The following is a 60,948-nucleotide window of genomic DNA, read 5'->3' as shown; positions in this document are numbered from 1 at the left end:
CAAAACACGACAGCTAAAATCCTAGTCACTTCTGAGTCAGAAAATAAAAATTGAGGCCTCAGTTCTTTTCCACACATGTGTGAAGCCATGGAGGAGAAAAAAGCCTATTTTTTTTTATTTATTTCTGAGGCATTTCACGAAAGGAAATGCCATCCTCCTCCTGGAGGAGGATGGAGGCCTCAGGCTACCTTTGGGAAGCCCTGTCCACCACCCTGTTGTCCTGAACATAGGCTGGGTACCTGGTGCACAGCATCAGCTCACACACTGAGAGGCATTTCTGTTTTGTATTCTGATTTGCACAAAGTAGGGAGCTAGGTGGTAACCCACAAAAGGCTGTTTGTTTCTCTAATTACTATAACTTCACACCAGGTATAAATTTTAACAAAGGCATAAGTCTTCATTGGCTACAGATTATAGAATTTTTTCATTAATTAGCACTCTAACCCCTATTGTTAGTGGTATCATGGAACTGCACCAGGGGAGGTTTAGGTTGGACATTAGGAAGAACGAGGGCAAGTAGATATTGGAATGGGCCGGTGGAGTCACCGTCCCTGGAGGTGTTTTAAGGAAATACTGGACTTGGCCTGGTTCACATGATGGTGTTCAGTCAGGGGCTGGACTCGATGATCTCAGAGGTCCTTTCCAACCAAACTGATTCTGATCTCTTGCTTCTCACGTCTGCGTGAGTTCTTCCCTCCCTCCGAGCCTGGGGTCCGCCTCCAGGAGGTGCTCAGGGGGTCAGTGGTCCCCATGTCCCACTGCCGCAGTGACCTTTCCCCCAGTTACTGCCCGGTCCTGCTGACTTCACTGCTGGCGGCTCCCGCCCAGCCAGACAATTCCTCTGCTGACTGTTCTCCCTTTTCCTTTAAAACGAAAGATCAGCCACGCGTACCATGCTCACAGCGCAACTGCGCAGCTACTCAGTCATCACTGGGCCAGCTACAGCTACCGGTTAACAACTGGAGAAAACGCAGAATTCCATACAAATCCCCAGCAGCTCAGAGCCCGAGAGGCCGAGCCCCCCGGCGGCAGGGAGGCAGGGGGCGGGCGCTGTGGGCCAGGAAGGGGCGGGCAGGGCCGCTCCGGGGCCGGGCCGGGCCGGGCCTGCGCGGCCGCTCCCCCGCGCCTCCCGGCAGCCCTCGCGCGGCGCGGCCTTGCGGGGTGCGTGCGGCGCGGGCGCCTCGGCGGCTCCAGAAGTTTCCCGGGGGCGACGGGCGACATGGAGGAGGCGGCGGGAGCGGCATCGGGAGCGGCCCCACCGCGGTGAGCGTCCTGCCCGGCCCCGCTTCTCCCGCGGCCCCGCAGCTCGCCCGCCCGCCCGCTGACGGCGTTGTGTTTCCTCGGCAGGTTCTCGGACGCGGACGTGGACCGGGACCCGGGGGCGGCGGCGCAGGTGAGGGCCGGGCTGGGCCGGGGGCCGGCGGGGGTCCCGAGAGCCTGGCTCGGGTGAGGTCGGGCTGCAGGGGAGCCCGGGCAGACCTGGCACGGCACTCGTGCTGCCTGTGTGGCAAAGAAGGGGTGTGGGGGGGAGCAAAACAAACCAACTTTCTCTTCCGTGTAGGTAGATGATAGTTAACGCAACTGAAGCAGCTAAGATTTGTGGTTATAAAACCCCCAAGCTTGTTGAAGAGAGGTATTCCGTCTTGGTTTTTATTCTGCCCTGGTCTGTTTTTTTCCCCTCTCCATATATTTTGTGGGCACCTCGACTGATCTTCCTTTCATCTCTACAGAAAATAATTTTTATGTAGTGAGAATGGTCACTCACTGAAACATCCTCCCCACGGACGTGGTCGAGTCCTCATCACTGGTGGTTTTCAAGAAATGAATGGGCAGGTTGCTAGATACTCTGATCTAGGCAGGCTTTCCAATGAAAGATTAGATGAGATGGTCCTTCAAGGTCCTTTCCAACCTGGTCTGTTCTATGACTTTATCAGTAAATTTGTTTTAATGTGTTTTCTAAGGTTATTTTTACTTGAAACAGACGGTTGATGAGAAGACAGAACTGGAGGGTGGATAAGTATTTCTATTTAACTACTTGCGAGGGGAGAGTATGTAAATGGTTAGTACTGCTTGAAGAGAGTGGGTGGTAGAACCATAAAATTATACTAAATTATCTTTCTGCAAAGAAAATTATGAAGTTAAATTTTTTGGTTATTAGGGGTTTAGGCTGTAACTTGCAGAAGTTTTTCAAAAGATAAATGACATTTTAGATCCGCTTTGGAATAGCTAAATCTGTATGGCATAATAAAACTAATTCAAGATCTAAAAAAAAAAAGTAAGTTTCACATTTTGTGTTTAAAAAAACCCCCCAGCAAACAAACCAAGAATCCTTTACACCAAATGCTCTTCAGAAGTGTTAAGGAGTACTGTCAGAAAGTGCTTTTCTGTTTTTTTTCCTGGATTAACATAGTTGTTTTGCTTTTCTAGCTTATAGTTCAGTTCTTTGTGTGTTCAGAACATGATGTAACACATTCTATAGACATTATTTAATACCTGACACAGTAATATTGGTGTCATTTGTTAAGGCCTTGTTTTCAAATTCCTGGATTGAGTAGGCAGATTGTGCCTACTCTGAACTAGTAAGACCCACAGCTCAGAGTAGCATTTTGCTGACTTAGGGACTCAGGTCTCCAGGTGCTACACTGTGCTTGCATGGTGACAATTCTGTGGAAATGATGCTGTGCAATGTTTTTATATCAGATATTTCATATCTGGCTAGACTTCTGTCCAGTTGGCCTGGAATTTCTGCACTGTGTCCTCAGGATTTTTGATTGCTTTAGTTCCTGGAGATTGGGCTTTGGCTTTCTGCACCTGGATCTGATACCATTCAAAGACCATCACTGATCTTTTAATACTGGCTGAATGATAAAGCTGTGAACTCATGAATGACTTCTCATTTTAAGTTGAAAATGTAGACTACTATGTGGAGACATAAGGCACCTGTAATTCATGCAGACTATCAAATTTTCCAGTGTATTTAGAAACAGATCTGCAGTTTGGTCACATGGTAGGTGCCTTTAGAGTCAAAATATGCAGAAAGCACATACTTGAGTGTGAGGACAAAGTCTAAACTTATTCTGAGTAACTGTTGCTGATGTCCATAATCTGGAGTTCCCAGTGCTAGTCCAGCATTACTTGGCCTCTCAAATAGTTCACTGGAGTTACGTACTTCATGTGTGTGCCTGAATGAGGTGTGGTGACTTACTGATAAAGAGCACACAAAGAGAAAACTTTCATACTGTTGAAAATGCTTGGCTTTGCTTTGCTTTGCTTTCCCGCGGTGAGGGTTAGTTTTGTAGGAGGATCCATTCATATGTTGCTGGCTCTAATTGGTGCCTCTGTCATCAACATAAATGACAGGAAATAGTGTCGGGGGAGAGGTGATCTGTCAAAGCCGTGCCTCTGAACCTGGATGTGCCTGTGATGTTCAGTGTCAGAGTAGAGAAGTACTTCACTTCTTAGCATAATACAAACCAATTTTAATATGTGCTTTGCCTCACATCCCTGCCATGTGGAATACCTGTAGCCATGAGTAGTTCCACGATGACAGCTGCTTTTGAATGACTTTAAATCTCAGGAAGGCATTGGTACAATTGGATCAAGTTACTGCTGTCTGCTGGCTGCCCCTTTCTTCTGAGACCCCCAAGGATTTAGATTTATGTGCTGTACCTCTATAGAGGTGTGTGTGTAAATTGCGTTGTAAGAACTCATGCCACTGCTAGAAGAAGCTGTTCTGGCCCCGTAAGTCCCACATGGCATAAACACTTCATGTGACATCTGTTAGAAAAATATACTGGTCTGAATTAGAACTAAGGCAAGTCCGCCTTTCCTTCTTTTTTCTCTGGCTTGGTGGGACAGAGTTTTGGCAACTGTGCTGTACAAATATTTCTGCAGATTTAAAGCTTGTCTCTTAGCTACATTCATGCTTGCTAGATTCCAGGTGGAAGTCTGAGTAGAAGTCAGCTTAGTAAACAGAGTTACTGTACTGTAGCAGTGTACTGTAGTTGTGTTGGAAGACTGACTGGCTTCTAGGAGAGGGAAGAACTTCTCTTACCGATAAGTAGAGAATTGGAGATGCTCTTTTTCCACGTGTTTGCTTCAAGTTGCTGTGATTTTATTCATGAACTTTTCTCAGAGAAAGCAATGTGTTATTATTTCAATCCATATATCCAGTGATTCCCTTAACAAAGGACTACTTTATGCTTATTTCCATTGTGCAATATCTCCTCTGAGCCTTGTGCTCCATAAATCTTTCATTCTCCTGCTTTTGTACTCATCATAAATTGGAACAATCTCTTATGCACTATTATATGTGTTACATGGTATTTCATAGCATCTTATCTCCACACAAATGTTCTGACATACTGTGCATTGACTTCCAAATTCCTAATACTGCATTCCTCTCTCAAATCCAGCAAACCTGTGTACAAGTATGCTGAGAATTGTAGGAAGCAATTTTGGAATATTTTGGAATAGAGAGGATCATCTGTGTTAGACTTCATGTTTAGAGCATTTGAAATCCCACTTCCTTTGCAGTAAGAAACAATCTGCTTGAATTTGGTATAATTGGCAGGTTCCTTGTACTTCAGGTTCTGATGTTTAGCTTTGTGCATGAGAACTAAGCAACAGGTAAAAAGAAATGCCAGTTAGGATTTTATCTTTTGGAATGTCTCTTAGTTGACAGAGTTTGATACTGTGTTTTTATAAGGATTTCCAAAGCACCATTTCATTCTTTTTTATATGTGTGTTTACAGGAGCTGACAACAGCTTTGGAAAAGAATCCAGATGATGCCGAGTGTTATTGTCAACGAGCTTATGCTCATATTCTTCTACAGAAATATGCTGGTAACATCTTCAGTCTAAGATTTCTTTTACAAGTGTATCATAACATGTGTTTTACAGGAGATGTCTTCACTCTGAAGCCAAATATAGTAACGAGAGAAAGTGTTACCTGTAACTTAATATACTGCTTTTGGTGTTAATACATAGTCTTGTCATTTACTTAGATTGTTTTGTTACAGGAAAACTTCCAGTGAAATGGGTTTTCTAGACTCCCAGCTTTCTGTTTTATTTCAGTCTGGTATTGTCTCAGCAGCTTTTTATAAGCAGAATTCTTAGGCAAATTTTGAGATTTTTGCGTTGTGTCTTCCATGGTTGTGTTCTTGGTAGAGACTGAATCCCGTCATGGTAGGAATGTGATACGTGAATAATGCCTGGGAAAAAGATGGACTGAATAAGATCTGGTTTGTTTTTTCTTTCAGTTAAAACCAAACAAACAGAATCACATTTCAGATCTAAGTAGAGGAATTCACTGAATGAAAGTTATGCTGCATCTTACATAAGAGCTCTGCAGCTCTGTGAAGGATTCGTGTGTGGCAGTTGTGGCTAGACTTAATTCAAACAGTGTGATTTGTGTGCAAGCTAAGATAACATCATACATCCTAGAAAAATTTTTCTAGTTGAAGACTTGACAGTTCACTGCTTTTTATAACATTATTATGTTTCTCAACTTTAAATTGACTTTCAACAGATGCAGTGGCAGATGCAAAAAAATCTCTAGAACTCAACCCAAATAATGCTGTAGCGCTCCTTAGAAAAGGGTATGTATCATTTATGGTACTTTGGGAATATTGTGATAATCTGTAGGGTCAGCACTCGAGTTTTGGATTATGGTTCTGTGCAAGCTTTTTTTGCAACACTGAGAATGAATAAATTCAAAGCCATGCTGCTTGCAACCCATTTGTAATAAAGCCATTTTGTTTGGGGTGATTATTTAATGCCCTTGCCATTTCAAAAATACACTTTTTGGGTAAATTCTTACACATCATTTTAACCAATACAACATGTTATCTATAGAATGTGGAGTACACTGAAAAGTAATCATTGTTTTCTTGTGGTTTTCTTTATTTGTGTCAGGTTAGGTGAATATCATATCAAAAACTATGCATCTGCTTTAGAGTCCTTCAGAGAGGGACAGAGGCTGGACAGTAAGTATTCAAGTTTCTTGTGTGTACAGTACTCCTTATGCTAAAATAATGGGTAATGTGTTAGATTGAAACGAAGACCAAAGATTTTTTTTTTTCAAGACTAATGTACTGGGTTCCTAACATCAACTGTCTGACTTCAGGGAACCTTGATGCACTCACTGCATGAAAGTGTTAAACTGTTTAAAAATGTGTATTAAAGTTCTTAGTGATTGGTAGCTTGTTTGGGTTAGAGGCACAGAAAATAGGCCCTTATCTGTGGTGCCTGGCTTGTCAAAGAGAGCACTGAGTTTAGTCTGAAACCGTGGAGACAGCTTTTAAAGTTAAGTAAAGAAACTAATAGTGAATGTGTAAGTTAGAGTTTTCTTAAGTCACTGGGTGAGAAAGTTAGAATTTAGGGTTTAACCTATATGAGTGAATAAGAGACAACATGGAGGACTTAGGGCATTGTCCCTTTCTCCTTCTCCTTTCTTGTTCATCATCTTCTTCTAAAGGTTTTTGTGTAATAATGAGTGATTGGATGAAAGAATCCGCAGTGCAGCCCACAGGTGTCAAGTCACTGGGTCACTAAGAGAAATAATTTACTTGGCATTTGATTATTGGACAAATAGACACATCAAAGACCTTGGAAAGATTCTTCACTCTCCATTTTGCACCTCTCTATCTTAGTGTATGTATCTCCTTGTACTCTGTATATATTTAATATAGATAAGGAAAGAATAAACAACCAAGTCCGAACACAAGAAAACAGCCTCTCTCTCGTTAATATCGGTCCTGGGCAAAAAGCCCAGCCACCAGTGTCGTGCCCTGAGAGTACCTGATTTATTTTTTTCTTTAGAAAATGGGGAGTGTTTTCCTGCTTCCTGGAGGTCTTGAAGATAAGTAGTGGCAATGTTGTCGTGCTAAGTGTCATAGAATTTTTTTTTTTTAATAGAGCAGGCTTTTTACATATATCTGGAATTTATTCTTAAACAGTTTGATAGATCAGTCTTTAGAAACAATGTGCAACTTGGTGGGTATTCAGACTGACAAAGTAGTTTTTTATCTTACATTACATACCACTTAATTACAGAAGCATATTTATGTTTGTTTCTTCTACTTGAGGTGTTGGCTTTCCAGCTGGACTTGGGCACTTTGTAGTTTGGGAACACTTAGAACTTTTTTAAAATCTGACTTTATTCAGTAAGCAGGAAAGGAGTAGTTTAAAACAGAAAGCTTTGGTAGAACACATGGGGAAGCACAAAGCAAAGCAATTGCAAGACGGTTGTGATGCCTTTCTCTTCTCTCCTATCCCCTGTTATAAATAAAACCTTATCCTCTCTTCCAAGCAACAAGAAAAGATGTAAAAAAAGGTACCCTTGAAAGGTCATGCAGAGCAAAGTGCACTAATTGATAAGAATTGTCCAGATCTTTTCAGTGTGTTGTCTTGTCTGTAGTAGTAGTGGCTGGGACATGTAAGCTTAGCAGAAGTTTAATTTTTTTGCATCTCCCAAATAAATGATCTAATCCTCTGATTTAAAAGTGGAGTTTCATGGAAGTGTAAGCTAGTTTGTGCTTGATGCCAAATGATCATGCTCCTTATTACTCTTATGCTTGTTTAGCCTCTTCTTTCAGTGCATTAAGTCTGCAGAAAGCTACAATTTTTAGTCTTTCCTCCTGATGAATGTGTTGAAATGGCCCAACAAAGGGTCTGAGTGCTGAAATCATCAAAAGTGAAGTGGCAGAGCAGTGTTGTGCTAGTGGTAGAAGGGGAATGTGGTAAAATTGCAGCAACCCACAGTTGACAGTTTAGACTGCCCTGGAAGAGGAGTTGAAAATAAGAGATTTCATTCAGCTCTTTCTATATTGGTAGTTTAGATGACTTGTTGGTCTCCATGAATTTTACAGTAGAGATTTGCAGTCTAGTCAAGTTCTCTATTTAGTAACTTTCTGTGAAAGGATGAGAGATTCCTTCCACTGACCTACACGTTCTTGGCAGGTAACTTTTTGTACATCTCCAAGCTCATCACTGCTGAATTTAATTGAATGACTAATCTTTATTTTTTTATACTCTTGCCCCACCCCAGGCAACCAGTATCAGTTTGAGGTTTTTCATGCACATGGATAACCTCACATTCTGTTTATGTTGTAGAGTACAGCACAGAGCTGCAGATACCTTTTTAGCTGAGTCAGTTTTCCTGTGTTGAATTGCTTCATTTTTACCTGTTTGAATTTAATTTGCTGTTGTTTTGCTGCTTACTCAGTTGAAGAGCTTCTGAGGCTTCGTAGCACTTCCTGATTACTCTCTTATCTGGAGATACTTTCTGCTGTGCTTCCTCTATCTCATTACAAAATTCTGTGGCCTGCTGTGAGATGAGGAGTCTCCTGAAGGCCTTTTTAAAATTACAGACTTAGTTGAATCTCTTTCATATATTACCTAATTTGCTGGCAAGTTTGTATCAGTAACAGAATTTACCTTTGTGGAATGTTTCATGGATCCCAGGTGAAAACAATTGTGAGCATAGGCATTTTGGAAACACAATTAACTTCCAGTTAAGTGCAGCTAGTGCAAAATAAACAAAGCACAGAGGGAAAATTTGTGACATACGCTAAGCAGGTAATGAAGAGAGACTTCAGCTGTTGCTGCCTTGGGAAGAATTGCTGTGGTGGGGAATTCTTTGCTGGCAAAGCTTATTTCTTTGCCACACAGATGGGCAGAAGTACATGTGTACAAGTTTCTGTTCTTTGCTAATGTAAGGGCTGTTTTAAATTTCCATCTGGAATGCTGAAAAGGATGAGCTTCCTACTTGTGCTCACCACTGGTAGTTCTGACAGGCCCTGGGTACCACAGCAACCTTTCCATTACCCACCTACAAGGATATTGAAGTAGGACTTGTTGAGCTGTGGAATGTACAATGTTTCTTTATTTTATGAAATAACATTAGAAAGCAATACTCCTTTCCTTCAACTGTGTGATGCATGCAGATTTTTTCAGTTCCTCTTGCCTTATTGTTGAATATTGTTGAATATTGTTGAAATAGGATGATTACACTACCATCTTTTTAGCTATTTTCCAGTGCGTTTATTTCTATCTGGGAGGCTTGCTTTCAGGAGAGAATACTTGATGTTTGTCAAAGGTTGCACAACTCTGGGTTGTCCACACACCAGACCATCTCTCCTGACATTTCTCTGGAGAGGAAGTGTGTGACTGTTTGTTTGAAAAAGTAATTTAAAGAAGGATGGAAACGTGTAAAACTGTACTTTTTGCTTTCTAAACAGCTACATAGGGATTGAACAGACTGGAAAGCAATAGCGTATTTATGTCAGACAAAATCTAGTCTCCTGCAAATTAATTAGAATTTAATTAAATATAGCACATAGTGAAGTTGTACAAAAATACTGAAAGCCTGAGTGGAATGACAGAGCTTACGGGAAGGTAATCGGAAATAACACCATTTTTAGTAAATTGATACAAGTTTGGGATGGATTTGTTCCAGTTGTAAACTGAGAGGACCTTTTGTTCATGAAATACATGTAATACTTGAAGAGTTTTAATATTATCGTATTTGATCTCTTCTAGATGTAGATGATACCTTTACTATTTGGATTAAAAGATGTGAAGAAACACTAAATGGTAAGGAAAAACATGTTTACTTAGTGAGGGGTTTGATATGCCCTGTGCTTGGAAGCTGTGTTATGTTTTTCAAAGATTCACTGCTTTCCTCTTATTTAGAACAGAATAACTTGTTTTTTCTTTTTTAGAAGTCATGTTTTTCTGTCTCTTGTGTCTCTTGGAGTAGACACTCTTAGCGTTTGTATGCTTCATTCAGATTTATAGGAACATTTTTATTGGGTTTTTAATGTAATAATTAGCTGTGCCAGGAGAGTACCTATTTAAAGATCAATCATAATTAATTTTAACTTATTTTCATACACAACTGTGAACCAATTTAAACTGTAGAAGTATGTCAGCTTGGTATCTAAAGCCTACATCAAAATAAGTTTTCAAGCGTTGCAGAAGATGAAATTGGAAAGAGGTAGAAATTTGGAGATTTTACTCCTTCATTCTATGTGGAAAGTTCCATAGGTGCTAATGGCTGTTCTGGTGACTTACCCATGGTAGTCACTGAGTGTGAGCATAGTTTCATTTCATGTCTTCCTACAGCCAGCCAGCCCTGACAATTAACTCATCTACAGAGCTTTAGCTGCCTGGGGATTTTGATGAAAGAGAGCAGAATAACTCCTTTCCTCTGCCTGTTGTGACTTTCCCTCCTTCCTGTGCTGCAGACTGGAGAATGGGACAGTAGAACAAGTTTGTGTTAATATGTTGGCTAAAAACCAAATCGAGGAGAAGCCTTTTGTGTTGCATAGGGATGAGCAGATTCCTGCTTTGTGAGACATGTCTTGCTAGGTTTAATTTTATTTGAAGGAATTAGTCAAGTGATTGGCATGCATGGTCTTTTTTGCAAAGAATTACTTTGGGTGACAATTTCTTCTGAAAGAGTTTATAATACACCTTTTTCTTTAATGTCGTATTTATAGTTGTATTTATATTTTGCAGTGTTTTGTCTGGTCCAGCTAGGTTTTCCTGTTTTATCCTGAATATTCACTGTCTTGTCATTCTTGAACCATTTTCTTAATCCTCTGATACACCAGCAAAACAAAACAACCAAACTGGCCAACAAAGCAATAACTCTGATTTCTTCATTGCAGCTTAGTATTTTTTTCTCTTTTTGTATTATAAAGAAGCAAAGAGAAAGATTTTTTTCTTTTCAAACATATTTAATCTGAAATATTTTAGAAAAAAAAATACTTCGAAGAGGGGATACTAAGCTATAGTTTAGATACAAGTACTACAGTATATTTAGGGTCACGTGAGTGGATTTCTCTGCCAAATTTCCATCTCATTCCCCAGTGGGGCTTCTCTAGCATGAGATAAAAATGTGGTGAGAGCTTTGTGCTATTCCTGGGGATGGATGGATGATAAACTTAGTGCAGACTCCCAGAAACAGATTTTTTTTTTTTTAACTTTTGTTTTCTGTGATTTTTTTTTTCATTAAAAAAGGCCTGTATCAGTTTCAGGCAAGCAAGGGAATATAATGGAAAGACTATTGATTTAATTAACCAGAACATGATTTATATTAGAGTTGGTTTGTGCAAGTTGCTGATTGAAGTCTGATTAAAAAGTAGAGTGTCGTGAAAGCAAAACACTAGAGGTAGAACTGACATGTTTTTACCTCCTCTGCTGTTGAGACTGGAGTGAATGAAGGATGTCTGGAGTAACTGAATCAAGCTAGGGTAAGATTGTGCCTTGTAAGGTCAATATGTCTTTTTCTGAAAATGCAAATTTTTTTTTCTTTTTGTTTCAGCATCACAGACTGATTTGGTAAGATGTTTTCATTAATGTGTTTACTATTTTGACTTTTTTGTTATGCTATAATATATTTTCTCCTTCAGTGACTTCACTTCCAAGCTTTAAAAAGAATCTTTCTTATTGCATGCAATTCTGAAGCATTTCGTTTTTCTTCTAATCATGAGTGCTTTTGAGACCAAGGCTGCAAAATTTGAACCCTGAAAGCTCTTAGGAGTGGTTAACAAATCTGGCAATTACTTGCATTCATTTGAGGCAAATTTTAGCTTTCTGGCTCGCAGCCTAATTTACAAATTAACCAGTTGTGGTTAATTGTGTTGTCAGTACTAATTGGATTGGGACTGTTAGAAAGTAACTTTTCTTTTCCAGAAGCTTGCAAGTGGTTTGTGCAGACGTTTTTTCTATTATAACCTGCTCAACTTTGTTTCCTTTTTTTTTTTATTATTGGAAGTTTTCATAAGAAATGTTGAAATTGACCTCTCCTTCTGTTTTTTGTTTTTTTTTTTTCCCCTTGGGACAAAAAAAAAAGGAGGGCTTTGCATTGGATTTTCTGCTTACTCTTTAATAGTTACCTAATTTTTCACATTTTAAAAATAAGGTAGAGGAGAAAAATGTACAGGAAGCATGGTGATAGTATGTAAAGACAAATCTTAGATTTAGAAGCATTTTATGTTTTAAAGTTAAACCTTGAGTTCTCAGACCTATTTCAGGTTTCCTTCATGATTTATAGGTTAGCAGCATAGTCACATATACATAAGTATACAACTTATCCAGGAAGAAATGAGTTTGAGTTGAACTTAATTGTTATTTATAAAATGTATTCAAGTTGCAGACTGACATATTTAATGTAAATTTAAACTTTTTAATTTGTGATCTGCCGTAAATAACTAGTGAAAAGCTTCACCTGTAAGTTCATGTTCACACATAAATCAAGGAAGGGGAGCAGTTGGAATCAAGAAAAGGGGAGCAGTGGGTGAAAATGATCTGTGCCTTGAAAAGTACTTCATGGTATATTTTCACTTACACTTATGTAACTCTCTTTCCAACTGAATGTGCTTCGACTAGAATACACAGCAGCAGCCTCTGCCACCAAAGATCAAGTAAGTTGACTTTAGCTTTACTGTGAAATTTAAAGTAATTGACATTTCTGTTCTTTGGCTTGGGGATTAGAGATGCAGGATAATGACTGTAGGAGGTTTTTTTGAGGTAACTTTAGAAATGTGGCAGTCCAAGTAAAATATTTCTCAGTGCCATCACTTCTGTTCAGACTAAATGGTATTTTCAGGAGGTTAAACCTAACCAGGGGAGAGGGGAATAGCAGCGGCATTGTGACTTCTGTTTTCTCATTCTCATGCTGAGCTTAATTCAAATCCTGTTATATTGTGCCTGGTATAGGTAATGTTTTTGAGATAGATTAAAGATTCTGAACTAAAAAGCAAATGGTTTAGGAAAGTGGTCTAATTTTATATGCTGTGTGATCTAAAACAAAGAAAAATTGTTCCTTCTTTTTTCTTTTTTAAAGATATGACTGGTACCAAACAGAATCTCAAGTAATTGTGACCATAATGATCAAGAATGCACAGAAGGATGATGTCAGTGTGCAGTTTCTGGAGAGAAAGGTGATTTGTATTGGTTATTGATACTCATCCATAAATTCCCTGAGATGCAGTACTCAAGCCAGTGAACAAGCATTATATGTTACAGTAGCATGAAAAGAATGGGGTGGGAGCTGTTCTGCCTGAGCTTCTCTTCTGTACAGTTGTGCTGCCCATGAGTGTATGCCCAGTCAGGTGATTTGGGATCAGTGGCCACAGCAGTGTCCTACTGTGTAGGACTTAAACACAAGCAGTATGAGGTGTGCATGCTGCAAGGGAGCATCTGGGTTTCAGCTGCCTGTGTGGAGGGGTGGGGGAAGAAGTAATCTGGATTTAAAGATTAGACTGTACATGCATCTGGAGCAAGACTGGGCAGAAATAAGGTATTCTCAAAATAGATATGAATGAGTAATATGTTGCTCTAGGACAGTTATAGAAATAGACTGAATATTGGTGGGTGGGTTTTTCTTCCTTTTGGCACCATTGAAATTGTGGCAGCAAAATATATTTTTTAAGGAAGTACAGTAATCTCTTTAATGAAGTACCATGTGTTGTATCAATGAATTTCATGTTTAGTTTAGCTGACAATATTAAAAAGTTAGGTTCTTATTCTCAACTAACTGGATACTTCATGAAAAACAGAAGTACTTGGTTATTATTGTCTGCTTTAGGTTGTTAAGATAGTCTGAGCACTTGCTCTGTAGTTTGCTTGTATTAGAAGAGAGGCTGCAGATTGTTTTCTTGTTCCATTAATTATATGTTGGTATTCCATTTGTTGTATAATTCCTTCCCTAAAGACTTCAGATCAAGCTGACAAGATTTTGAGTACATGTAGCAAGAACTGAAATCTTTTGTTCGTTTTCTTGTTTCTTAGAAACATCTTGTCCAATAATACAGTAGTGTAATGACATGGCCTGAAATTATATTAATTTAATCACTTAATCTCTGTGTGAAATGACTGTCCTTTACTTGAAAATGGAGCTGCTGTCAAAGATGACCAGAGATGTGTTTTTGACTTTTAACAGATGAATGCATCAGTGAGACTTCCATCTGGTGAAGACTTCAACTTAAAGCTTGATCTTCTTCATTCTATAGTGCCAGAACAAAGTACATTTAAAGTGCTTTCAACAAAGGTAAGCTTCTTAAGGTGCAGGTCGTTTCTTTGACGGTTGCAGTCCTGAAAATGTTTCTGTTCTATTGTCTCTCTGCAACAGTCATAGTGTCTTGCTTTTCATATAGAAATGCTTTTTCTTTTTTCAGGGTCTTTCAGCTGGTGAGAGGCTTTCTAAATTTGAGCAAATATCAGAAATAGTAATATCATGTAAGAAATAGTAATATGATAGTACTTACTGAAGTGCAAATGACAGTTATGTTGCCGATTCTTTCACTTGTTGCTAAAGGAAGAAGACTGATCCTCACTATTAAAACTGAGGTATTAGGAAAGCATGAACACTCCTTTACGAAACTTTCAGGAGCCAGTCTTGCCTGATGAAGCATTGTTATCTTTGTGTGCCTGAGAAATAAAAGGCAGACTTGGAAGATTTCAGTGAAATTATTTCTACCCTTTCATGGCTTCTTACTGGTAAAGGTTCACCATGCAGTTAACTGCCCATGGCTTTTCAAGAGAGCATATTCCATACTATTCCGTGCTGTTCCTGGAAATAGTACATGCCTAAGGATGCTTGAAAATGACATGGTGTGAGAGAATGCTTCCATCTCAGTATTTTTCTTCTTTTATATTATCAGTATTGAAAAATAAGAAACAGTGGTCTGGCATAGCATTTCTTGTTGGCATAATGGATAGGCAGACATATGCTTTGTCCACAGAGCCAAGCCTGAATCCCCAGTGCTGGAATATGATGTTGATTCTTTTCTTGTATTTTAGCAGTGGTTCTGCAGAGCTTATGGAAATTCTCTTGTGTACTCATGTTTCATTTTATCTGTTCTGTTCTCAGAAAGGTACCTATAATAATTCTTGCATCATTTCATGGAAGAGGGACTTCAGGATGACATGAGAGGATTACCACAGAAAGTTAGTCTTGTTTTTCCACTCCTTGTGCAAAGAGACCTGGGCAGGTTGTGTGATTGAGTGCTTTACTTACCCCCCACAGTGTAAGAGCTTACATGGCTCAAAGTATATAGAAAATCTGATAGTCCATTAGTATTTGTATAAATTTGAGTGGAATAAGGACAGACCTTGTCAGGAACAGTAGCAGTGAGGTCCTGTTTTCTTTATGTGCTTACCTAGCTTGTGTTACACTTTTAATTTTGTCTTGAAGCTTTCCATTACTTTATTAGGAAGAAGCTACATGAACTGAGCACTGTGAAGTTCATTTGACTTTGTCTTTTCCACACTGCCATCTCTAGCCTAGGCTTATATCTGAAATAATCTTTAGTAGTCTACTACCTGGTTTACTCTGAGGTTCCAAAACTGGGGTGAAAGCTTGAGTTATGTTCAGACAATGTCTGAACTGTAAATATTTTGTATTTATTTTCATTTAAATACTTGTGAAAGACTGTTTTTGAGACAAAACGGGTAAGAGGTAATACAGAAGGTGTTCTAACTGCAGAAGTCAGAGCTTGAGCATGTCCTTACTTTTGCAGAAAGGAGTAGTGTAAAGCTGTCTGTAAGGTCATAGTGAAGGAATACAATTTAAACCATTGACCACCAGATGGAGTCTGGAAGAAAAAAGTTAAAAGCAGCTCTGTGTTAAATATGTAAAGACTTCTTTACAGGTTTCTCTTTTCCTTAGAGAAATATGAAGCACTTTAAGGGAATGATGCAGCCTTAGTGTTTGATTACCAGAAATGCAGTTTTCTTTTCTTTTCTTAGTTTTGTGTATGTACTTGGCTTGTATGGAATGGCATGGAAAATAGGCAGATAGTACTTTGAGTAAATTAATCTTGCTGATTAAAACTTCTCAAACCATTCACATATTATTTTGTGCTATTTACATGAAGTCCTTTTGTAAGGACTTGGAAAGAAAGACATAATCTCATTATGCTCCCAATTACATGAACTTGTTACTATGCACTCCTAAAGAAGTTGAGTTTTCATGGGATAGAAAGAGATGTATTCCTGCGGATTAGTAATTTCAGGTGAGAGTAACTTGATTTGTTCATACTGCTTTATTTTGTGCTGCTGCTTTGAATGTGTGAGCCATGTTGCCACTAGTATTGTGTAATCATCACTGGGCAACAAGGACTGGCATTTCTTTTTCATTTATATGGGGAAACAGTGGAACGTAGGAGCAGGCTGTGTAGTGGATAGTTTGGGTCCATGAACTTTGTACAACTAAAAAGTGTAATGAATAGAGAGTGAAACAGCAGAACTGGCAGAGAGGAGAGCAATCCTGCATATTTTAGAACTAAGAGGAGCTGTAGAGGGTTTTCTCAATACTGCTTGAAATTAATTCAGCGTCACTTGACAAATTTAAAGGCATGAAGGTAAAGATGCAAATTCATGAAGAGAAAACAGTATTTACAAAACTACAAATTCTAAAGTGACTGCAAAGAGCAGACAGAACTCACAAACTCCTGAACTGGTTCTTTCAGCGAGCATTGACAGTGGTGAAAAATACAATTGCCAACATAAGGATTGTTTCTTTCCTAGCAAGGAAATTAGACTTACACTTTTTTATCAATCCATGCTGTGTCAAGCTCTGAGATACAAAGTCTGTTTGGAAAAAAACATGACTAACAGAGGTAGCAGAGGTAGCATAGAAAGATGTTTTGAGCTGTTTCAATAGTTTCTTAGTTTATATAGTTTCAAATAGTTTATTTGAGCAGAAATAAATTAGTGTTTGTCATCTGCAGACTTCAAGCTGTGAACTCAAAGATGTAATATATTTGATGCCAACTCAGGAACAGCATAATTGTGGATGAAGTCCAGTTTTGAGAGAAATTTGTCTTCATGCATCCTCTAGTACTTTATATTCTCCAATTGTCAACAGTTTTACAGATGATGCAGTCTGCCTTTAATAGTGACTGTATCTATTACTGCCATACTTGGAGCCTTTTTTTTTTTTTTCTTTAAATGAGAAAATTTACTTGCTGTTCAGTAGATAACACTGCTGGCAAATTCAGCTTTGAGTTGATAATGGTTCCTGCTCACATTTAGTGGCAAGTTACTTGGAGTTGTGAACAACTCTTGTTGTTCAGAATTTTAATTCTGATGATCTAAGGACTCAGATTAATGTTTGTGTTAGAAAGTGCTGAATACCACTGAACTGAGCCTTTCTCTTGCAGGTAGTGCTGTATCTGCATAGCATTTTGTACATGAACGGCACAGCTGATAGATCGTAACTAGCTCAGTTGATGTTATTGACTGTACTCCTCATCTGTCAGAGGTGTTTGACTGTAGCAATCTGATCAAGCAAAAAGTAACACCTGCTTCTAAAAGCAGTGTAGAAATTTGTAATTTGCTGAAATTACTGTGTTGCTGAAAACTGTGTTGCATTCAGCATTTCACAGGAGGAATGCACCTTCAGTAGTGCTACTTGGTCTTTTACTTCTTTCCAGAAGAGGGAGCCAAAATGTAAAGGCTGGATTGGGTTTGCTCTTTGCAAGTTGTCTGGGTGCAGTTATCCTGTGGCTCAGTGTGTTTACTGTCATCATGCTCCCTTCATAGAAAGAAAAAGGCATAAAAAATTTGAATGAGTGACTGAAGATGTTTAGGAAAAATCTAGCAATGTGTATCTGTCCAGAAAATATATCAGCAAATTAGAAATTTACAAATAGTGTAAGGATTTCTACTGTAATTAAACATGCACAGTCAGTCCCACTTTCTTTTCCCTCTTCTGCTCAGTCTGTCAGTCTTTGGAATTTGGATTCCAGGGAATATTCTGCTATGTTCTCCCAAAACCTTGTGTAACATGAACAGTTTCTGTAGGTCTTCTAGTGAGTTCTAGGTGGTGCTTGGGGTTATCTTCTCAGACATAGAAGAGGAGAGTGAATATGACTATGTGCTTTTAGCATTTGTGCTTATGACCTTGAAGGAAACTTGAGATAGTGCTTTCTGGTTTTCTCTATCTACAGATAGCCTGAGGACAATTACTGTGAGTTTTCATTTTGTAGTTCCTTGGGCTTTTTGCAAGCAGTACATTGTAGCAGTGTAGGTCCATTGGAAAAAGTGGTAAAAAGTGGTTTCTTTACCCCAGAACTGTCCTTCAATTAGAGATCAAAGTTGTACTGCAAACTGGGGAGGTGTTAGAAGGCATCAGCCCCTTTTACATTTGACATTTGTTGCTTAATAGAGATGTCTGAGGCAGAAGCACACTCTCAGCAGCTTCATGCCAAGAATATGGTTGTGTACATCAGTAGAATGTTGGTTTTTTCCTTGAACCAATATTTTGCTTTGCAAATGCTGAAATACCCTGTGAAGATAACTGGAACTGATGCCTGTTGCTGAATGTCAGGGAAAAGGTAGAGTGGAAATATTTCACATGCTCTTGGACTGTCATTATATTCTGTATTCAGAGGCAAATGTGCACAAATAGATAAACAGAGGAACAGATGTATTTTAACTGAAGTTGTGTCTTACCATTGCAATCTGATCCTTGAAAGATACTTTCCTGTTTAGGGTACTTGCATTAAATTGCTTGTAGGCACTTGAATGCAGACTTGGCTGCTCTCGTGTACTTGTTTTCCCTGTGAAGGTTTCATGCAGATTGAGATCTCCCATGTATATTCCTGAGCATTTTCTGTAAATTATAAGCTAATATTTAAGATTAATGGATAATTTTCTGAAATTTCTTGCATCTTTCAGGCAGGGCTAGTTGGAGCAATTTCTTGGAGAGATCATACAGAAACCTTCATTATGATTGGTGTGATATTTACTTATTTAATAAATTTGATTTTATTCTTTTCCTTCTGAATGAATGAAGATGGATGTGAGACAGATTAAAACTTGCTAATACTCTGAGAACTATTACTTTATATAAGCATATAAGTCAATGCCCATGCTTTATATAAGTGCATAAAATAAAATGATGCATAAGGGGGTTTATCTGTCTGGAGAACTATTGGAATAATGATGGTTTACATAGAGAATAAAGTGACAAATAGCTTTAGAATACAGAAATGATCTGTGTTGCTAGCTTCTCCTTTAAAATTCAGAAATTTTGTGTTGGCTGTGCAATATCAGTCAGAGGAGATTTGAACGCTTTTCCCCCAGTTCCCCATGGTATGTAGCTGGCAAAGAAATGAAATAAATTCCTTCTGTTGCAGTATACTCCTGATATACACTATAGAATTATTTTCATCTTACTATATTTTGTTTAAAGTTATGGACCAAAAATGTTGGTGTTTAGACTACAAGCAGTATATAAAAGGTCTTTGAACAATTAGGACACCAAAACTGTAGGCACATGTGCTCTTAGAAGTACTTACAAATAGGTCTTATATTTTTAGAAGATTGTTCTATTTTATCCTACAAAATTCATAAGATGATCACAAAAGGACAAATCTAATCACTTAAAATTTATGACTTAGAGAAGGCAGTCAGTAGTACAGTAAATAATAGTTGATTAGAAAAACTGAATTCTTGTTTTCATGTGTTTGATACAGCAGAACACCAGAATTGAAAAGGGTATTTTTGATGTGTCTTGAAATTAATGGCTGGACTGTTGCTTATGCATTGCCAGTTCTGGTTTCCTTCATCTATCTGATCAGAGCTTGACAGAAATTTGCCAGTGGTAAATGAACTTTCCATTACCATGGACTGTAAAATATAAAACACAGTAGAAATTAGGAAAAAAAAAAAACCAACTTGGAGTTTGTCAGTGTACACCAGAATCTCCTTTTAGGGTGGAAGATACAAATTCTTCCCCTTTTTTCCCCTGTATCTCAGTTTGACACTGCCTGTCCCAGAATGTAAGTTCAAGTGAAATCAAGTTGATTGGAGGTTTCAACTTTTTAACCTTAAATATGTACCTAGAAAGTAAATGTTGGCCAGCTAGTGTTATGTTGTTCTTTACCAAAGGAGAGGAATTATTTCTTAAAACTGGATTAAATGCTTTTATGCCAGTCATCTTAAAATAAGGTGGTGTTGTTTCATTTTTCTGCTATCAATGAAATGGTTCAGAATAGCTTTTGAGAGTAATTGTGGTGTCTTTTCTGACAGCTAGCACTTAGATTAAGCCACAAACAAGCATGTCCAAATCTCTGGTAGGCTTTAAAAAATTGATTACTTTTATGACTAGAAAACTCTGAGTAGAAATTTACCTGTGTCCTTTCCCAGGAATGGGTGGAATTTTGACCCTCTTCTCAGAGGGCTAGGTTTCTCTCAAGATGGTATTTCAAACAAGTAGTGCACAAATTACTCTCAAACTTCCATGTGTCTTTTCCTTTTTGCTTTGCTCTGTTTGAACCCAGAACACAAAAGACTTCAAAGAGAAAGCGTATTACATCTGCATTGGGATTTTTTATAAATCTGGAGTACTGTGTCCCATTGTAGGCTTACCATTGCAAGAAAGGCACTGAAGTAGTGAAGCAGGTCCTAGCACAGGGTTGCCAAGATGGTCAGGTGGCTGCACGGCTTGAGCTACAAGGAGAAGCTGAGGAATTAGGATTGTCCTTAAGTGGCATGCAGAGCATTTAATTTGCAGTTAAATTTTCCTGTCTTACATACTAAAGTTGGCACAAGGCACACAGGCATGCGTTTCATGAAATATAAATGTTGAATCAAAGTAGTTGGTGATGTATGTAGAAGTGTTGATGTATTTCTCTTGCCCAAGTGAATCTTTTTCAAAGGAGAGGGAAAAGCTAACAGTACTTTTTTGCTAGATATGACACAAATGTCTGTGCTGATGTGTTACTTTTCTGTGTGATAGCTATCAGTATCTGTACTTAAAACTTTCATTAAAATGCATTTATTGCCATTTGTGCACATAATTGGGAGTCAGAAAGTTGTTGCTTTTTAGATCAAATAGAGCTCTCAAGTTGAAGAAACACTCGCCTTCACAAGCAGAACTTTATAGCTTTATATTTTTGGAAAATATGGTTGTATAATGGTATGAAGTTAATGATTTCCCTAGCTTTGCTCCTGCCTGCCACTTCGCCTAATGAGTAACTTCAATTGAAGTGGATGTAGTAGGGAGAGTAGAAGTTTAATCATGTCAGAAATACATTCTGTCTCAGTTCTTCAGCTGTGTGCACTTCCAGCTCGGCAGGGTTGAAATGGTTTAGAGCTAAGAAATCTGCATCTTACACTGGGAATTAATTTGTGTCATTGGCTTCTCCTTAGGGATGTTTATTGTGCAGTACTAGTTTAGGGACAGTTTCAGAGAGGAAAATGTAAGAGCTAGCAGATGAGAAAAGAAGAAGGGGGATTACTGGAGCAGCAAAAAAAGTTCTGCCTTATTTTCTTCTTTTTATGCATGGGCAGACTGCTGTGATGAATAGCCAAAGGACTGTTAGCCAATAGTCTTTATAAGGACTCGTTGAAGAGGATTGTATTCAGGGAAGAAAAAAGTCCATGTTTAGTGTAGTTCACATCAAGCATTATATTGCATTAGAGGTAATTTTTGGTGTGGATGAAATAATATGTGCTTGAGATACTGGAAAGTATTTGTGGAAAGCCTAAAATGTAAGGGCAAGAGGAGTTAGTGAAAGAAAAAATAAACAGAGAAGTTGAAGAGGTATAGAGGAGAGCAGTTTCAGTTATCAAGCATTGGTTTGGTTTTTTTTTTTTTTTCCCTTGCCCTAAAACATGTTGGGGGATGCACTAATAAGAAGAGTACAAAATCTTAACATTAGAGCCTGAACTGAAATGCACAACTCAGTTGATAATAGAGTCTCGTCAGGTTGAGAGGAGTTTATATAAAAAACAGATGAGAGTGGTTTTAAATTAATACTCATGTTTCACTTGTAACTAATTAGTTCCTTTGTAAGTAGCTAATTAACTTAAATGTTTGGCTCAGGAGATCCAAATCCACTGGGGGAAAAAACCGAGTTCTGCCACTTGTGTAACTGCTTGATTGTCTTACATGTAGATATTCAAATATTTTTTGCTTCCTTAAGCTAATAAGAGCATTACATTTATGAGTATAGGTGCTAAAAATTAATTTTAAGGTTGCAATTTTCAAAAGAGCTTTTAAAAGAGTCCAGTGGAGGTGGCTTTACTGACTTATTTTGTTTTACTGAAGAATAATTCTTCTGCATAGTTTAACAGAAATCTCTGCGTCCTTACAGATTGCATTATTAAACTCTGGAATACTGACCTTTTTTAGGGACAGTAGGGTAGTCAACCAGACTAATGGCATTTTGATTTTATTTGGTTATTTTTGGTTCTGTGGCATTATTTAAAAATGGATACTCTGATGCCTAATTTGGGACTTGTGAAGTGGCTGAAAATATAGAAAAATCCAACAGATGCAGGGAGTAGGAAATCAGACACATGTGCATGTTGGACTTGTAAGTTCTCCCCTGCCTTGAAGAACATTTCACGCCTCCTATCTTAAACTTTTTGTTATTCTCACTACGTGTTAGTGGTGGAAAATAAGTATTTAAACTTACCTTGGGAATTTTTAGCTTCCTGAGGGATAAAAAATAAAAAGAAACACTAATAATTGAATATTCTGTTTCTTAAAAATCATCCTGATTGCTAACATGGAAGCATTGAAATGTCAATGAGCAATTTTTTTAATGTTGGGAAGATATCTCAGTCTGTTGCTTATTAGTGATTGATTTGAACAATGGATTAAATCAAGTTCAAATTTCAGATCAACATGATGCTGTGCAACGAGCTTGCTGTTTGAATCTAAGGTTAGCTTTTACAGTGCTGCCTTTGTTCTTGGGTCTGCAGGGATCCCCAGGTTGTAGTGGCTTTAGGTAGAACTAAGAACTTGCTTCTGCTGAGCTGTTCACACATACGGAAGCACTGAAGTTTAGCAAGCACTGTTTTCAGTTAATTAATAGCATCATATGAACTTTGTGACATCTCCTTAAGTGAATTAGAGTGACATTAGACAGTCCTTGTTTTGCAGACATTGTTTTGCAACTTTGTAACCCTGTAACCAAAGGAGAAGGTTAATTGAGAAAAAAACATTTCAGTATGGTTGTCTAAAGGGATTATGTGAAGTTGTGAATAGGGCATGACATACTTCACTTAATTTTGTTTCTCCTATGATAATTGCAACCACATCCATTTTTAATTGCCAGTTTTGTCAATGAATACTCGACAATTTTCTCCATAGCTGTGTTTGTTCATTGAACCAAATGAATACAGCTTCTGAATTTCTCCAGTGGGAAGATCTGCATAGTCCCAGGGTGTTTCTTGGGTTTGTGTACTACACATCAAACATGGAATTTTTTGGTAAATGAAATGTAAACTTAGATAAAGTTGGATTTTGTAGTCTTTCAAAGCTGTTACTTATTAGAGCTGACTGCCAGGAAAGGGATGCTTGAAAGGCAGTACCTCAGAGCCTGGCAGTGTAGAGACATTGGGACTAATCATTACTTTTGGGATGCCATAATTTATGAAAAGAATCAAGTGAATAGTAAGCAAAAAAAAGTCAAGTGGCCCTAAACAAAACGGTAGAAGTCTGATACAAATGCTGCGCAGGCACATGGAAGCTTGTTTGTGTGAGTTGAGTAACTTCGTCTTATAAGGTAGGTAAATTTGGCTGTGATACAGGCTATGTTTCTAAAACTGAATGTATGTTCTTACAGCTACAGGATCCAGCTACTTTGGAGCTGCTTGGCAGAATTGTCTGCATCTGGATGAATTTGTTCTTGTCTTGTGTTTTGTAGGTTGAGATAAAAATGAAGAAGCCAGAGGCTGTAAGATGGGAGAAGCTGGAGGGCCAGGGAGATTCTCCTAAGTTAAAGCAATTTACACCAGGTTTGTTCTCTGAACTATGAAGTATTAAATGGTTTATTTGTATTGAGTGAGTTACAGTTATTAATAATACCTTTGTGTTAAATATTGTTCATAAAATCACAGCTTCATATTTACAGTAAAAAGCCTAATAGTCTTGTTTTGCACTGCCAAGAATTGACAGGAAGTCTGCAAGCCATTAGTGAAACATAGTAATTAAATTTAGTCATAACTTCTGTTAATCTGATGAATTGTTAAGTGTATATGCTTGTCATTAATTCTGCTTATCTGTTTGGGTCCCTGTTTTGCAGTTCTGTATGTTGTTAACTGTGTTGTGGTTTAGGACTGGTGCCTCCCAATTCAGGGCCCCGCTGGGGCTCTCCTGAACGACACTGTCACAGTCTCACTCTCCTTTCCTCTCTCCTTTCACCTCTCCTTTCTCACTGCAGTGGGATGGAGTTGAGAACTGGAGGCACAACAGGTGAAGGGTTGAGATAAAAATTTTACTGGAAACAGCAATTAAATTAGAAAACAAACAGTAGCAGCAACAATATTAATAACAAAAGGCTACAAAAGTGAGAGTGATTTACATGCAGAATGCTCCAGGGGATGCTGGGTGAGAATGACCTGATGATGGATGGCTTCCCACTCCCCACAAGTTTTTCTTGACTGGAAGCCCTTCCCTTCTGAGATGGCAGAGTCCCTTACTGCCATCCCAGCAATGATCTTGCCATGGTGTAGAGTATTTCCCCGGCCCTGCCCATGGAGCTTCAGGCTCCACCCCTCACCACTTCTGCAAAAAATCAACTCTGTCTTGTCTAGACCCAGGACAGCAGTTGTTATGCTGTTACCTGTTGCTTAACTAATTATTGTTTCCTTAAGTATTGGATTTCTCTTGGAAACTAATACATTGGAGTTTTTCAATACAGATAAATACTCTGTCTTTGACAGAATCTGAATTTCCGGATTTATTGATTTCAGATTTTTTTAAAATTTAGCTCAACTTATTCTATGGCTCTAGGCTGCTGTTTCAGTTTTTTCTTCTGTCAGCCAATATCTCTTGCCTCATTTTGATTTAAATTCTGTGTTGCGGTTCACCAGCTTTTTTTGTGTGTGTTGGATAACAAGATTATATAACTCTGTTTACCTAAAAGTAAACTTTTGCATTTCTTAGTTTGCTTTATTTTTGTAACTGCAATGCTTATATCAGTTCAGAAGAGTCCATTTGCATTTTCATGTTCCATTATCATCTGTGATTCATCAGGTACATGTGTCTGTATTCTCTGCCGCTCTCCAAGTTGTGAGAAAATGCTTAGTTAACTAACACTTCTGTTTTCAGATACCCAGCACTTATACCCATCATCGTCTCACTATACAAGGAACTGGGACAAACTGGTAGTTGAAATCAAAGAAGAGGAGAAAAATGAGAAGTTAGAAGGAGATGCTGCTTTAAATAAACTCTTCCAGCAAATCTATTCAGATGGTACCGATGAAGTAAAACGTGCCATGAACAAATCGTTCGTAAGTCTTCATTGTTTTCTCCAAAGAAATGTGTGACTTTTGCACACTGATATGATTTACTAAACTTTGCATATGTTGGGAAAAGGGTCCATTACCAAAATTCTGGGCCTATAAATGAATAAATTTTGACCATGGTTCTGTTGGTGATACTGGTACAGCTACTCTCACTGAAAGCTATAGGGCTGTACACTAATGAATGTGACACTAAGTCCAAGGTTGTGCTTTGTCACTGGTCTCTTCATTTCAATCAGTGTTATCAAAGGAAGTAGAGGTTTGGCTCATGTAGAACTTGAAGACTTGCCAGAGGGTGTGAAAGGATCAAATTCCTCTTGATTGTGTGAATCTAGTTTAATTTATAGTCATCACAAGCAAGAATGTGACTGACCCTTTAAAAGCTTCTTGTTAATGAAGCAGCAGCTCACTGTGTCCAGTAATGATAAAAGTACTGTTGGGCTGGAGATTATGGAATTATGGCTCTGTCAAGTTTTATTTCATAGGTATACAATTTCTGTGTAATCACTACTCTTGGAAGTTTGCTGGGGGAAATGTGGCTTTTATATTACTAGGATTCTCAGCAAACTAAACAAGCTCTCTCTCATATTGCAGATGGAGTCTGGTGGCACAGTTCTGAGCACCAACTGGTCTGATGTTGGTAAAAGGAAGGTAGAAGTAAATCCTCCTGATGACATGGAATGGAAAAAGTTTTAATCCTGTTTCTGATCTTCACCATCTATGTGTTGCCATAGTCATGTACTGACCACTATGTATGGACATAGCATTCTTGGATTCAAAGCACTGAATGTTCCCTTGAAAACAGGAATTGTCTGTACATTTTGCGTGCTTTAGAAATTCCTTCATCTGCAGATGTTAAAGATATACTCAAGAGTGGATCCCTATTTTTATCATCTCTGTCTTAATTTCTGGAAATTGAGTCCATCAGTCCAAATTTTCTACCACCTTTATCAGCTCTGCTCTTTGGGATAGGGTGATCTCTAATGGCTGGTCAGGATTATTGCCTTACACCTGGTATTTCTGTTCAATAACTTATTAGATCTTGGCAATTTTGGGTAAAAATACTTTGCACAACAGTGTTAAAATTGGTTGCTTCTTAACTCTGCTAAATAAAACTGTAAATACAACTTTTTCTATAAGGAAGTTGCTTTATTTCATTTTTAGTATTGTTTTTTGATAGGGGAATCACTTAAAGCATATAGGTAAGGATGTGAATGTACTGCCTCAAATGAAAAGCTGGCATGTATAGGAGCAAAATGTGCAGTCAGTGAAGAGGATGAGATTACTATGCTTGATGCAGACACAACACTCCACTTTGGAGTCCTTCCACCTGTGTGATAAGTTGAACTGTAGTCACAGTCACGGAAGATAGCAAATTTGTTGTGACTGGAAATTTTTATAGAAAAGTAGGTCCTCGGTCTACGTTCTAAATTCAAAATAAATTTACCTGGAATCGAAGGCAGAAAGCAATTGCTTTAAGTTATATGATTTCTGAATACTAGAAACTGTAAAGAACAACTTGTATGTCCTTAATTGTTTCCATCAGTACAGCTTTATTGTCATGAACAAATTGTAAATAACAATAGAGAAAAAGAAAAATAATTGAGAATCTGTTTACTGTCTGTGCTTGTACTTCCTGAATACAAGTTTGCCGGGAGCTAGAGATGCTCAAAAGCCATCTGGATATGCTCCTGGGCACCTGGCTTGAGATCCCCCTTCTTGAGTGGGTTGGACAAGTCCACTTCCAGGGCTACCTTCCCTTCTGTGATTCCATGAGAGATGAAAGTTGTGCCTTGTCCGTGTGCCACTGTCTCTTGGGAATGCAGAGGTAGCCAAATGTTCTGTCATCATAGAAACACCACGAATTGCAAATATTGACGGCACCATGAAAGCCACTTCATTCCTTGTGAACCATTGGATGCTGTTTCAAGTTTGCTGCTTTTCCTTGCTTTCCTAATTATGTGGGTTTTTCCCAATCGTTTGTTATTCTGCCTGTTGTCTTTGTATTGAACGTGTTATTTTCCTACAGTGTCAATTGGATGAGCTTGGTAAAATAGAAAGGCTGTTAGAACAGGTGTTTTTAATAAGGATGAGTGAAGTCTGCAGCTGTTAGGTATTAAATGATGATTGAAAATTAAAGAGGAGGAAGAAGTATATGTTCTGTTCCTTCTGGGGAATAGGAACCTAGATTTTACAGTGATGCTGGCAAAATGCAGTGGTTTTTTTTCCCACTATTGTTACTCAGCCTGTGCAGTAGAGAGGTACCGAGACTTTAAAATCCCACAAACGTTAAAAAAAGAGGGGTTTTTTGGATGTAGACTATGACTACAAGTCTTGACATAATTGCAGTTTCTTGATGCACTGAGATCATGGTTATCCTGCAGTGCAGGCTGGGCAGTGCTTTCTTTTGCATTACTTCTGGATTTGGAATTGATACATGTTTTCCAAAGCTCAAATTTGATAACCTTCACAACTGAATGTTACCCTGCTCTTTGAATGCAATGAACCGGGATGGACTGGATTTAGAAAGGGTTTTGTGTGCCTTACCTCTTGATATTTACTGAACAGTGTCTGCTTCTTGGAAGAGTTTCTCAAAGCATATACTTTGGACATGTTTCAGTGAAGATTTTTTAGCTTTGGTGTGAGGCTTTTCTTGACCTTCAGAGAATTCTGAGTAGCTGGTTGCTTGATACGTAGAGCATTTGCCCATCCATATGGGATGCTAACACTGGAGTTGATTTGATTTGGAATAGGTACTTGAACTCCATTCTCCCAGATAAGTGCTTTGCCGCTTTTTATTTATGCGCAGAAGCATTTCTTAGTTTTTAATGTAGAAGGAAGACAAATGTCTGAGTGCTTCACTTTGTCACAAAATTGGGTTCTTGTCTCTTGGCCAGCCTTGCTTTATAAATGTCATTCAGAGTACTTAACAGAACTTAGCAAAGGCTTGCTGTGGGGAAAAGCCTAGGTAAAAATCTCTTAAATAGAAATTAAAAAGTAATTTGAAGATGTTTTCTGCCAGTCAAATTGCTCTTACTTACAGAAGAGAACATCGCAGAGGTTCCTCTGTCTTTCACTTACTGAAAGACCATGGGAGTATTATGTCAGATAAACACAATATATTCTTGTATTAAGTGGGTACTGTTTCACTGCTTTGAGATTCAATTCACTTAGCTTAAGGCAAAAAGTAAAATAAAAAGCATTGCTACTTACGTACTCTTGAGGCATATGTAATGCAAATATAATGCTTTAGCTTCAGGCTAAAACTTGTAGCAATCAAGTGGTAGAGCTCCCTGTCCATCTCAATCCTGTAAACCAAGTTTGCAGGTCTAGATGTAATTCCAGCATGTTTCTGAGCACAGGCAGATAATCTGTGTGTGTTCCTCCTTCAAGTTTAGGTTAATCAATAATGGTAGGTCCTGTTGCCTTACAGGCAGAGGTGAATGTGTGTGTGGGTTCTTTTGTTTGGAGGGGATTGGATTAAATCAGCAGGCAAAATTTCCTTAGAAAGCTGAAGGGAAGGTGCTTCATGAACTTTGTGAACAGTGTATTTTGTTCATGTTAAAACACCCACACACAAAATGGTACCAGAAGCTGCTGATCAAGAGAATGCTAGCGGTAGCTAGGGCATTGAATAGAGGCTCTGAAAAAAGCCAGTGACAAAGGAAATGTCCTTTGGGACTGGAGAGGGTGAGTGGAATATGTAGCAGTACTGATAATGAGTTGGCTGAAGGAAGAGAACTGCCTACAAGGACAGAGTGGATGATGTTTCAGTTGTGTTCAAACTGCTTGAGGGTTTTTTTTCCCAAGCCTTTTGGTCATCTGTAGACCAAGGCAGTTTCACCTCAGTGCTCTGATTTGTACTGATACAAATACTGGAATAGGGCAGCAAGATATTAACAGTTCCCATTTAATACCATGGATAGGATTGCTCTCTGCTCCTGCTCTCGGGGAAGATGCCTGCTGCAGGTTAAGGCTGCCTCTCCCATCTTTGGTATTTGTCCTTGTGAAAGACCAGTTTGTAGATCTGTGTTTGTAAAAGGCCAGCTGAGCCTCTCGGAAGCAGAAGATGGTGCTCTTGGTTCAGTCTCTCTTTTGCCCTTTCTGAACAGAGATTCTGTCCACCCAGATGTGTCAATCAGCAATCAGTTCATCGCCAACTGTACATTTATGCTTCGCATGCACTGCATGGAAAAAGTGATTAGTCTGTTCTTCACTGAAACTTTCTTGGAATTTTTTTCTGCTGCAGTATGGGTGAAATGTTACATGGAAGGTAGAAGCCAGATCACCCCCCTTCCATGCCTCCCAGCTTCTTTTTGCTTTCTCAATGTAGGTATGAGTGGAGAATGATTCCTGTATGAAAAAGGACAGTGGATTTGTTTTTAAGTGGGGAGAAAGGGAACTGTACATGTAGAAAAAAGATTCCTCCTGCCTTCATATCACTGGCTTTCAATCTATTTCACCACATGGGATTGCTCCCAGTCTTCCATCTCTTTTTCACCAGCCTGAATTTATACCCTTTTTCGGCTCTAATCTGCTCTGCCATTCTAATCCTCCTAGTAATATGGGTAATTAAGTGTTAAGGATGGTAGAACTGTGGTGCTGTGACTGTGACAAACATCCACCCACCTGTGGTGGGAGACACTGTTGATGACAAACTCATTCCTCTTCTCCATCCCTAAGCTTTGGCCAGAGGAAGGCTTTCAGCTGTCTGCTGCTGAAAAATCTGGCCTGGGGTCAGATTCAAGGAACACCCTGCTCCATACTTCCCAAATGCTGATGTGTTGTAACCTCTTTAGCATGCCACGGTATTACATTAGTGATGGCAGCGAGAAACTTTGACACTGGTAATAAATACTGTACAGTAGTGAAAGGATCACTGTGGGTTGTTAGAGCTGGAGTCTGAGCCACAGCTGCAGGAAATATCACAACATCTTTTCACACCATTGGCTTTTTGGTTTTACTGCCGTCCCTGTGTTGCCTCAGAACTTTTCCTTCAAAATCAGATGTTATGCTGAAGTAGGATTTTTTTCCAACCTTACTGCAGCACGAGATCTTTACTTTTCTCTCTTTGAATCAGAGATGAAGGTAAACAGGAATTTGCTCGCTTGAAGCTTGAGTTGGAGAAGGCATTTTGTTACCTATCTTTTGGAAATAGATAAACGTTATGGTCACTGGGGCTTTTGTGTCACGGTGTGTACAGATGTGTTCTTGAGACGTACATGCCTATGTGACAGCTCTATATCCATGAGAAGGATGCTTTTTACTTCTTACATGCTTTGTGACTGCCTTTAGGAAGCAAATGATTACAAGCTTTTGTTCAGGAACAATTAATTTTTTTTAAGCATGTGTAGACATGGAAATCACCTACAACAAATTTGGTTTTTTTGTCTTCAGAAGGTGGCTGTTTGTTTTATTGGGGGACACAGAGAGAAGCAGATGACAGGTTGGCTCAAGATGCAAGTGAGAGCAACAGTCTAGTTCAGACATACAGTCAGTCACATTTCTCTCTCTTTGCCTCCAGTGTTTCACTTGCTGATGCCCTTCTTTTCCTCTTCAGACAGTTCTTGAACGAGTATGTGAAAGAATTGTTACACCTTCTACATTGAAAAAAGCACAGAAAGCAACTGGGGTTTTTTAATGTGTTTGTTTAATCTGCAGTAAAAAAAAAAAAAAGAAAAACTGACTTTTCTAAGCATATGATAGACGTACTTCTAAAACAACATAATGATCAAGGTCACTTTCAGTTTAAAAAGCAGAAACTCAAATGTAACAGGCCTTGAAATCCCACTTTAAGAAGTTTATAATTTAAATATTTCAAAGCAAGTCTGTCCTTCAGATTAAGAGAAGGTGAGGTTTATACTAAAAAGCTACAATAGAACAAAATACTGAATTCTATTCTCATCTTATTCTCATTTAATACTTTGCTTTTTAGATATGCAGTTTAGCATTCCACATGAAGTTGTCTTTATTTTCTTTAAGCCACGATTATGTCAAATTAATTCCTCTTTTCTGCGTGTCACACAGTGTTAATAACATTACTGGGCTTGCAACATCTCAAGAGCTGTTTAGTCACAAAAATGAGTGCTCCAGAAAGCAAACTTTAAGAAAAATTGAACCATTTTGCTAATAAAGATGATGTAGATGGCTCCATAAACTCAGTGGTAGGGTTCAAGATGCATAGTATGGATAAAGGCAGTGTAATACTGCTATTTTTGTTTTTCAAGGCTAGAAATATTAAGTTGTTCCACCTCTGAGTGTTTCAGCTTAATACCTTCCTTAGAGATTTAATGTGTAATGGAATCAATCCAAATAATTGCAGAATTTGCCTCAGCAAAAAGGGTGAGGTGAGAAAGGAGAGAGGGGAATAAAAAAAAAACCCTTTCTATTTTTTCCCCTCCCTTTGGTAAACAGTTTCTCTTGTGGAGAAGGGATGTGAGCTTCAGCAAAGCTAAAGGAACTGGTGTGAATGGCTGTTATCCATGAGAAATAAAGCGGGGTTGTAATCTTGTGTCAAAAGTGTCTAGTTCAAGGATTTATAAATAACAGTGGCTGTTGTAGATTCTGAAGGGTCTTGAGACTCCTTGGTCTGCAACTGCATGTAAATACTTTTGCTGTAGTAGCTGGATAGCAGATACTTGTTAGACACTACAGTGGTATCATGGATACAGGATTCTTGATGCTGGGGCTTCTTTGATGTTGGGATGTGCAAAGGGTTTTGATTCTGCGGCCACGCACATTCCCTTCTACAGCCCCTTTTCCTGCTGTTTGTTTCCGATTTAGCACAATGTGTGCTTTCCCGTGTCCCCTGGAGCAGCTTTGTGGGAAAGGTATGCTGTAATTGGTTTATAACCATTCATAATGACCTGGCAACTCTGAATAGCAACAGGGAGCAACTTAACTTGTGTTTTATTTAAGTAAGCTACAAGGATTAAAGGCACTCCCAAGTGTACAAGTTGAGCTAGTTGCTTAATTGGATGTAAATTTTCACATATAGCTTGGAAAGAGAGGAGTTTGTTTTGAAAGGCTGAATTTAGATGTATGGGCAAGCTTCTGGACTGCTAAACCAATTCTGAGCAAAGTTTAATATTGTCTTTTTTTGGGATGTCTCAGTTTTTTAATTCAGCAAGTGCTAGTAATACCCTTGCCTCTGCTAAAGCTAATGGAATATTAAATTGAGATTTTTATTTGCAGTTGGAATATCTGACCTTGCCTTTGGTGCAGAAAAACAAGCTCTGATTTTTTAAGGCAGAATTGGTACCGCTGCTTTGGTTTTAGTCTTTTACCAGTTCATTGTATTCCTGCTTGTTTTGTCAAGGTTCCAGTTTTGGTTTTCGTTTGCCTTTTTTTGGTCAAGGGATTTTCTCACACGACGCCCATGATACGTGCAACCCACCAGCTGCAGGGCATGATGATGCGGCAGGCGGTGCGGCAGCCCTGGTAGTTGTAAGGCCACGGGTGGTAGCCCATGAGGGGCTCGCAGATCCGCTGGCACTGGGTGTAACTTCGCCGGCACTCAATGCAGCACACGCCCAGGTGATCCAGCATGGGGTCAAAAGCCATCCCTTCACCTTCCAGCTGCTGGAATGTAAAATATTAAATGTCATCCCGGTGCTCTCATTCTTACGGAATAGCAGAATACATCTGTGCTCCTGTTAACTCCACAAAGGGTAAAACCTGTAGTTTTGGGCCTGTGGAAGTTGACAAAACTCCCACTAAGTGACCCATGCATCTTGCTTGATTATTTTTTCTTTTGTCTTGTTCTGTTTGGCAGAAGCATAGAATTGGTGCAATCACCCTTATAAAATAGAAAGAAATACAGGCAGCTCTAACTTCATTATTTTTATTCTACAGTCCTTGCAAGAGCTCCAGCAACAGTAAGCTCCTCCCAAACTTTAAATATTAGTGATGGAAAAGATTTCAAGATAGTTACCTGAATCTTTCATGTAAATGAGGATTTCTGAAATGTATGGTGTGGTTTTTATTATGAGTTTCAGTTTCTGTATTTTAATGCTTTTTACAGCATTTTTAGGAAATTATTCTCTGGTCCCCTGCAGTTTTCTGAGGATTTGGCTCTTGTCTCTCAGTCTGGTTCCTTCCTTCCCACCCCACCACACTAAGGTGTGGACAGTGAGAATTCTACTGTAGCTGACAGTAAGGAGTTAAATGGAGCAAAGCATGCACAAAATACTTAAATGCCTTTACCCTTCAAAATTCCTTTCCTCATTTCTGTGAGAAAAAGGTAACCGGATACTCTGCTTTTGGAAACTTGGGTTGTTCTTTGCCCATTGGTGTTATTTCAAGAAAAGCAGCAGTAATGCACAAATGCTGAAGTACCCATTAGCTTTTCACCTGAGCATTTTTCATTCCTTTTTTAGAAGTAGCAGCACAACAAAAATGACACAGAAAGGTGCCACCCTTTGTCTGTACAGGACATTAGTGACAGCTGGGTGGTTTTAGGGATCCTAGCAACTCCTACCAGTCCTGAGAGCAGGGAAGATGTTTTCTTTGTTGGGATTCATCATCCTTGAATTCAGATACCTGCACCATGAACATCACCTCAGCTTATCGTCCAGGCTCCACTTACAGTGAGTGAAGAGGAATAGCTCTAGGGAGGATTCATTACCACCTTCAGGAAAGGCCTAGAGCATAATTAATGGTCCTTGTCAGTCCAATGGCTCAGTCTCTAAGAAAGCCTGGCAATCAGTGCAGTAGCTGCTGGCGGAGGCGAATCCCACCCTGCAGGCTGAGGGAAGTCTGATGGCTGCATCTGTCTGGCCGTTCTCCATTTGGCCCAGCTGCCCTCTGGCTGGAAGAGCAGACCTGTGGCAGTTGTTCTGCCTCCAGAGGCAGAGCAGCTCAGACACCATGGAGATGGTCACGTTAGTAGCTGTGAGGAGAAGCTACATTCCAGTGCCACTGCTGTTTTACTGACCTCGTGAGAGAGTCGATTTAGATCCACTTTATTTGGAGTGATTAATTTAAGTTTAATTAAGGGATGTCAACTTGGCAGAATGCTGTCACAGTATAATGATCTCCTGCTGTTGCATAAATGTCAAGTCAAAGCCGGGACTTACTTCCAAAGCAGGAGGCATTTATCTTGTGACAGTGTTGTATTAAAATGACTTACTCCTGCTGCACCAAATGGTGGGTGTAAATTGTCTGGCGCTGGTGCAGCAGACTGGAAGGTGCCTCCTGCACAGCCAGTGTTCCTGCAGCACGGCAGAGGTGTTGGGAAACAGCAGGGTGGCTCCTCTGCTCTTTCGGGGGGCTGCTGCTTCTTGAAGGGTGAGAACAAGTTTTATGACAGTCATCCTCCACCCACTGCTGCTGTCTCAAAACAGATTCTTCTCTGTCAGGTTCTTGCTAGTCTAGGGTTGCTTACCTTACAGAGAAGAGCCTGCGAAAGAAAATTATTTGGCTGGGCCTTTATCTCTTTGCAGCCAGACACTTCTGCTGTGTTCCCTTGCAGCAGTCGTGTCTGGTGCTAATTTCTGTTTGAGAGCAAAGCATGTTTCTAGCTACTGGACTCTCTTCACATAGTAATTGATGGGTCTCAGCTGTCTGATCAAGAGCAGCTTTGGTTTGTTTCTAGAAGATGCTACCCTTGTCAGATCTCCCGTGCTGTTTCCATATGGATCTGGAAACCTCAGAAAGCAACTTGGCATCAACTTGCCTTAACCTTGTGACCTCAAGCACTTGTGCTTGAAATCGAATGCAAACTGGAAGAAGAGGACAGAGGGAAGACATTTTTGAGCTTCTTAAGTGTTTTACTAGTCTATTATTTCCTAGAAAAGCTGAACAAGCAAAGACTATGCAGATTAAGGAAAAAAAATAAAAGACAAGCCCCACATTACAAGTGTTACCTGTCCAGCACAGTCCCGGGCTCTGAAAGAAGATTACAGTGCAAATACTTACGTTGTATGGGTTGTCTGGATTAAATGTTTGATCAGTTTCTTGTCCCACTGGCCTGGTTTCATTAGCCTGGTGGCCAGGCTCTTGAGTCAGCTGCACGGTGCGTGACCTGGGGTTTACTTCTTCAGAAGCAGCTTCCAAGTCTTCCTCATCAAAGTTTGGTTCTGATTGGCGCTTGTTTCTCTTCATTTCTCTCCTTTGGTTATCTGAAGAAATAATCACCGGAGGACAATCTAGAGTGTGTCCTTGTACTTACCTAATATTTCAGTGATTTCTTTAACTGTTAAAAAAGGAGAAGATGGAGGGCAGAGAGAAAGCCAAAACTGCTTTGGCAAACTTGATGTGCATCACCATGGGAGCTTCCTAAATTGTGTCTGTAGCCAATGCCAGTCCAAAGCAGTGTGATTGCTTTTCCCCCCTCCCTCCTCTCCTGGAAGCAAGATGCATGTTGGGGGTTTTTTGACCCAGCCTGTAGTCACTGATACTAACCCAGCAACAGTTTCCAGCACTAGCAAGACCAGCTGTACACATCTCTCTTTTTAAAAATGCTTTTATGGTGGGATGGTGCCCTGCTCTCAAGAACATCTGGTTCTGGATAGCTTTGATACTGCTATTTTGTTGCCCAGTGGGACATGGAAGGTCATGAAGGAAAATATTGGTAACTTGGATCCACAGGTGCTCTAAAATGTGGTAAATTTTTTTTTTCACACGTGTTGTCCCACCCAAGTGCTCTGATATTAACTGGACCAAGGAGGAATAAATATTTTTGAGTCTTCTCTCCTCCTTGGAAGTTACCTGGTGGAGTTGCCATCTTCCTGGTGACTCCTGAACACCTTTGCTAAGCTTGCCTATGGGCTCCAAGTTCAGAGCTGGGTTTGCTCTGAAGCTGACTGGCTTAAAGCATCTTCCTTCCACTTAGCTGAATTCTTCTGGGGAAGCAGGGTAGAAAACAGGACAGGCTATGGTCCCCAGTTCCTGGCCAAGGTTCTTCTACCTGGTGTCAGCTGCCTACACACTGGGGGGCTAGTTTAAGCTGTTGTCTTGTCCCTCTCTAAAAGGAGGCTGACCTCTCTGGAAATATTTCATCTCCTAGCAAGTCACCCACTCAGGCTATGCAAATTGAGTAAATACAAGGATGGAATCCATCTAGGGGATAAACTCCAAACCCACAATCTTGGCAAAAGCCCAGGAAGGCGTGGGCATGGGAGGAAAGGAGTCTGGTTTCCCAGATGTGCTAGTTTCGGTAGCAAATCTGATGGAGGGAAGGCATTTAGATGAAGGGTGGGATAACATACTTTTCAAATAAAAGAAATGTTACCTTTAGGATATGTTGGTCGCAGCCAGAAAATTGGAAGATCCCTGCAAAGCTCTAAAATTTTGGGGCTTAGGAAGCTGTTATGCTTGATAGGCTCATCTGCAGCCACCCAGATAAGGGAGTTTTTGTCAAATCTCACAGGCATGATTTCATCTTCCTGCAAATAGAAGAGCATAAATCCTTTGCTGCTCAGTGAGCAGTCATGTGCCTGCTTGCTGTTAATTCTTGAGCACCAAACTGTATAATTATCCGCTGCAACTAATACCGAGCATCCTTCCATGTCATGAATGTGAATGGATTGTGCTGAGCCAAAGCCTGGGGAAAGGCTGCCACCCCTGAAATGAAGGGCAAAGCTACTGTCAGCTTTGCTGGGGCTATGATTTCACCCATCTCACTCCTGGAAGGCTTCTGCCCCATGCATGAGGGCTGTGTGTCAGAGATCCTTCAGCCCAAAGCACGAGAATTTCAGGTAGTAGAAACCAAAGATCTACCACCTTCAGCAAAGCAGCAGTGAAATACTGGCAAAACCCAAGCCCCTCATCTTTTCTTATGCCCTGTTCTCGTTTAACATACTCCCAATATATAACTGTATTTACAATGTGTATGGGGGGGGTGACGGGTGGAATCTTGTTCAAAAGTTTTAGAGAGAATTATAGCTTGAGAACTGCTCCAGCTTCCAGTTTTATGTCAATGTGATCAGTCTGATTAAAGGTCTTGTTTGGTAAAAGCAATTCAATTGACCAAAAGCTTGAAGTGCAAGTTAAAGGAGTCTGCCTTTTTGAAGTGTACCCTGCAGGTTTTTGGTTCGTATCTTCAAAGTAGTGTAGGAAAATGCCAGTGATTGATTCTTTAAAGTTGTTAGTTCAAAGTATTATTTTACATAAAATGTGTAAGTATTTTATAGCAACGGTGAAATATTAAAAGAAAACTAACTTTTGAATCATGAAAACCAGCATGATTTCAAAGTTAAAATTCTAAATTGCTTTCATAAAAGTCATCAAGACTTGTTATATAACTGACTAGATCAATTTATTCCCTTGAGTTGTTGTTTCTTTGGTGTGTTTATTGATTTATTTTGTAGGTCTCAAGTCATTTAAGTTTGCTATCCAATCTGTCTACTGCTCTTTATTTATATTCTCCCACTTAAGCTTTTATCAACATCATAAATATCTAACTCTAATTTTCAGAAATAAAAATATCCTTTGTTTCTGTTTGAAATGATCCTGACCTGTGAGCAGCCAGAACTTGGGTATCTATAAAACTCATTTTACTGAACAATTTTTGTAGGTAGTGTTGTTATGATAACCATGGTAGGAAAATGGCACATGAATACTTTCTCCTAAATACTTCCATATCAGAGACATGACTTGGCCTAGAAAAATAAATGCTACTTTGCCATTCCTGTAGTACATCTGGCCTGGAAAATCAAGTTAACGTCTTAGTGGTAACACTAAGTCAGCTGCTTGGTGCGTGCAATTCATTGCAACAGTCACAGGTGATGCATCTTTGGAAAAGATGAACAAAAAACAGGACAAGGAAATAGTTTTACTGTCACCAGGTAGAATTCTAAATAACTTTTTGATTATTTAGGATAATGTCTTCAAGTCTGTGACTTGGTTTTTACAAAAAGATGGAAAATTCAAACTTTGATTCAAGCAATAGTGCCAATTAAGTCAAGGCCAGCAGCCTATAAAATAAGGCAAGGCAGGAAAGATGGAGCTCTCTCTCTGGAATTTGTTCAGGTTCTCTTTCCCATCATGTGGAAAATCCTACCAGCTTCAGGAGGCTTTGTAATATTTGTCAGCCCTTCTGATTCTATTAGGAGAGAACTTCTTCCCCTTCATTTTAAAGCAGATGTTCAGTAGTCACAGCACCACTGTAGGGAGGTGAAGCCTTAACAGTGCCTCTCTCCCAGCTAATTGTATCTGTTTTTATTCTCCCAGGAGCAGAGCAAACCCAGGGAAAGGGGCTGTGGATCTCCTGTGTTGTCCTGGCAGTGACTGAATCCCCAGCAGCGTCCAGGCACAGCTGGACTCAAGTCACTGGAGCCACTCCTGTGTGATCAATGAGTTTGGGGGTCTGAGCTCTGGGAAACTCAGGCTTTGAGCACGTAAAGCAATCGGCTTTTTGGGCAAATGTGAGGAGGTTCGGTGGTATCTGCAGCTTCTATGCTGGTTGTGATACAAATATGAAATTTAGTTAACATGTAAAATTAAGTTTTATTCTAAGAAGGCAAAGTCATATTTTTTTAAATAAGTTATTTCTTCTGAGTTATTTTAATTTTGGCCACGTTTTCCACAATTCCCTTTTACTGACTAGAGTGATGGAGTTTGTGCTTCTGCTCAAGAGCATTGACAGAAACCTCCTGGGATCTACCACAGTCCTCCTTTGCATTGACTAAAGCAGCTGCTTCTTCCATGGCCTCCCTTTCAGCCTTGGTCTCCTTTTCAGCCAGGTGCTCTTGTCATGGAGGTTTCCTGTGGCTTCCTCACTCACTAATCTGCAGCTTCTCACAATGTCCCTGGACACAATGACAATGTCTGACCAGTCTTGTTTTTCTTACCTTCCAGAGACTTCTTGCAACCAGTCAATGAATCCCCAGCTATCCTACTCTATGTTCAACAACCCTACCAGGAGCCAGAGTGGCTTTCAAATGCCATTTTTATTTGTATTAAAGCACCTTCTTTAGGCTCTCTCTATACAAAGATTAATTAAAAAAACCAACAAACTACCCCCCCTTACCAGCTCAGATGAGAGGCTCACTTTAGCCATAGCATCAACTTCAGGGATGTGAGCTTTTGGCTGAGCTTTGATGTAACACTTCTCTCCTTCAGCAAAGCGGATCCCAGTTATGCCCTGTAAAAGCAGAAGGCAGGGGGTTGTGCACAGCCCTCCAGCTCCTCACCACCTCCAAGACAGTGCCTCAGCTCTGCTAAAATTGCCACTGAATTTTCAGTCTGAAGGTTAATCTTATTTAAAACCAGAAGCAATAAAATGCTCTTCGTTCATCACTTCAGCTTAACAATTTTGGTCAAATTGGTCTATAAGTTTTTCCTTGATTTCTGAGAGGGGGGGCATGTTTTATGTAAGTGCTTCCATGCAGGCTGTAGGCTACTTGGAGTAGCTCTGTTAAGGAATTAGTTGACATGATTTGAACTGTAATTTAGCACCTAACACAGGCAGTCTTGAAATTGTGTTAGTTGGTGGCGTGGCACCCTTGTGACACACTTTTACAAGAATGTGGGGGCAGCTTGGTTCAGTTTGTACAAATAAGTGACTGACAGCAAAGGGAAGTTTGTGATGAGCAATTTGGTGCAGAAATCTGTGTGTGGGACTTTGTCTGGCCTACTAGGGTGAAATGCAATTGCATAAACCATAGATGTATAGTTTTAAGCAAGAGACGGGGCGACTCTTCTGTAAGTCCTGGGACGTACTTTCCAGTCCTGTGCCAGGACCTCGGGCATCAACATTTTGCTATGTCTGTAGTTTCTACCTTTCTACTGTAAATTTTTGGGTATCCATGAAAGAGCTCCCTTCTACATTATAGATTTAGATACCTGGTTATAAATGGCAAAACTTCTGTGTTTTTCATGTGGTTGCACAAGCTCCAGTCAACCACCAAAATATAATTACCTAGTGCCCTTTTAAATTGTGCTGGTTTTCTGCCTGGCCTCTAGCTGCCAGAAGAAAGGGGTGTGGGTGTCAGCAAGACCCCTCTCATCTGCCTTGAAGGCGAATCATGGATGCCTTTGTGTGCAGTTTTGGATGCCACAGTGTAAGAAAGACATTAAAATGTTAGGGAGTCTCCAAACCGGGGCAACAAAGATGGTGAAGGGCCTTGAGGGGAAGCCGTGTGAGGAGCAGCTGAAGTCACTTGGTCAGTTTAGCCTGGAGGAGACTGAGGGGAGACCTCATTGCAGTTACAACTTCCTCATGAGGGGAACAGGAGCTGCAGGCACTGATCTCTGCTCTGTGGTGACAGTGACAGAACCTGAGGGAATGGCCTGAAGTTGTTCTGGGAGGTTTGGGTTGGATATCAGGAAAATGTTCTTCACCCAGAGGGTGGCTGGGCACTGGAACAGGCTCCCCAGGGAAGTAGTCACAGCACCAGCCTGACAGAGACCGAGAAGTGTTTGGACAATGCTCTCAGGCACAGGGTGTGACACTTGGGGATGGTGCTGTGCCAGGAGCTGGACTCGATGATCCTTGTGGGTCCCTTCCAACTCAGCACATCGTGATCTAGTGCAACATGAGATGGATGGCACTTGAGCCATGTCCTGTGTGTCTGCAGGTCCTGTGTAGCCAGACACACCCCCTTCAAAACAAAATGACTACAAAAAGCAATGAGAGGGGGGGTGGCTGTGCAAGGATGGGTGCATTAGGACATAAGGCTTTCTGGTGTATCAAATGTGCAAGGAATACCCTAATATTGCCAAATTCAAGCCTTCTCTGACCATGCAGTCATTCCAACAGTGCCAGTCAATCCAAAACTACTAATGTAAATACCAGTCTGTTGGAAGCACATCTCTTCAGTTGCTTCCTCCTTTGTGTGCATTCTTGGCTGAAAACCCATGTAGCATCATCCCTTTGCTGAGGTTGCCCCTGGCCCTCTGTAATTACAAGTAGGCACCATCCCTGGGAGGTCCCTTTAGCTGGTTGGTGTTAGGAACTGATTCGTCACCTGGTTGCGACCAGCAGTATCTCACCAGCAACACACGTGGAGGCAAAATGAGTTCAGCATCTTTCCAGTGGACTGCTGCTTTTGTGCAGATGTGAAATAGCAAAGGTAAGTGAGAAGAACTCGCTGTGGATGCTCTTATTCAGCTGCTAATAATGTTGCTATGGCGATGCTAATGAGAGTTGCATAAAGGCAGAACCACAGCTGTTGGGAAAGTTGGGGTTCAGCATCTCCTGGCACGGATTCGTTCTTGTTGAAAAGTCAAGAGGCTGGATTTCCTTGCCTTTCTACATCCAGCAAAGGAAAGGTGGCTGCTCCAGAAGCAGAGATGCTTCCTAGCAGCAGCATCTTTATTTTAGGTGCTGCTTTGACTTACAGAGGTCTTAACTCTGAGGTTGAGTGTTTTGCACCTGAGAACATTTAACTGTGGCATCTGTGCCCTGTAAATGACTTTCTGCAGCATCATATAGATGTGCCTTAGTAGCTCAGGGCAGCTCAGACACCCACTCTATCTGAGCTGCTGAGCTCTGCTGAGCTCTGCTGAGCTCTGCTGAGGTTTGGCATCTTTAGTCCAGGCTCTGTGCTGAGCAGCCACAAGTTTCTGGGATGCCCAAGAGTGTTTGCTGTGGCCCAGCACCTGGCATTTGGTACACGGATGCATAAACTGTGCTGAATGCCTCCATCCTCTGCCATGGGGATGAACCCAGGCCAAGCTGTGGAGAGCAGCTCCCATCCTTGACCTCAGGGCAAAAGAAGATCTGCAAGGCAAGCATTGTAGAGTGCTCTCTCCTTGGTGTCTCCTTGGCTTACTGTGTTGACCCTATGCTCCTCAAACAGGGATGTTTGGGGGAGGTGTTTTTGCCAGCTCAAACCACATGAAATCATGAGAGGGTTGTGTCACAGCCTGACAGAATGTTTTTCTAGTAAGACCCCAAGGTCACATGTCACGCTTCTGCTCAGTGGTTTGAAAATGCAAAGTATTTACACGGAGCCAAACCTGATGCAGCCACACCACTTCCTGGAGTGGTACCTGGCATGGCTGTTCTCCAAAAAGCACTGAGATTTTTGTTTTGGAGGAAAGTGCCTGCCTCCCTGTGAAAGCAAGCCAGGAGAGCAAAAATGTTTGTGTGGATGGTTGGAGGCTGGAACCTGAGATTGACTTGGGCAGAGAAGTCAGGGCAGAGCAAGGTGTTCTTAAGAGTCCAGCGCTGGAGTGTGCTACATGAAGGACAAGAGTGTCACTACTTACGATCTGAAAATCATGGACTTCAACAGCCTCTTCACTCCCACTTCCTGTTTTGAATGTCTCTAAGTTGTTTCCAGCATCTATTTCCATTGATCCATCTTGTACTTTTCCATTAATGCTCATAGTATAGTGAACATTGTACACCTGCAATCAATAAAAGAGCAGTAGCACATGCCAGTAATTACTTATTGCCTTCCTCCTACACCAGGCAATGGGTCAATCTGACTCTCAGATCCCTATTTAGCTTCTAAATTTTGCTTCTGTAGGCCTTTGATAACCCTCCAACAACCAACACTGCGCTACATCAGTGTTGGGGCAGGCTGGCAGTGGGGCAGTCAGCTCTGAGTGGTTGTTCTGTCTCCATCCTTGGAAGTTTTCAAGGCCTGACTGGATAAAGTCCTGAGCAACCATCTCTGACCCCACAGCTGTCCCTGCTCTGAGCATCGGGTACGACTAAAGACCTGAGATCCCCCTTCCATGGAGTGCCTATAGTTTTACGATATGGGGTGAGTCCACACTCATGTTCACTCTAACCTAAAAACCTTCTTCTAGGACATTTTAGGAATTATTTGTTATGCTGGCATGATTCCCAAAGGACACCAGATGTGAATGTCCTACCCTGAAGGAGGCCAACCCCTATTTATCTCTTAGGATGTTCTGCTGAGGCACAGGAAAACAGGCTCCTCTCGAATACGAACATACTTCCCAGCTTGTAATGGATGTGAACTTTGTTTAAATTGGATGTGAAGTTGTATGGTCTCGTATTTTCCTTGTCAGCGTATTTGCCCTTATCCTATTTTCAATGAGGAGAGCTACAGCGTGGTTTGTATTTGCTGGAAGACCACAATCTGTGGAGGGGTTTTGTGATTCTCTTGTGCAGCTCTGCTAAAAGTGCTGCACAAGCAGTTTATTTTGGGTCTTAAAGCCTTTACAGCATTTTAATGAAAAACTTACACTGACAGCTAGAGACAAATTTCTTCTTCTCTCACCTTCACTCAGGGAAGTCTCAGGTGCTAAAGATTTATGGTTCTTCAGTTATACACAGCCACTCCTATATTTCTGCTTTCTAGGACTCCTGTTGAAGGTGGTCCATAAAACTAGAGCAGTGTATGTGGTCTCCCCCTGACAGGGGCTGAGCTAGAGTTGAGACTTTGATACCCCTGTCAGTTAGGGAAGAATTTAAAGATATAAAATAAAACCATTGTTTTTATATAAAAAAAAACATTGCCTTGTTTTTTTTAATGAATGACTCTGGATATAATTTTTGCACTTGCTTCCTAAATGTTCGCAAGTCACGTACAGCTTTCTGAGTTTGAAGGCAGCTTGGAAAAATAACTCTCAGCTTTCCCAGTGTCTTCACCTACAGATCAACTTTGAAGCTTAATGAAAGCTGTGAATGTGACATATTTTGTATGGCTGAATTTAGATGACAGGAGCATTAAAAAAGGGAAGCACTGTCCTGTACTCCACAAATGCACCCACCTGCTCAGAGCTGAAAGCACTGTCCCCTGCCTATATGCATCCCTCTCCCTTTTCAAAAGCCTAGAGAAGCACATGGTTCTTGCAGCACATCTTGGAGGTCACCAGTGTGTCATGTCTTTTTGCTGTAAAACCTTGTACTTTTCTTTCTGATTATCTGAATTATCCCTATGTGTAGGGATGTATCTCACAGGGCCACCTTTGCTCTGGCTGCTGGAATTCACACAAGGCTCTCCTTGATGAGGGCTCACATGTGACTGGAGGCAGCACAAAACTTCTTCCAAAGTAAATTCAAAGGTACTAATTTAATTTATGGAGAAAGTTACATTCATATGTGTGTACCATCATGTTTTAAATATATTTTAAACACAAATTCTGTGTAAACTGAAAGAAAAGTTAATCTATAGGCATGTTCTAATGCTCTGCAGTTTGGGTCTCTAACTGATCACCATCTTCTCAGTTTCATTCTTTGCATAAAGCATTTCTCGTGTACCCCAGAAACTGTAAATAATAAAACTTTAAAAACTGCTCCACAGCTGCAAACCTAAGCGTATGCACAGTCATACAAAGCACCAGAACTAACGGTGCCTGTTAATGGGTTAATTATAGCATTACATACTTGAGGGTCCAGGTAGAATCTGGACTGAGAATGCAGATGTTGTGAGGAAAGAATTTACACATTTCAATGCTTTTTTTGTCCTGAGAGCTGGAGTTTGCCCAGGATGTGAATCCCTGGGGACTTGTTGGGGTTTGAGTTCACTGAGGATTTGTGAGCAGAAATCAATGTAGAGTCTGTGCTCTCAAAGACGTGTTTCGTGTAAATGTGCTTCCAGGAAGCTTCATCCACACAGCGACCAAAGACAGTGATTATGGATGCGGGTTTTAGATGTTTGGGATTTTTGAAAGCATGGAAAAAAACCCTACAGGTCTGCTTAAAGACCTCTTTATAGACCTCGCAAGAAGCGCTCCCAGCCCGTGCCTCTCCCTGCGTGCGAGAGCTCCCCGCCCACCGGGCCCCGGGTGCGGACGTGCTGTGGGCCCGGCCGCTCACCTGCCGCTCCGTGGCTTTCCAGAAGTAGAAGGCGCCGATGGCCCCGGCCAGCAGCAGGAGGGCCCCGGCGATCAGCACCGCGGCCCCGGCCTTCAGCAGCCGGCCCGGCCCGGGGGGCGCGGCCGCCGCGTACGCCTGCGGAGAGCGGGGATGGGAGCGGGCAGGGAGCCCCGGGCCCCACCGGACCCGATCCGACCTGACCCGTCCCGTCCCGTCCCATCCCGTCCCGGTACATCGCGACCCGTCCCGACCCCACCCGTTCCCTACCGTCCCAAACCAACCCGACCCCCTCGGTCCCGTCCCGGCCCGTCCCGACCCGCTCGGTCCCGTTCCATCCCAGCTCATGCCCACACGCGTTGTCCCGATCCCAGCGCGTCCCGCCCGGTGCCTGCCGGCAGCACTCACGGGGGGCAGGCACAGCTCCACATCGTCGGGCCCCACTCGAGCGATGGGCACCTTCTCGGAGCCTTCTGCCATGGCTACCGCGGCAGAGAGACCTGCCCGGGCTCGGCCGCGGCCCCCGCGGGCCTGCACCGCCCCGGCCCGCCCCGCTCCCAGCCCCGGCCCCGGCCCGTGGGGCGGGCAGCACCGCCCAGTCCCGGCCACAATGAGCCCCTTGAGCTGCCCGGCAGCCGGCAGAGCTCCCCGGGGCTGTGCCCTCCTGTCCCATCGCTGTCCTCTACAATCGACCCCTGGGTCTCGTCTCCAGCTTCCCAGCAGGAGCTCGGGGGTGTTGGACACGGGGCTCGGGGGTGTAGGGGACACGCATCCCCGCACGCCGTGGTGGAGAGGAGGGGTGCCCCGTCAGACAGACGGCCGTCATAAAAAAACCCCAGCTTTCAAAATAGAACAACGTGTTAAGTGATTTTTTACACTTGCCACAGGAATTCACAGGCGCTGGAGCTGACATGCTGCTGGTCGGTGACTGCTCCGCAAAACACCTCGCCGACTGGCACAAGCCAGCAGCCTCCGGCTGAGCCCCGTGTCCAGGCTGGGCACAACCGAGGAAAAGGAGCAGCGAGCCCAGGCCTGCTGCAGGCTAAGTGGAGGCAGAGTGAGGGGGTAATTTCATCTTTTCATTTAATAAAGATACCTTGCAACTTTATACCTGAAGTAGATGTATCCCTAGGATTTCTTCTGTTTCCTGTCACTCACCATGCTCAGCTGGGCTTTTTTTTTAATATCTGAAGTATAGTAGGATTATAAATTTTGGCTGGAAGGAATATTCATCTGCATCTGTTGGCTCATTCTAATACTGTACATGGCAAGCTTTTAAGGGCTACAGCTGGCTGTGTGTGTTTATCCATCTGTCTGTCCATGTCTGTGTTTGCTTCACGCCCCTTATTCATGTCCTGCTTGTACATACATGCACATGTGTGTGTCTGTGTGTGCATGCTTTGATGCTGAAAAAGAAACTGTGCTGGATCCCTTTGGGGCTGATGGTGTCAAACACAAAGCACAGCATCCTTGGTAAGGCTGGAAACTGAGACACAAACACCAGCTGCAAAAGGAGTGTGATGGGGGGTGGGTCTGAGCTGTGACCTGTCCTGCCCTGCCCTTCTTGCTCAGTGGCCCAGCTCGAGTTACCCAGACAGGCAGCAGTGATGGGGGGTTCATCTGGGGAGACCCTGCCACAATGGGGCCCCATTTCACTCCATAACAGAGCCGACACTGACCAGCTCTGCTGCAGCAATTTTTTTTTTCAAAGTATGTGTCTCTATTTATATTTCTCTTCCCGTTTCTTCTCCATTTTGCTCATCTGGCAGGTTGTTCAGTTGTTACACACTACTGACATGTCCCCCACATCTTAGAATTTCTGAGATCTTGATACTGGAAGTGAGCTGATGACCTTGTCCCACCATGGCTCATCCCACAAAAGGAAAATCTGGCCCCCACTGTTGATTGCCTACACATGACTGCCCTCTGTGCCCCACTCCATAACAGTGAAAATCTTTGTTTTTTCATGTCTGAATCCCCTTAAGTGACTTAACCAGTAGCTAAAAAACCATCATCAAGGACTGCAAAAGCAGAGAAAGCTTGGGCTCCCCTGACCACCTTATGTTTGCTTGCTTGGGGACTGAATCCCAGAGACACACGATTCCCATTTTCTTCCCCTTCAACCTAAATTCATCCTTTCCTTCGATTACTGTCGTTAACAATCAGACCTTCAACCAAAATTTAACAGGCATAGTTGCTGCTGAAAATAAATACAATCACAGCTCATTAAATCAAAAGCAAAGCCCACTGTGCAACTTCCTAAACTAGGACATATTCCAACCCGCTCTTGAATGACATTCTGTGGTAGTTCGGGCTAATAATAAGATTATGATCCTCTTCATTAGCAAGTATTTTGTTGCACCAAAAATCTCGTGAATGGATATGTCTATCTTGGCAAAATGTGAGAATCCCAGCCTTTGATCTCAAACCTTCATTTAGCATCACTGCTTTAAAAAGACAGATTTATTTTAAGGCCCCTGTGCTTGTCTCCCATGGGAAAATGTGCCAGGGAAGGAGTGCTTGCCCAGGAAGAGCTGCTGCTCACTGGGATTCAGCTTCTTTGAGCTGCTTCCCTGAGACTAAGGAGAGGAAGCTGCTGTCTCTCCCATCCTGGCATGAATCTGAGTGCCCAGTGGCTCCTTTCTCGGGAGGTGACTGAAAGAACAGAGGGAGGCCGAGCTGTTTTGTCTTGCAAAAGTGTGACAAGGACTGTTAGAAAAGACACTACCAGTGCAAGAATGAATAGGTGGAATTCTGTGCTGGGTATTCACAGAGGGGCCTTCACTCCAGTGCTGTGTGGTGAAATGCAATATCCCCCCTGGTGCAAAAATGGTAGGGCCATAAGGCTCACCCCCACCCTACTGATGGGGCAGCAGTGGCCCTGGCAGGTTTTGGTATGGGAGATTCGAGCAATTCCAAGCAGTGATGCCAGCTGCAAGCTGACCTGCAGGGATTGGTGCCTGGCTGCTGGTCCTTGGCAGGCTGCCGTGTGAGATGGGTCCTGCTCACCTGGGGAGGTGTGGGTAGGAGAGCCAGTCCTTTGGGAGGGAGCTGTTCTGCCTAAACCCTGGGAGAGAAGCTGTGCAGTGTTTCCTCCCCAAGTCAAGGTGAAAATTCCCCAAGTAATCCTCCAAACATATTTTCTCATGCAGGGAACAATCCCAGATTATATTTTTTCCCAATACAGAGCATCACTGCTTCTTTTGTTCCACAGACAGAGGAAGAGCAGCATGAAATTTCAAGCAGTGAAAAAAATCTGTTCCTGTTACAGGGTTCACAGTTTACCACCTCTAGTTAACCCCTGTGCTCATGCTTTGCCTTTTGTGCGGGCACAGAGCTGTTTTCCTTGGAGGGTGCAGGGAGTGCATCTTTTGCTGTTTGATTGATTAGGTGGCAAGAGAGAAAACAGAAGTTCTTAGACAGATGCAAATCTGTGCAAACAGCTTCGCATTCAGCAGCTCCAGACTCTCGCTGCAGAGTGCAAAGACGACTGCAACAGCCACTGTTTGCAGGGCTTAGGACAAAAAAAACGTGACTTGCCTTTCACTGGCTGAACCTTTCATTTGCAATAAAGATGACGGTGATAGCAGTGTCTGAGCTCAGTCTCCTCTCTAAATAACATGTGTGTGCTCAGCTGGATTAAGCCAACTTCTGAGACTGGAAATCATAATAACAGTCTTTTACAGGACAGCCTTTCTGGTCGTCTAATACTATTATCCTCTGGGCTGAAAAGCATTCCAGAGCACTTGGAGTGCTACGATGAATGTGAGGCTGTTTAGCTGATAGTACTGGCTTGTCTCAAGGAAGCACATTTTCTCATTATTTTCAAGTTTAAAGAAAAAGTTTATAAGAAGAAATAGAAATATTAAAAATGAGAAGGATTTGGTCATGCTGTTTGCCTTTCTGAAAGTCACTTGTGGTGCCTTATGCATTTCATCTTCATTTTCTAAGTGGTCCAAACAGTTGTTGGAACTCCATTATGGCCTGAGTGAAAATCTGTGAGAGTTACTGAGACTGGGCACCTGATTCACTGCTCTGCTTTTTCATGGCTTTACACCACCATAGCATGGTGCCAGTTCAGGTTCCACATACTTTATGTCTCTTCAACAATAATCAAAGTCCTTGGGGGAAAAAAGTCCTGCAGAAAAAATGTTGGCTTTGGTATTGTGGTGGGCTGATCCTGGCTGGATGCCAGGCGCCTGCCAAAGCTCCGTCACTTCTCTCCTTGGCTGGACAGGGGAGAGAAAATATAACAAAAGGCTCATGGGTCAAGATAAGGACAAGGTGAGATTAGTTTCATTTAGTACCAATCACATCAAAGTAGGATGATGAGAAGTTAAACCAAATCCTAAAAACATTTCCCCCACAACCCCACCCTTCTCTCCAGGCTAAACCTTACTCCTGATTTTCTCTCCCTTCTCTCCCACAGTGGTGCAGGGGGACAAGCAATGGGGTCTGTGGTCAGTTCATCAGATTTTGTCTTTGCTGCTCCTTCCTCCTCAGGGAAAGGACTCCTCAAACACTGCCTCTGCTCTAGTGTGGGGTTCCTCCCACAGGAGACAGTCCTCCATGAGCTTCTCCAGCATAAGAACTTCCCATGGCTGCAGTTCTGCAGAAACTCCTCCAGTTTGGGTCCCTTTATCGGGTGCAGTTCTTCAGGAACAGGCTGGGCCCCCCATGGGGTCAACAAGTCCTGCCAGCAAACCTGCTCCAGCTGGGCTTCTCCATGAGGCCACAGGTGCTGCCAGGAGCCAATTCCATGTGGGCTTCCCACATGGTCACAGCCTCCTTTTGGCATCCATTTGCTCCTGGAGCACTCCCTCCCACTCCTTCATTGACCTTGGTGTCTGCAAAGCTGTTTCTCTCACAGATTCTCACTCCTATCTCCATTTGCTGTTTTGGCAGCTTTTCATTTCCTTTCTTAACTCTGTTACCCCAGAGGTGCTACTGCTGTCCCTGACAGGCTCGGACAAGGCCAGTGGCACATCTGTCTTGGAGCTGGCTGGCATTGGCTCTGTTTGACACTGGGTAAGCTTGTGGCAGCTTCTCACAGAAGCGATTCCTACAGCTCCTTTGCTTCTAAACCAGTTATTTAACTTGTGACAACCTAAAAATTTTGATAAACTCTGAAGTTTCTCGCTGGCAGTGAGGCCAAAGGATGAAAACCCACCTATGTTTGTCATCACCACAGCTCTCATCTCTGTGGTGTCCTTGGACACTGTGCTGCTCCAGGGATGCTCGCTTCTCCTCCTCTCCACCCCCACTGACACAGTCCTCCCTTCTCTGACCAGCAACTCATGACATTTCAAACACCAAAACCATTGCTTTTGCTGATAGGCTGTGAAATTCTCCCTGAAAAGCCCTGCAAGGTCCATGCTCTAATGCTACTCTCTGGAGAAGATGAGCATCCCTGTTTGCCCTGCTTGGGACACATCCCCAGCAGCACATCCCAGTGCAGCTAAGCTGGCCCCAGGATGGCCTTAAGTGTGCTGGGTGCAGGATGCTGCTCATCCTGATCCTCCCTCTTCTCTCCTGTGGGCGGGTGAGGACATATGGCCGGTCACGGTTTGCTCTTCCTCACCCCAGGACACTAAAGGCTGATTTGTTTTTCCTCAGGGCTGGCTCCCATCTATCCATATGTCTTCATCTTATTCTTCTTAATTTAGCTAGTGGCTGTGCCTTCTGTTTTCCTTGAATTAAAGAAATAAAATAAGATAACTGGCTGTCAATACATGCTTTCATTCCTACTTTTAACGATGTGGTCTCTTTTGTAGCTGTTCTGTGCAAATTGCTCATAGGCTACTGTCTTTCTTAACCTCCAACCACAGCTTTGTGCTTTGGAGGTAGTTATTATCTTAAACAACTTGGTAGCATCAATCTGTTTTTTTCCCAGAGGCTTCTTTACACTTTGATGAGAAATCTGCTAAGTCTCTTTTTGCTTTGTGGCAAAGGCTGAGCCTAGCTTTCTTTTTTTTTTCCTCACCCAAAAGCACCCATGAATCAACTATATTTCTTTTTTTCGATCTATGGACTACTCTCCTAATAATTTCATGACCTGACTTTAGAGAATATTTCCAATAAGGTTGTCCCACAGGCAGCACCAGAATGTTTTTCACAAATCCAATCTCTTGAATTGTGTATTTTACTCACCCTTCTGATAACACTTTAAACTTTTTTTTTACTTTCATCGCCTCTGTGAGACTTTTGGAGGAGTTCATTCCAGCAGATTTAATCTTTTTTCGCCTATTCTCTGTTCTATTATTTTGCCTCTTACATCAGGGTTGTTTTTTTTTCTTTTGGCCAATCTACAATATTTCTTCCCCAGATTAGATCTTTTTCCTTTAAAAAATATTTTTTTTTCCAAAATCCCTCCCTGACATCTCATTTCATAAACTAAGCCTAGGAGAGTGAAAGAACCATGAGAAATTTTAGTGCTGTGGGGTTTTTGTCTTCAAAACCGTTTTCTTGAGCCTGCTGGCCTTCAGAAATGACTGAGATTACAACATGTCCATCACGATGTACCAGGGCCTCTGTTCCCCACTGAAGGCTGTGAGAGCTGCATTGCCTCTTAGGACCTCTGTGCTTAGGCTGGAACATGGAAAGGGGTGAGTTCCTGCTGGAAAGTCCAGCAGACAGTGCTATGACTCCACTTTCCTTATGAAATGAAGCACTAGCAATGACAATTTTGTCCTGGCTGAGGCTAAATCTCCTGTCTCAAAGATATTATTTGGAAAGCCTGGGGCAGCAGGGTTACGTCTGTCCAGTGTGGACTGCTGAGGGGAACAAATGCTTGAGAAATAGCATGAAAAAAGATGTGGACCTTTCACCTTGGACAGCTTGAAAGAGCAGGGGATGGAGGGAGGAATGGCAGCCTGTGGCCCTGGATTCCAGAAGAGTTTGGAGAAGGAACTGTGAGCTGCTGGCTAGAACTAGCTGCTCTGGGGCTCACAGCTGCAGCTGCTTCCAGGATGCCCAGCACATTCTCAGGGCTTCCTCAGCACAGGTGCACCACCGCACTACAAGCAGCCATTTCCATGGTGTTCCCAAATCCCAAAAGGGGATCTGTCAAATAATTTAAACTCCACAAGTTATAGCCCATCTGCTCTGAGCCGTGCATGGCATGGGGGAGAGCTGGAGGTGACAAAGACCACCACAGGAAAACTGTCTGATTGGAGAAGGGGGGGCAGTGCCCTTTGCCCACCGGTTTGTCCTCCGCAGGGTCCTGTGAGTGCAAAGGCAATGCCCAGCACACCTGGCTAGGGGGACACTGGGGATGGCTGGGGATGGGCATGGATTGTCCCTGCTCCTTGCCAGCCAGGCTTTCTAGTGGCTGACAGACCTTCTGGTTGCTGCCTCAAGCTGTTCACCTGTCCTTGCACAGTGTGTCAGGGAGAGCAAGGACTAGGCATCAGGCAGTTTTGGGGCTGGTTTTGGGGGATAAGAACAATTAGCTTACAGAGAGACAGATGGATATGTTCTGTAGCATCATACTAGGTGGACAGAACTGCCTTGCAGCTGCTCTGCTTCCTGCCTTCTTTCTCCTCCAAATGTCTCTCCACCGTCCATGGCCTCGGTGGCCCAGAGGAGATGCTCAAGGTAGCAATTTCCTGGCCTATGCCCATGGAAAGCCAAACTTGTGGTCCTTACCACACATGACTCCCCTTGCCTGCAAGGAGGTGGTTACATCTGCCCCAGAGTATCTCGTGGCCACAAGGGAAACACGCCTTCCATCTGGGATCAGCAAGTGGCTTTGTGGGAGGAATGTCCTCTGCACAAACTTGGCCTGATGAAAAGAGCTTTGTTGCCTCACTGCCTCTGCTTGTTGGTGCTGAAGAAACCTGGCCTCCAGATGTGGCAACACAGTTTTAAAGGCGGAGGTGACGGGCACAGCATTTGCTCTGTGGTCAAGATGCAGCTGGGTGGTCCCTTGTGTGATGAATTAGTTAATGTGTGAAGAGCTCTGAGGAGGGAGTAAAGCACTGAGCATTTCTATGAGCATTTCTATGCCTTATGAGGATAATGCATTTTAAAGATCAACTTGGGTTTGCCTGCAATGTGATTTGTTTAATTATTTAAAACCTGTTAGCATATTTTCCTCAAGGGATGGAAAATCCTCAGCGAAAGGATCCTTACACCAGAACAGAGATTGCCATTGTACACTGAAAGTTTGTGCTCACACCCAGCCACCAGCACTGATCCCTGATCATATTGTGCAAATACCCACCTTCCCAGCTCCAGAGGATGCTTCATTCCAGCCTCTTCTTCACACCTACCACTCACCAGTCACTAAAGGGTACTTTGTGGGGCATCTAGGGTTATAAGGAGTACATACCTGGTATGTTTGAAAGACAGTTCTCAACCTCAGCCTTTTGCAAGCCTGTGCTTGGCTGGGTATGTCCTCATGGTGCAAGGTGGCATAATGTTAAGATAGACAGAGAAGTACACTTGGGATTCTTGTTGATGCCCAAGGAAGGGCTTTCTGGGTCAGGAGTCTTATCTCTGCATGACTGCACAGTGCAGGACTGTATGAGAAGGTGCAGAGTACATTTGGGAGCAAATTGCCTTACCACAGGACTGGATTAACTGGATCCCAGATGCTTTTACTCTTTCTGGAAACAGTTTCTTGCTCAGTTTTGCTAAGCCTGCTGTGACAAATGGCACATTGTCTCCACACTGCTGAAATCCCAAGGCATTGTGCCTCTCTCTTCTTCATTGCTCCCCACCCTTAAATGCCAGCTTGGAAGCTCTGGCTCCTCTGTGCCACCTAAAATTCTGACCTGCAACTTCCCACTTTAGAGGGAAAAGCTCTCAATTGCTCTCAACTTTGAGAGAAATCACCATGTTTTATGTGAGTAGATGTGTGTGTGTACTGGACAGGGAGAGGTGGTGAGGCTTCTCGTCAGCATCACTCTCATACCTGGAAGGTGTTACACTGCAAACAAGCTGTGCCAGCACCTCCTTTCACCTCCTTCTGTTGCACTGAGTGATGGGTGCTGACAAAGGTGCCATCCTGCCTGCGGGACAGTTTGGAAACATTTTGGACATGGTGTGAGAGAGTATTAAGGCTTTCCTGTCCTTGGCATGGTTCATGTCAACTTCTCCATGAGGGGCTTCTGTAGATAACGGAAGAGATGTTGGCTGTCTGGCAGCTCAGAGATTTAGAGAGTAAGGGGCACCTTGCTTCCCTCAGCACGTGGCACCCAGTTTTCCCTGTACTGCTCGGTGTGGCAGGTGCTGATGTACCTGGATACCAGAGCTGGCACCATGTTGTGTTGCCTTGTATGTGCTGGAGGCTGCAGAACCGCTTTCTTTCACTGCAGCATAAATTGCAGGGATAGCTCTTAGATTTGCTCTGACACTGTAATGGGGGACCCCAGAGACTGAGCACTGTTTACACTGGCAAGGCCTGACGTCCTCGTGACATTCGAGCTGGGTCACCGCAGATTCAAATTGTTGTTGATTTTTATTTTGTATTTATCCACGGAATCTGGACTCAAGGCTCAAATGGGGCACAGTGGATGGTTTCCACGAGGTTCATCCTTCAGCCAGTTTTACAGCTGAGTTGGCTGAGGTGCAAAGAGGTCAAGAGCCCCGAGTGAAACACACCGAACAGGAGGCTCATTAAGGGCTGAACTCCAGACCCATGTTCCCAGTCCTCTGCTCTAATCACCAGGCGAGACATGGGAGAGCCTCATGGGGCTGATGCTGATGAAAGAAGAGTCAACAGCTTTATTTTGCAGCTTTATTAGCAAAACGATGTAAAGCCAACGTGCCTGACTCTATTATTGAACCAGTAATGTGTGCTTACATCCAGAGCTTCCCAGCCGTTTAACTAGGAGTCTGAACAATAAAATACGTACAGTCTGAAATGGCTAAAGCAGAGGCAAAGCAGGAGGTAAGCTGTCTAATTGGAGAAGTTGCAGCGGGATTCTCACCCCAGGGGTCTGTCCCTTGGGATTAATGGTTTGCTGACATCTGGGCTGCGTGGCACTGCTGCCTTGCCCTGGGTCCCACCAGGGCTGATGGCAGGGAGCCAGAAAACAAAAAAAATAACTCCCCAAACTCTTACAACAGGGAAGATGAAGATTTTTATGCTGTCAATGTGGAGGCTGTTGGGAGAAATAAACCGGCAGCTTCTGTCCTGAGACATACAGTTGTGACTTCTCTTGGCTTGCAAAGCCACCTATGGAAAGAGGGGGAACAGGAAAATACAGCCTCTTCTGACACCAGGGGTTGTCCCAACAGAGACAATCCCATTATCTTGTCCCATCCAGTTTTAAAGGCCTGAGAGTATTATGTCTTATGCTCTACTGAGGGATCTGGACAGGCTGAATCGATGGGCCAAGGCCATTTGTATGAAGCACAGCAAAGCCAAGTGCCAGGTCCTGCCCTTGGGTCACAACAACCCCAGGCAGTGCTACAGGCTGGGGGCAGAGTGGCTGGAAACCTGGCCAGTGGAAAAGGACCTGGGGGTGCTGGTCAACAGCAGCTGAACATGAGCCAGCTGTGCCCAGGGGGCCAGAAATGTCAATGGCATACTGGCCTGTGTCAGCAATCCTGTGGCCAGCATGGCCAGGGCAGGGATTGCCCCCTGTACTCAGCATTGGTGAGGCCACACGTCAAATCCTGTGTCCAGTTCTGGACCCCCCATTACAAGAAAGACATTGAGGAGATGGAGCAAATCCAGAGAAGGACAATGGAGCTGGGGTGGGGTCCGGAGCACACGGCTTATGAGGGTCTGAGGGCCCTGGGGTTGTTTAGCCTGGAGAAAAGGAGACTCAGGGGAGACCTTACCACTTTCTACAACTCCTTGAAAGGAGGCTGCAGCGAGGTGGGGGATGATCTCCTTTCCAAAGTAACAAGAAATAGAAAAAGGGGAAATGGCTTCAAGCTGTTCCAGGAGAGGTTTAGATTGGATATTAGGAAAAATGTTTTCACAGAAAGGGTTGTCAAACATGGAAAAAGCTGCCCAGGGAAGTGGGGAGAAGGCCTGAAGATATTTAAAGATGTATATGTGGCACTTAGGGAAATGGTTTAGTGGTGCACTTGGCAGTGCTGGGTTGAGGGCTGGAGCTGACGATCTTAAAGGTCTTTCCAACCTAAATGATTCTATGATTCTTTATCAGCTACTCAGGATGATGCCTTCATGGCAAATGCATGCGTGTTTGTTGCACTTGGCATCCTCTCCTGGCAAAGTGGTCCCAAGTCCATCTCTATCCAGGCATGCACCTGTTTGTGGTGTGCCAAGGTCTCGAGGCAGGACTCGGGCTTCTGTCTGCAGTTCTTCGCAGCTGCAGGCAGTACTGAGTCCTTGGCCACTACCAAGGACAGATTCCTTTTCCCTAGATAGGGTGCCTGAACTAGTTAAGAGAAGGAGGTAGCAGCTAGAAGTTGGACGAATTGCCATTCAGGGACACCCATTTCTTTCACTCCTATGAATGAGACACTGCTGGCTGCTGGCTCAGATGCACACCTTTGGGGGCCACCAAACAAATGAGACATGTCCCACTACCAGCCAGTTGTCACTTGCCTTTCCCTCTGGGAGTCTTTCCGATGAAACCAAGTCACTGCCTCAGCTCCTGTCCTCCTGCTTTTCTTTCCCCTGTGATCCCATTGGAACCACCTACTGATGCTAATGAAAAACTGATCATGGAGAAATAAAAAAAAATGAAAAAGAGTATCCAAATGTGCTACAGCCCAGGGAACGAATCGGACACTTAAGCTATGGACACCTTGGGAGGGCCATCACCCCAGGTCACCTACTCCACACCACAAAGCAAGTGTCTCACACAGGCTCAGAGCTCACCGTAAATCCAACTAAAGTACTCAGCCTGTTTTGAAATCCACCCACATCCTTGCTTTTTACAACCTTGGGAAGAAAATGGCAAATTAATCCTTTTTTTAAAAGGATGAGTTGGTTCCTTGTCATTCTCTGCGTGGCTCAGGATATGATAGTTTCTGCTGCATAAATACAGATTGTTTCTTTTCACAACTTCCCTTTCATCAGACTGCTAGGAAGGCCTGGAGGTTGTTAAAAAATGTGAAAGAAACTTGCTTCCCAATTAAGGTCAATCTCTTTTATCAGAGTCTTTGCATATAAACCTCACTTTCATAAGGATTTCTGTAAACCCCATCCCCAGCTCTGACAAACTGGGAGATGCTCAAATCTCGGAAGGAGCCGGAGAAGAGGCTGCCTTCTTTCCCAGCTTGCAGCGCAAAGCAGGGATCTGATCTGTCATGATGACTGAGAACATGTCACAACAATCTGTTTGCGTTCTTCAGGAAAGAAAAACATCTTTCTCTCCCCAAGCTGTAAGCTAATTTGGAGATTTTGCAAGCTGACATGCAACCTGATTAAAATGACCTCAGGCCAACAATTCTTCTTAGGCAGCTCCACAATTAAAGTCTAGACCTATCTGTAGCTGAGGGATTTTTTTTTTCCCCTTCAAATCCCTTTTAGGGAGGAGAGTTCTGTGTTTTTATTTTTAAATCTACATATTTGGAGTTTTTCTTTTACACTTTGCTTCTACTGTAGCAGAATGTGCTAAGGGGATCTATATTTTTTCACATTTTGAGCAGATGAAACTTGTACGTAGAAGCCCCAGTTTCTTGCCTTCTGGAAAAATATACTGAATTTCGGAGGAAATAATACATGAATAAACCCGAGGACTCTAAGAAATACCCAAGGCACTTTGTGGCCTACATAAATCTGCCCTCTGAGGTAAAAATGTTGTGGCCTCAATTTTCCAAAGTCAGTGGATATTTTTGTAATGACCATTGCACTACTACTCAAATCACTTTTTTGCTTTTTGCAATTAGCTAAGCAGTGGGATCAGCTTATTAATCTGCTGAAATTTTGTGAGCCCAGAGATCTGTCAGGCAGCATGCAATGGAAAATAAATGGGCGCCTTCTGGCCGGACATTTTTCAGACAATGAGTAACCCCTAAAATTAAATTCAGTGGTCTGGGGAGATTTGGTGATTTGTCCATGAATGTTCTAATGCCCATTTCTTTAAAAAAAATCACTGGTCATTTGTCATTGGTCATTTGTTGGAGGTAAATCCAGGAGAGATTTTTCTTCCCCTTTGCTGATTTGGCTCAGTCTGGATCATCATCTGGTTTCTAGCTTGTCAGCTGGCTAAAGTGTTTGACAACTTGTGTCTTGCTAATGCTCTTCACAGAGTAATGAGATCCCCTAAAGGGTTTTATCTATGAATTCAAATTATATACTTTTGAATTACCAAGTAAACTGGAGTGACTTTCAGACTAACTTTTTAGCATCACCGAAATACCCTATACAGCCATGGTTATTTAATGCTAGTTCCAGGCTCCCAAGCTGGGGTAAGAGCTTTCCTAGGTGCAAGGGTGGGATGGTGACAGGGGATGCCGGTGGCTTTACACTGGGGACCCACAGTGGGTCATTGCGTGCTTATCCCCAGCCCAGGCAGCTCCCTGCCTTGTGTTTCTCCGGCTGCTGGGGAGGTTGAACACATGGGCTTTTCTCACCTGATTGCACCACCCTGCCTTGGCGTTAGCTCTTACAAGACTTCTCGGATTACTTCAAGAGGAATTTGCCTCCTGGCCCATTTCTTTCTGCAGACACTGTTTCAGCTCAGAGGTGGAAACTTCCCCTGAGGAGGTGAAGGAAAAGTCTCCTGGGAGCACAAATCCTAGGAAAGTCAGATGGAGGCTGTCTCACTGCTCCCAGCCTGGCTGAGCAACGCCGCCCCTGCTCCTTCCCATGCCCCAGGAGAGTCCCTGCTCTGCCCTGCCATGGTCTGCTTTCTCTACTTCTCACAGGGCCTCACGTCCCAGTCCCAGTCCCCAGTGGGAGCTGACAGAGCCCAGACAGCTGGCATCTGCTTGGGGAATAATACTGCCTTTGGTGAATTTACACCAAGGGGAGAAGGACGTGTTCCCTGACCCAGCTTGCTCCCAAGACCCAGGCCATGCAGGAGCTGGGTCAGAAGCTTTTTAGAAAACATAGAATCATAAAACGCTTGGGGTAAGAAGGAACTTTAAAGATCATCTGGTTCCAACTCCACTGCCATGGGAAGGAATATCTTCCTCTAGACCAGGTTGCTCAGAGCTCCATCCAATCTGGCCCGCTTCGCGGGATGGGGCATCTACGACCTCTATGGGCAACCTGTTCCAGTGCTTCACCACCCTTATTTCTTCCTAATACATAGCGTGTACCCAGCATCTTTCAGGTTAAAGACATTCTCACTGGTGCTGACGCTACACGTCCTTTTCAGAAGTCGCTCCCCGGCTCACTTGTAGCCCCTTCAGAAGGGCGACAAGGGGCTACAAGGTCACCGCGGAGCTTTCTCTTGTCCAGGCTGAGGACGCCCGGCTCTCGCAGCCCGCCCTCACAGCAGAGGCGCTCCCGCGCTCCCTCTGCAGCCCAGCCCTGCTGAAGCGGGTGTAGCGCAGCCGCCGAGCTCAGGGCTGAGCCTCCTGCCCCGCACCAGCCTGGGAACCTCGAGGAAATAAGGAGCTCTGTCACCAGAGAGCTCCTCGGTCGTACCAGGCACTACGATTGCAGCACGTCCCGCTGCCTCTCTGCTTTCCGGGCAGGGGACGCTGGCCCCTCACGGCCCCGCCGTTCCCGCGCTTCCCCTCACGGCCCCAGAGGCGGGGCCGGGCCCGCACCGCCCCCTGGCGGGACCCGCCGGCAGCGCCCCGGGAGCGCCGCCGCTCCGTCCTGGCCTCAGGCACCGCATCCACCCCTGACCCCGCCGGGACACGCCGGAGCTGGGCTTTACGAGAGAGCAAACCCTTGACTGGCAGGTCCTGTTCAGAGACACCGCCCGCCCTGGGTGCGCCGGCGGGGCGGTGGATGGGGTGGATGGGATAAACGCCCTCGGGTACCGAACGCGCTCCGGGTGTGGATGCGCTCGGATGGGTTCATGGGTGGGCTGCCGCTGGCAGCGCGGCTGCCCGGGCCCAGCTCCGTGCAGAGCTGGCACCCGCTGCGGGCTCCCGTGCTGCTGCGGCCGGGGCAGGTTCCCTCGCTATCGCATCCAGCATCGTCCCTTGCAGCCCCGTTCCGTTCACGCCTTACACTTCTGATTGTCTTGGATTAAACATTACCAGAGGAAATAATACTAATAGCCTTTCACAGCGAAGAAATCAACTTCTAAGGCATTTGTTATGGAAAGGATTATAATAAATTAAATGCTTAAACTGGCACTGTGCAAGCATTTTTGTCTTGGATCAAAATGTTTGCACTGGCTGTTTAAACATTTAATTTATTATAATGAGAAATATCATTGTAAAAATAAGCATGTTAATTAAACCTGAGTTCTGCAAATGTGAGTCATCCCATGTGGACACAGTATAATGAATATAGACAGGTAGAGTCTGCATGCCCTTTTTTTTCTCATTAAGAAAATTAACATTTACATCTTTAAACCCTGCAGCTATTAGTTATTTTTAATGAAATGTGTTGCCATTTCAAAGTTAAGCTCTTATATGATGCAATCAGATATTGCTAGGTCAGGAAAGAACTTTGCAAATTAAGTTGCAGAGAAGTTGTTTGCCACAGATAATTGATTTAAGTTGTTACACGGATAATCAATTTACGCAGTTAAATAAATAAAAATAAATAACTGCTAAGAAAACCCAGGTCATGCCAGGGTGGTAAAACGAAGTAGTACCTTGGCCATCCCGGGGCCCAAAGGAGCCATGAATTTGGAAGCGCCAGACTGAGTCTCTTTTGTTATCATCTGACAGAGGACCGAGCGACCGTGGGCACTTTTACAAAGGCAATTTGGACAGTGATGGCTTGCTGCTGGTGTGGGTGAGAGAGGATGGAGGCAAGACTCTCAAGTGAACTGACTGGAAGAAATTTTTTCTACCTTCTCATGCCACTGGTCTCTGGTGCATCCATCTGGTCTTGTCCTGGATTCATTGCATGTGTCAGGGTGTATGCTGATATGTAAACAAAATGCACTTGGATTTACTCCCAGCTCTCTCACAGATGT

General features: G+C 42.6%; 2 protein-coding genes across 2 annotated transcripts; one reads left to right on the top strand and one right to left on the bottom strand.

The window, feature by feature from the left end:
* Positions 1-1,091: 1,091 nt before the first annotated feature.
* Positions 1,092-26,736, top strand: SUGT1 (SGT1 homolog, MIS12 kinetochore complex assembly cochaperone). The gene is made up of 13 exons (XM_058834660.1): positions 1,092-1,263; positions 1,348-1,393; positions 4,755-4,845; positions 5,531-5,600; positions 5,917-5,987; positions 9,544-9,597; positions 11,333-11,349; positions 12,400-12,434; positions 12,857-12,953; positions 13,955-14,062; positions 23,682-23,772; positions 25,088-25,269; positions 25,876-26,736. The coding sequence occupies exons 1-13, from the start codon at positions 1,220-1,222 to the stop codon at positions 25,975-25,977; spliced, it is 1,008 nt and encodes a 335-aa protein (XP_058690643.1). The 5' UTR covers positions 1,092-1,219; the 3' UTR covers positions 25,978-26,736.
* A 4,220-nt stretch (positions 26,737-30,956) lies between these two features.
* CNMD (chondromodulin) lies at positions 30,957-45,488 on the bottom strand. Its single transcript, XM_058834646.1, has 7 exons — positions 45,371-45,488; positions 44,966-45,100; positions 42,439-42,579; positions 39,254-39,367; positions 36,515-36,668; positions 35,200-35,402; positions 30,957-32,862 (listed from the first exon to the last, which is right to left on the bottom strand). Exons 1-7 carry the CDS (start codon positions 45,440-45,442, stop codon positions 32,647-32,649), a joined length of 1,035 nt encoding a protein of 344 aa, XP_058690629.1. The 5' UTR covers positions 45,443-45,488; the 3' UTR covers positions 30,957-32,646.
* Positions 45,489-60,948: the final 15,460 nt, after the last annotated feature.

Source organism: Poecile atricapillus, chromosome 1 (assembly GCF_030490865.1).
Source record: "Poecile atricapillus isolate bPoeAtr1 chromosome 1, bPoeAtr1.hap1, whole genome shotgun sequence".
Lineage (NCBI taxonomy): Eukaryota > Metazoa > Chordata > Aves > Passeriformes > Paridae > Poecile > Poecile atricapillus.
Note: the sequence above shows the minus strand (reverse complement) of the source record. Positions and strands in the feature narration are given on the sequence as shown.

Coding starts and splice junctions, on each gene's coding strand:
- SUGT1 (XM_058834660.1), top strand. CDS start 1,220: ATGGAGGAGGCGGCGGGAGCGGCATCGGGAGCGGCCCCACCGCG. Junction 1,264..1,347: donor TCGGGAGCGGCCCCACCGCG/GTGAGCGTCCTG, acceptor TTTCCTCGGCAG/GTTCTCGGACGCGGACGTGG. Junction 23,773..25,087: donor GTTAAAGCAATTTACACCAG/GTTTGTTCTCTG, acceptor TTCTGTTTTCAG/ATACCCAGCACTTATACCCA.
- CNMD (XM_058834646.1), bottom strand. CDS start 45,442: ATGGCAGAAGGCTCCGAGAAGGTGCCCATCGCTCGAGTGGGGCCCGAC. Junction 45,101..45,370: donor TGGAGCTGTGCCTGCCCCCC/GTGAGTGCTGCC, acceptor CGCTCTCCGCAG/GCGTACGCGGCGGCCGCGCC. Junction 42,580..44,965: donor GGAAAGCCACGGAGCGGCAG/GTGAGCGGCCGG, acceptor TATTGATTGCAG/GTGTACAATGTTCACTATAC.